Raw genomic sequence first — 72,089 nt, 5'->3', positions numbered from 1 at the left:
AGAAATGCGGTTTCTAGTTGGCTAGGGTCTTTACCGCAGCCAGGCAGAACCCACCACTCTAGTCAGAATAAGAGAGTTACACAAACATCACATATATTGTACATAAAACACATATACCACAATCACATAAATAAGTTTGCCACTAGGCAATTGTCATCAACCTAACATTTAGAGCAAGACAGTAACCACGTTTCTAGATTGCATGAATACTCATAGGTCATCTACGTCACAAAACATTAGGAAATAGGCTGACCTAAAAAATGCGGACATTGACAGTAAACAAATCAATTTCATAAGGTACCCTAGGCCACAGGAATACCTGCATGCTACAACCTGTAGTGTGGTAATACTTCAAGAAATGCCTCCCCACAGTAGGTAAAATCGTAGTTGCCCGTGCTCGGCTGGCGCAGCGGAGAGTGGCCTCTAGAAAGAGGGGGGGGGGGTGATCACTCAGTTCCCCGTCGGGACTGGCTAGTAACTTCTACAAAGGCCTGTCTATCTGCACGGAGCAGGAGGCGCAAGGGTTTTCCCCTCTGCTGGCTGCAGTGCGCCTTCTTGGTGCGGCTTCGAGGCTCCTGACCTCCTTTCTTCTGCGAGCATTCCCGCTTTCCGCTGCAGTCGGCCTTTACTAAGGATATGCTGGGGCCCTCTTTGTGATGGCATAGTGTGGTATGGTCTGTCATTGTTTAGTATGGTGTGGTATGACCTGTTATTTCATAGTGTAGTATGGTATGACTTTTGTCATTATATTTTATGGCATGGTCTAATATCATATCTCCTGTGATTGTGTAGTATGATTTGGCCTATCATTGTATAGTATAGTATGGTTTAATATGACTTGCCATTGTATGGTATGATATGGTATGCCCTGTCAGTGTATGCTTTGGTGTGGCCTGTCATTGTATAGTATCATTGTATAGTATGGAATGGGCTGTCATTATTCATCCTGGTATGATATTCTATGGCCTGTCATATACTATGGTATGATTTATTATGGACGCCATTGTAGGTATGGTGCGGCATGGAATGGTATGGTATGGTCTGTCATTGTACAGTATGGCATGGCCTGTCATTGTATAGTATGGGATGGTATTTTGTGGTATGCTCTGCCATTGTATGGTACGGTATGGCATAGTATTGTATGGCCTGTCATTGCATAGTATGGTGTCGTATGGCCTGTCTTTGTATAGTATGGTGTGGTATGGCCCATCATTGTTTAGTATGACATGGTATTGTATGGTATGGTATGCTATGTCATTGTATGGCATGGTTTGGTCTGGTATGGTATTGCCTGCAATTGTATAGTATGGTATCCTGCACCAGGACTGGCCCTATAACCCAGGAGTAGGACTTGCCATCATCCACAGAGACCTCTTACACTGATCCAGATGCCACATTTATGGAACACATGCAGTTCGACCTTCAGACAGACCGTCAAACCAATATCAAAGGCACCCTCGCCTACATGCCCCGGAACCTCACTTTCGCATCAGCAACCTCCTCTCTGACCTCACTGTACCCCTCGCCTTGGGCACCAAAGGCTTCATACTCCTATGTGATCTCAACTTTCATACTGGCAATTAAAACTCCACGGACTTTCTCGAATGTATACACCATCCACCTCACCCAGTACTACTCACATCGCCGGACATACTCTGGGCGCCATCTACACCTCCAGTGATATGGTTAAAGTCAGCTACATCACTCCACTAACATTGACGGACGACTCCATTGTCTATTTCCACAAACCAGAACCACCAATCACCCCTACGGTGTCTAGCAAAACCACAAGCCACTGCAGAAACAGAATAACTCAAAGCCGTATAAATAAATTACCCACACCCCAATGACCTCATCAGCGACATAAGCATCTTCAACAATTGGATCACCACCTGGGCCAATACCTTGGCATCCTTGAAAAACACCAAACCCAAAAGATCCAACAAGCAAGCTATCTGGTACAATGTTGATCTAAAGAGAATCCAACAGAAGTTTGCAAACAACTCAAAAGGAAATGGAGAACAACCCGAGGAACCACCAAACGAAACACCTTCAAGCCCGCACTTAGACACTATTACCCAGTGGTGACCGGCATGGCTCGGGTGGCGGGTTGATTGGGTGGCAAATTGCGGATGGGATGGGTTCGGGAGGAGGGGGTGTCGCACGGGGGCGTTGCACATATAAAAAAAGCAATAAAAAATAAATAAACATATCTTTGCGCCGGGTCCGGTGGCTGTGTTCCTTCTCTCCTCATGGAACTTGAGGAACCGGAAGCAGGCCCCACTGACCAATCACAATGTTGCAGCACAGCAGCCTTCATAGAGAATGAGGAAAGTGCGCATGACTGGTTTGGGCAGCCCAGAAGGGCCGGCCAAACAGTCATTGTGCGCTTAGGAGTGGGCATACCACTCCTCCCCTGCCTTGCTCCGAGAGCAGCGCAGCCCCGCTCACCTGCCCGCCCACAAAGCAGTACAAAGCATACAATGATTATAACTTTAAGTTATTATAATTTTATGTTTCTTCTTCGAACTACTTAAACACAGTGAGGTGACGTTCCTCCGCCATAGCGGATGAGCCGCCACTGCTATTACCATCAAGTAAAAGAGACCAAGAAATTGGACCTGACCCTGAGAATTCAATCTAGCTCCAAGAACGAAAAGGAACATTTAGCCATCATCAAGGAATTCATCAATCGAACAGCTGCAACCAAATACCATCACCACTACACAAGACCACTGCTAACAACCACTGGCACCACTGGTTTCTCATCAATACGCACTGCCAGCTCAAATTTCTCACACCCATAATTCAAGTCACTAGGGAACATGCGACCTGTATACCTCAAACACCAGCTTCACTTTCATCAACTCACTAGACTACTTCGTTCAGCATCATTCTCACTCACACACAGCCCGCATCCACAGAAGCAGAGCGGGAGGTCGATCACTCTCCTACCAAGTCACAAATCCTGGAAAAACCTCCCCCAAAACATCAGGTCCTCATATTCACGTCTTGAATTCTTCAAGAATCTGAAGACCTGGCTTTTCAATTTGTCATCAGCAGGACCATCGAGACTGCCTGCACTCGGGCCCAGGCTCACCACACGCCTACACTCAGCTACTCAGCGCCTGAAAAACCTCATGGGTGACAAGCAGTGCTTTACAAACCCACCTTACATTTCAATACATGGTATGGTATGGTATGCCCCATTATTGTATGGTGTGGCCTTTCATAGTTTAGTATGGTGTGTTCTGTCATTGTATAGAATGGTATGGCATGTTATGATGTGGTCTGTTGTAGGGTATGCTATGGTATGGCCTGTCATTGTTTAGTGGTATCATTTTTTTTTTTTTTTTGGAAGACCTTTATTGTACATAACATTGTTGTCATACATTATACATTCCGTGTCATGCGTGGGCCAGTCAGGCCATGTAAAAATAGCAGGGTCCATAATCGAATGACACAGCCATTTAGCCGGTAACCCGGGGGTCCGGCGGCGATATTCAGAAATATTCATAGGCAACAGTTTGGCATTCAGCTGTATAAATGTCAGGTCTACATTTTATATTTTATTATGAACATAAACATTGCAGAGTAGGTCAAGCATTAGTGCAGTTGTATTCAGTGCTCAGGTCTCCCCTGAGGATCCGCGCGCACGATGTGGAGAAATAATGGTGGGGGAGCTGTTCCTATGTGGTACCTCAGGTGAGTGTAAGTAATGCTGACGCGGGTGTAACAAAATGCGCGATGGTTTAGCTCACTGAGGAGTAGAACAAGTGGTGAAGCTAGGCGTGGCATGCATAGAGCCATTGTGTGTACGGAAGTCTGATGGCCCGGTGTGCAAGTGATTCTCCCATGATATGAGTAGAAGAGCGCGATGTGGAAGATCGAGGGGCTGAGGTAATTGAAATTTTTATGGTCAAGTATGTCCCCTAACGTGTACCCCAACGCTCCATGTACGAGTTTAAAGTACATGTAACTTCCCTCCACAACCGAATCTGAAGACGCAAATACATTTGCGTCCAACGTTAACATGTCCTCTATCAGATCCACCATGAATGGATCGATAATTCAGTTTCTAAATATGCCTTGCCAACGTCTTTACATGGTGCACTTTCACGTTTTTCCTGGCTCTACCGAGCTAGGCCCTGATTTCTGTCTTCGAACCACTTCTGTCTCTGCCCCTGAAAGCTGCAGCATGAAGATGCATCCTTGACCTCTGCCTTACTTCCTGCCAAGCGAAGCGGTGCCTGGCTCAGCCTGGCCTGCCTGACAAAACAGTATTTTGCCTTCAAGTTATCAGCCAGCCTCCTCGAAAACACATTCCAGTCTAGTGATATAGGTAAACATATTCCCGGCTGCGGAGCAAAGGGCCAAGCCTTCCTGTCTCCTTCATGTAATTCATTGCTCCCGTTACCATGGTAGGCCCATGGCCCCGTGCATTGCACTTAGACACATATGCATTCAGTATAGAATAGCCCCTGCCCGAGAGACCTTTCACTCCAGATTAAACATCCTCCAAACACAAGATATCAGATATGTTATAGGAACAGGTCGATCTGACATGCCAGACTTCTGTCTCCTCTACTAGTGCTAAAGTCAAAGCCCCCAGCTTTCCTTAGTTCCACGTCAATCACACGTCATACTAATTGCGCGCGCACCCAGGTGAAAAGTTTCAGCTGACTCTGCAGAATCCTATACGCACCCACCCACTTATGACACTTTCTGTGACGTTTCCAGCACACGCCTCCGTGCACACCCTTGTACACGCCTTTTTGCTACGCACATGTGTTCTTATCTTATTCTTTTCACTTGTCACGCCTACTGTATCCATCACCATTGTACAGTTTTACTATATATGTCATGTACTGTTAATAAATCGTTGACATCTTTTTGCCATCATTGCATATTCCCCCCGAACCCTTGTATTGATGGAACTGATTTCCATGGCTCGAGCCATCCCGATTAAAGCCCGTATGACTCAGATACCACGGACTCTGCCTCTCATTTGATTGAGCTATTCTTTTACCTGTCAGTAATTATATGGAAAAATTGTACGGTAAATTATATTTACCACATAATTTGGCGCCCAAATAGGAACCCCTCCCCCACCCCACGCGCCGGCGATGCGTCGCAGGCCTTGCCCCCTACCACAGCCGTGACGGACTCCTATGCGCATCTGCAGGTTTTCCTGTATCTCCCTCAGGCCTACGGTGGAGACGGAGACTGCGGTACAGCATCCAGACGAGGCGGTGAGGAGTGCGGAGGATCCCGACCAGAGCCCAGCCGAGAGAGCAGTGTCCGAGGTGTCGAGAGGCCCACCTGTCCGAAGCATCGAGGCGCATGCGTAGTGCGCAGCAGCAGTGACGTCGTAGCAGTCCAGTCCAGTCGAGTTTCCGAGGCCTTCCGTTTCCGTGCTTCCCGGTGAGTACCGTTACTGGGGACGCATCAAGACGGGTGCATTAATTGTATCCGGTCAAGACGGGTTTGGGTACACAGATCCGGTCTGTACTGTTTTAGCAGTGCATCTGTACTGTTTAGCAGGACATCTAGTAATTCAGTGATTCAGTGTTTCAGTATTTTTTGTTTTAGAATGTATTAGACGGTATCTGTTCGAAATGTTTCAATGTGTTTAATGTCGTGGTATGAATGATTGTTTGCATTGTATTATTGTGTTTAACGTGTTTACGTCCAGATCGAGGTAATCATGCCGTTGTTTTCGAAATTACGTCAGATAGGAACTAGGAAAGGGATACTCGAAGAAGCTGTTCCCGTCCCACCTAGGGACACTCCAGGTCATTTTATGTACCACAAGCATGGCTTAGATGCCATACTGTACTTAGACTTATGGGTAGATTACACAAAGGACTTGGAAGAGAAACCGAGATGGCCCGTTACAGGGACATGGGATGCCGAGTGCATCATGAGAGTAGAAGAAGCATTATGGAAAAAGAAAGCCAGACAATCACAGAAAGATGCCATTGAATTATGGCGTAAAGAATCACATAGACGAAACGAAAAAGAAATCAGGAAAGCAGAGAGAAGTAGAGAAGAATCCGAGAAAGCTAGAGAAAAAGAACTACTAGAAGAAGGAGAACGAGTCAGAATAGAACAACAAGACCGACAGAGAAATGCCCTTATTACAGGACTGTATCCAGTTCTGGCCGAGGGCCTGCCCAAGGCGACCCCGGAAATGCCAAGTGATCTGCCGCCACCATTGGTTCCGACTAAAATCCGTCACAAACAGACCGCAGCAGACATATTCCTTTCTTCCTATTTAGATGGCATAGCTCCAGCATATACTAATGTACCCGTACCACCCGTTAACAATGCACAGCAGCCTGCTCCGGTTGCTCGAGCCACGACCCCTCCACGTCACCAACCTCCCGTGCCTGTTGTCACTTCCCCTACTGGCCCCCCTGCTACTGTTCCCCCTACTATTGGTCCTCTTAATCCTTTTTCGACAGATACAATCCAGGGTTCAACCCCATTACATATACCCGCCACACAGTCAGGCTATGCTCACGCTTCCGTTTCAGGAGGTGCCGTAGGTGGCCTCCCCCACACCCCGCCACAATTACACAGAATGACAATCAGAGAATTAGCAATGCAGCGTACACCAAAAGCGAGCACATCTGAAAAGCTTAAACAAGCACTTGGGGATTGTAGATATGATCCCGTACCTGGCAAGCAAGGGGACATGGTGTTAGCATCGTTACGTCTAAGACGTGTTACAGATTATTTGATGACATTACCAGAAATGCCAGACCATCTAGACAAAATATATCACTTTATTCGAACGGGGGAGGGTCCAGAAAGTGTTCGTGAGGCCATGGCATATCAGAAAGTCGAGACTCAAGGGTTAATATTGCGATTTTTGATTAATTGTTTGATAAGGGAACAAGATCAGCCAGGTTTTTCTCAAGAAGAGATGGAGGGTTTGACAAAATGGAGTCAGAATATTGCGGATTGTAAACATGATAAACAGAATTGTATAGATGCCATGTCCAGAAAGATTCGTAAAGAAATAGTGGCAATACATACCCGACGTAAAGCTGAAAGGACAACCGAATCAGGGGACGAAAAAGACTCCTCAGAGGAGGAAGAACCAGAGAATACAGCAGCGACTCAAGACATGATAGCGTACGTAGGTAGAGCGAAACTCCCTTAACAGTATTCTTCTGATAGGCCTTTTGACAGACCGATACGTCTAGAAAATAAAAGACGTTTTCTTCCCCCCATACCAGAAAAATGTTCTCTTGAACATTTATTCCAAGCCACTGATAAAATCCTGAAAGATAGAATAGGTTACAATGAACTTAGTACAATGCGTGAACAAGAACTAGCACGGTCCGCAGTACAGTGGGCCGATAATGACAGCGTATATAAAGATGATTCAGTAGCGCAAACTTTTTTGAGTCTTACTCCGACTGAACAACGTTTAGTTGGTATGTACATGATCCAGCATATCATTATGCTATATGAAAGTCAGCATTCTGATCCAGGTCCCCTATACAATGTATTAGATGAATTACTCCTGAATAGATGGAGAGGCCTAGGTACCGATTTGATTAATGTGATTCTCGAACAACGTCATAGATACAGAACATTTTTGACTCCACATTTTTTCCTGTTCCACCCCCAGTAAACTATCCTTTTCACCTAGACAGACAGAACCCTTTACGAGAAGTTCACCCCGTTCAGACAGCTCCAGGGGGTGAGCTTCAACGCGTATTTGTAGACACGCCCATAACTAAAATGGAATTATTGGAAATGAAGAAAATAGTGCCGAGTCATGATAAAGATCCAGCAGGGTTTCACCGTGAAATAAAAGACATGTTACTCATGGGAGATTACACATATCCAGATATTATGAAAATATTAAAAGTATTATTGCCTGCCGGTATTTACGAGAAACTCAAAGAAAAAGAATGGGAGGTGGGAGATAAAAAGATTAATTGGACTGAATTAGAAAACGAAGAAACCGGACGAACCCCAGGTTTAGGTCTTGGGGACAAAACAAAAGCATTACCAGGATTATTAGTACAGGTTTTGCCAAGATTGTTAACAACTAAAAAGGAGGACTGGGATGCAATCTCAGCCTGCAAACAGAAACACGACGAAGACACTAGTGATTTTTATTCCAGATTCGAGAAATGTTTTATTATTAATAGTGGCCTGAAAACAAGTAGCGAGTCTTACCCACACCTATTCGTGACCAAATTAGTCGAGAATTCCTTGCCCCAGGTTAAGAACCGTGTATTGAAAGTCGAGAGCACATGGCAAGCAAATAAGCCTTCCCAAATGTTACAAATGTTACAGTACCACCAGAACAGGATCAGGGAGGAACATGATCACGAACAAAGACGTATGAAAGACACCAAAATGAAAGTATTAGTTGCTCAGTCAGTTCCAGCTGATGGTCAGAAAAGGGGTACGACACAGTCCAACAATCCGACAGCTCCTGTTAAAGGGACATGCAACTATTGTAAACAGCCAGGTCACTATGTAAACGATTGTGCAGTTCTGAAACACAATATAGCTACAGGTAAAACGAAAGAGAGACCGCGTCCACCTAGACAGGACCAGGTCCAACAACATATTCCGCAGAATATACAGCCTATGCAGATTCCACAACAGACCGTAGCGGTACCACAGCCTCAGCCCATTGCCGCAACACAACATGTCACACAGCAGATGTATCAGTATGCACAGTCTGATTATCCCGATTATCAGCAGTACACATGAAACAGCCTAGAGAGGGAGGTTGGCTTGCCTCTTATTGAGGTTCCTGTAGATCAAGAGGGTCCTTATGTACATAGTCAGGTATTATGAAAGGATAGAAAATTTTTGATTGACACAGGGGCAAGCAGAACCACCATCAGTCATGACAAAGGTTCCAGGGGCACCCCTCTCAGGCTCACAGAATGTTTCCCTTGGATTTTCAGGAAAGCCTATTGTTAATGAAGTATCAAAACCAGTTCCCCTTGCAGTTGGTCCATTATGCCGTACTACAGATTTGTTGCTCACGAAATCATGTCCAGAAAACTTGCTTGGTATTAAAACACTGAAAGCTCTAGGAGCTGTAATTTGTTGTTCTCCGGAAGGAGTAAGGCTGTTCCTTCGTGATTTTAAGGGTCATTATGTGTTGAGAGATTTTGATCCCAGGTTACAGAATGTTCCTGCACATTTATGGGCACAAGGCCCAACTGATGTAGGATGTATGCACATTACACCATACCGTGTCACACTCAAGCCAGGAGTTGTACTACCCCGAATCCGACAATACAAGTTACCACCTGATGCTGTAGTGGCTTTACTGAAAATCATTGACAAGCTCATTGCACAAGGAGTGGTTGTAGAAACCGACTCAAATGTTTGTCATTCCCCTATCATTCCGATTCTTAAACGCACTGATCCGAATGCACCTCCAGTCTATCGGTTAGTGATCGATCTGCGAGAATTAAATAAATGTATTGTGCCACAGTATCCAGTGGTCCCAGACATTTCGTCATTATTGACAGCTATTGATTCAGAGGCGACGTTCTTTACTGTAATCGATCTCAAGAACGCCTTCTTTAGTGTCCCCATTGATCCGGAAAGCCAGTACCTTTTCGGATTCTGTTTAAATGGCCGTAGCTTCAAATTTGCACGCGCCCCTCAAGGATTCACAGAAAGCCCCAGCATCGACAGCCAAGCATTGAAACGACAAATTGACAGTATTCATATGCCTCCTAACACTGCCCTACTCCAGTACGTCGATGATCTATTGATCACCGCCCGGAGTGAACAAGAATGTGAACATGCATCACTGACAGTCTTGTATTTTCTGGCGGACAAGGGACACAAGGTGTCTCCTTCGAAGCTACAATTCTGTGCCCAGCAAGTGGTGTACCTTGGGCACTTGCTGTCCAAGTGGGGTAGGCAGCTGACACCTGATCGTATCCAGTTAATTGCACATCTACCGCAACCCAAGACACAGAAGAAAGTACGAGCCTTTATTGGACTCACTTCTTATTGCAGACAATGGATTCCCCAATATGCATTTCTAGCTAAACCACTCATACAGTTGACAACACAGGAGGCAGCGTCTTCGAATGTTCTCCCTTGGACTCAGGAACATACACAAGCTTTTGACGAATTAAAGAAAGCCTTATGTCAAGCACCTGTTCTAGCAACACCATGTTACAGCAAACCTTTTACACTTTTTGTCACAGAACGCGATGGCACAGGGTTATCGGTCCTCACTCAGGTTCAAGCAGACAAACACAGACCGTGTGCTTATTTTTCGAGTACATTGGATCCAGAAGCCCAGGCCTTGCTTGCGTGCTTAAAATCAGTTGCAGCAACAGCTCTAGCAATAAGACAAAGTGATTCCATTGTATTGGGACATCAGTTGACAGTACAGGTTCCACACTCTGTGGAAGTTCTCCTAAACAGAACACAGACTCAGCACTTGACTATAGCACGACTGACAGGTTATGAATTAACATTGTTTCAACCACACATAGAGATCAGACGCTGCAATACACTAAATCCTGCTACACTTTTACCGTCAAGCACAACAGATCCTACTCCACATGACTGCGTGGATGTCATTAACACAATCACGAAGCCCAGACAAGACTTGACAGATGTTGCACTACCTGATCCAGACCTGACACTTTATGTGGATGGTTCATGTATGAGAACAAGTACAGGAGAATTAGTGGCCGCATATGCAGTGACCACTGAAACTGAAGTCATAGAAACACATCGCATTGACACCCTGTCAGCTCAAGCAGCAGAGCTCATCGCTCTGGCCCAAGCCTGTATACGAGCCAAGAACCTCAAAGTAAACATATACACAGATTCACGTTATGCATTTGGAGTCGTACACGACTTTGGTGTCCTCTGGCAAGAAAGAGGTTTCTTGACCTCTCACGGAGCCAAGATCCAGCATGGTCCCCTCATTCAAGCTCTGTTAGAAGCAATACATTTGCCTACAGCCATAGCCATCATGAAGTGTAAAGCACATAGTAAAGTCACAGACACTATTTCCCAGGGTAACGACCTGGCAGATCGAACAGCAAAACATACAGCTCAGACTCATACCCATGCGACTGATATGACAAAGACTGACGTAACTTCACTGACACATTGCATGACAGTTAGGGATCCCACACAAGATGTAATCGACATACGGACACATGCTACTCCAGATGAAATCAAGAAATGGACTGAATAAGGAGGGGTCCAGACAGAACAGGGATGGATGACGGGGATGAAAGACCACATGGTTTCTCCCCGACTCTATGGTTCAAGTTATCACCAACACAGCACATAGTCCAGCACATTTAGGAGAGAAGGCCATGTTAGACAGTTTACAGAACCTCTGGTTCAACAAGCATTTACGAGCAGCAGCAAAACAGAAAGTGCGTACCTGCATGATCTGTTGTCAGTTCAATCCAGGAAAAGGTATTCCCGTGGAACGAGGTGGATTTCATCCTCCCGACCATCCTTTTGTAGTCCTCCAGATGGATTATATCCAGATTGACAGATGCCGAGGATTCAAGTATGTCCTCGTAGTTGTATGTGCCCTATCCAGATGGACAGAAGCATATCCCGTCCCAGATTACACTGCCCCGACCACTGCCAAGCAGTTGGTTTGTGAATTCTTCCCTCGGTACGGTTTGCCCCGTGTCGTGTATTCAGATAACGGTCAGCCATTCTCGTCCGAACTCATGAAGCAGGTTTCACTCCTGTTAGGCTATCAATGGAAGTTCCACTGTGTTCGACATCCCGAGGCAGCAGGTCTCGTAGAGAGACACAATCAGACTCTGAAAACCTGTCTTGCTAAAATATGTGCAGAGAAAGGTGTAGATTGGATGGTAGCTTTACCGGTTGCCCTCTTTTATATGCGAATGGTAGCTCATTCTAGGACAGGGCTATCCCCGTATGAGGTGGTCTTTGGTAGGCCTCCTAATATGTGGGGGACGCCTATGCCACGTAAAATAACAGATGTTGACAGTACTATGCTGACAGATTACCTTGCCTCCTTGATGTCTGCACTACTATCATGTCATTCACAGGTTGCGGCAGCCTTCCCAGACAACACCGAGGTGAAACCGCATGAACTTGTTCCAGGAGATGTAGTCGTGGTCCGTAACTTTGACCGAGCAAGCCCTCTGGAGCCCCGCTGGAAAGAGCCGAAGATCGTTTTGTTGACCACAAGGACTGCTGTAAAGGTCGAAGGCAGGAAAGGGTGGCTGCAATCGAGCCACGTCAAAAAATTTTATGGACTTCCGCCAAAGACCGTTTCCCAGGACTGCCGCATTCCAGACACTGATACTAAACTCCCCCTGTTAGAGAAAACTCTGCAGCAGGAGTACAGATTAAAATTGAGGTCTAGTAAGTCAGACAGTTTAATTGTTTAAGTCCCCCTCGGGTGAAGCGGTTAGACAGGTTCCTGACATGTATAAGATAGACCCCAATAGAAAGAGAGATAGACAGGAGATCAAGAAACGAAAATATTGTAAAAATCTCCGAAGCCGTTGCATTTGCACGTTACTTGTTATGTTTTTTCTGAGTCTTACGATTATTATCATAAGTTGGATGTTACATATGTACTTTCCTATTGCACATTCTTTTTCTAATGACACTGCAGAGCACACGTTTAGTGCCCTGCCTCCACATGAACTATCTTATCGACTTGCGCTGCGCAACAATACATTCATCCGTATGTTACACCATTCTCACCAGATCAACAATGCTACTAATTGTTGGATATGTGGCCGACTCCCTCCCTATCAGAACTACAAGGGAGCTCTACCCCTCTTTCCTTACCCGTTTACACATAATGGTTCCTGTGGTGCATGGTTTAGTTTAATATCCTCTTTAGACACTGAATCCAGAGTTTCCCAAGGCAATTGGATATGGGGAAACCTGAACACTGTTATGAACAAAGCATGTTTCCCAAACGAGGAAGGTCTTCCACAAATGACAGGGACCGATCTAGAAAATGAAGTGTATGGATTAGGCAATTTTACACTTAACCTCATGATTCTAAATGTTCAGTCCGAGACTAGTCCAGACTTGCCATCTATATCAGTTTTGCCAGCAAAAGGTGTATTATGCGTCAGAAAGAATGGTTCAGTACATCTAGGTCATAGTGACTGTACTACTGTGGTCGAATTCAGTGATAAAGGCAAGTCTACATTCAAAGCTTCCCGACATTCCTATTTTATTTGTGGTCAGACAGCTTATGTACGTTTACCTCTAGATTGGGATGGTACTTGTTTCATTGCATTCCTATTGCCACCAGTTTTTCTAGCCCCATCTGATTATCACAGGAATTCCCGCCTCGATCACGTTAGACACAAGAGAGATCTCCCAATAGTTGATCAGACCGAAACTACATGGGAACAATATACAGATTTCAATAAAGGATTCTTTCCTTATCTAGGCACTGTCTCAAATAGTAAACTGATACGCAAATTAACTAGAATCCTCGAAGCAGTAGTGAATGAGACTACTTCTGCTTTGGGCAACTTAACAGAGGAGCAGTCTGCTATGAGACTTGTTGTTCTTCAGAACCGCCTTGTCCTTGACGTCATCCTGGCCGATAGGGGCGGAGCTTGTAGAGTCATCGGATCCAGTTGTTGCGTGTTTATTCCTAATAACGCGCCATCAGTATACAAGGCTATCACCAGGCTTCACGAAATAGCTCATCAGATACACCAGAATCCAGGCTCCTGGACTTGGTCCGGTTGGCTCTGGAGTGTAATATCAGCCTGGGGATGGAAGCTACTGTCATTCCTAGGAATTATATTGGCCATAGTATTCAGTTGTTGTCTATGTCTACAATGTGGGCCAGCGATTTGCGGCTTGTGCGCCACAGCTTGTATTCCCCGCTCAAGTTCACGTTCCCATTCCCGAATAAAGAAAGAAGAACAGATGATGTTATATGAACAGATAGATGGTCTCATGAAAATAGATATATCTTGATGGGCACGTAGGGGACAAGGAGGGAATGAGGTAATTGAAATTTTTATGGTCAAGTATGTCCCCTAACGTGTACCCCAACGTCTCCATGTACGAGTTTAAAGTGCATGTAACTTCCCTCCACAACCGAATCTGAAGACGCAAATACATTTGCGTCCAACGTTAACATGTCCTCTATCAGATCCACCATGAATGGATCGATAATTCAGTTTCTAAATATGCCTTGCCAACGTCTTTACATGGTGCACTTTCACGTTTTTCCTGGCTCTACCGAGCTAGGCCCTGATTTCTGTCTTCGAACCACTTCTGTCTCTGCCCCTGAAAGCTGCAGCATGAAGATGCATCCCTGACCTCTGCCTTACTTCCTGCCAAGCGAAGCGGTGCCTGGCTCAGCCTGGCCTGCCTGCCAAAACAGTATTTTGCCTTCAAGTTATCAGCCAGCCTCCTCGAAAACACATTCCAGTCTAGTGATATAGGTAAACATATTCCCGGCTGCGGAGCAAAGGGCCAAGCCTTCCTGTCTCCTTCATGTAATTCATTGCTCCCGTTACCATGGTAGGCCCATGGCCCCGTGCATTGCACTTAGACACATATGCATTCAGTATAGAATAGCCCCTGCCAGAGAGACCTTTCACTCCAGATTAAACATCCTCCAAACACAAGATATCAGATATGTTATAGGAACAGGTCAATCTGACATGCCAGACTTCTGTCTCCTCTACTAGTGCTAAAGTCAAAGCCCCCAGCTTTCCTTAGTTCCACGTCAATCACACGTCATACTAATTGCGCGCGCACCCAGGTGAAAAGTTTCAGCTGACTCTGCAGAATCCTATACGCACCCACCCACTTATGACACTTTCTGTGACGTTTCCAGCACACGCCTCCGTGCACACCCTTGTACACGCCTTTTTGCTACGCACATGTGTTCTTATCTTATTCTTTTCACTTGTCACGCCTACTGTATCCATCACCATTGTACAGTTTTACTATATATGTCATGTACTGTTAATAAATCGTTGACATCTTTTTGCCATCATTGCATATTCCCCCCGAACCCTTGTATTGATGGAACTGATTTCCATGGCTCGAGCCATCCCGATTAAAGCCCGTATGACTCAGATACCACGGACTCTGCCTCTCATTTGATTGAGCTATTCTTTTACCTGTCAGTAATTATATGGAAAAATTGTACGGTAAATTATATTTACCACAGGGCGGTGAAAATTTATTGAATGTCCTGGTCATATCTTATCATATGTGAGGTGCTAGAGTGTGTCTGCATCTAGCTGCTGTCCTTGGGCGCTGTCGCGGCTCGATAGGCAGCAGGTGGTGTGAGTTCCGATAGAGGGCCGCTTCTTGTCAGTTTCATGATGCAATGGTTGCTTCCTTCTGCGATAGGGGAGGGGGTCTGGTCAGGAACTTGGGCAGCAAGGTAACTAATCCCTATGTCTTAATAACTGTGGGGAGGAGAGATTACCGTGAGTAGGGAAACAGATAAGAGCAGGGAAGGGGGGGGAGAGGGGGGGGGGAGAGCGGAGATCATTATGTGTTCCATTTGGGGGCGACTGGAGCAGGGTGGGATGCAGCTGTCTGTCTCGTAATTTAGGGCATTGGGCACGGGGGGGGGGCACTCAGTCATGACTGTTGTGGTCGTCCATGTGCGTCTTCGTGATGGCAACAGGGCTTGTCGCCTCACGTTATCCCTTATCTTGAGTAGGTCATCCCAGAGCTGAGCGATGGGGAATTTCCGAAGCCCTGCAGTTTCCTCCCGGAGAAGGACTGTGCTTTCCGCGCGTGCCCAGTTGGTGAAGGAGGTGCTCCACTGCCGGATGTGCGGAGGGGTCGCGGCTTTCCAATGCTTAGTAAGCAGCCGTTTCGCCGTTATGAGACCCATGTCCCAGAAGCGCGCTTGCACCTTGTTGAGTTTCGTGCGTCTATATAAACCTAGGATATACGCCTCCCAAGTATGGGGTAGCTGTTCGTCGGCGCCCTGGTTGAGTAGCGCTGCGACGCCGTCCCAGTACGGACGAATATTTGAACAGTGCCACAGCATGTGTAGGAGGTCAGCTCCGGGCAGGGAGCAGCGTTGGCAAGTAGCAGTCGTGGTCGCAAAGTATCTGTTAATTTTGTCAGGAGTGAGGTAAGCGTGGTGCACTATGTAAAATTGAATTATTTTAAAACGGGGGTTGCGTGGGATGTATGTCGGTCCAGCCAGGATCATCTCCCATTCTTTGTCAGTCCAGTCCCGTCCTCTTTCTGTCGCCCACTTCGTCCGCAGCGGTATCGTCAGCGGTTGTGAATGTGTCTGCAGGGCTTGCGCTAGCCAGTGGATGATGTGTGAGCCGTTACCCATGACGTGCAATCGGTGAGCGTACGCAAAAGGGATGCATGTAACAGGAACTGGCCAGCTGGGAGGCCCGTGTCAGCCGCCAGGGTCGCGAAGGGGAGCAACTCTCCATCGGCATATAGGTCACTAAGTGTGTCGACGCCAGCCTGCGTCCAAGCTGCTAGGCGTGCCTCCGTCAGCGCGCCTGTCGGGCTCGGAGTGCCCAGTAGGGCCAGTATCGAGGCATATGGTGTCGTCGATCCCGTGAGTTTCAGACATCTCAGAAAGCACTTACGGGCTACTGCTAGGTGCAGCTGGGAGGGGCAGGTAGTCTTGGTGAGTGGGTGGAACAGTGTGCAAAGTTGGGGTTGCGTCCAGGCAGCGGTGTCCGAGGCAGTATCATCCAGATGTTTGCCGCTTAGCCATCCCGTCACCCACTGTATTTGCGCCGAGAGATAGTACAGTTCCATGTTGGGAACCACTAGGCCCCCCGAGGCAGTAGGCATATACAATTTGGTCAGCGCCACCCGGGGACGGCCCGAGTTCCAAATGAGACTCCTCTGCAGGACCTCCAGGTCTCTGAATACTCTGCAAGGTACGTACGTGGGGAGATTGGCAAAGTAGTATGGCAGTCTGGGCAGTACAATCATTTTGGTCAGCGCTATTCTACTAGGAACATTGAGAGGCAAGGTGTTCCAGAAGGCGATTTGTGCCCTGATTGAGGCGATCGTCCGCAGAAGGTTCCCTTCCAGGACGTCCGTCAGATCTCGGTAGATTCGGATACCCAGGTACCGATAGGTGGTAGGGTACCATTGCAGTCTCCCCCCGCCCAGGCAGATGTCACACTCAGGTGTGTCAGAGCTGAAGGGGTAGGCCCCAGACTTGGCCCAATTGACTTGTAGACCCGACATCTCCTCGAACGTTCGGAAGACGTCAGTAAGGGAGGCCGGGATGTCAGTGATGTCTCTGACATACAGCAGCAGATCGTCTGCATCGAGTGACACTGCATGTAGGCCATCCGCCATCGGTATCCCCCATTCAGGTCCCTGCGTCCTGAGTATCGTGGCCAGGGGTTCCATTGCCAGCGAGAACAGTATGGGCGATAAGGGGCAGCCTTGTCTGGTGCCCCTCCGATCCCGGATCACGTCCGAGAGCAGCGCGCCTGTGCGGACCCGAACCGTCGGTCTATCATATAGGAGGCCCACCATAGCCACGTAGTCATCTCCCAGCTGGCACTTCTCAGTAACTGCTCTAAGGAACGGTCATTCAACCGAGTCGAAGGCCTTTTCCAGGTCCAATATCAGGCACCCTGCCCTGGGCCATTGCTGAACAGCGTACGTTTGTACTCGGAAGAGGCGACGGATGTTGTGGGAGGTGTGCCGCGTTGGAACAAAACCGTTTTGGTCTGGGTGAACCAGGTGGGGTATGTGCGGAGCCAGTCTACGGGCTAGTGTGGAGGCCAGGATTTTGTAGTCCGTATTCAGGAGCGCTAGGGGGCGGTACGAGCCCATCTGTGTGCTGTCTTTGTTCGGTTTAAGAATGGAGATTAGAGTGGCCTCGTTTAAGGTTGGGGGTAAGGCTGCGTCCTCCACGGCAGCGGCGTACATTTTCAACAGTTCCGGGACAAGGATGTCAGAGTTACCCTTATAGAATTCGGCTGGATTTCCGTCCGGACCCGGGGATTTACCGTTGGACGGGTTAAATATTGCTTCACGGATTTCATCTGAGTCAAGTGTGGCCCCCAAGTCGGTCTGTTGGGCAGGTGTGAGCTGCGGTATGGGAAGGGGGGAGAGGTAGCCAGTGATGTCAGGGCAGGGGGTTGCTAGCTGGGAGCGGTATAGTTTTGTGTAGTGGGTGGTGAACGCATCGTGAATGCGGCGCTGAGTATACAGGAGGTCTTGCCCCTCCGCGTGTATAGCTGTCACAGGGGTCACACGGTTATCCTGCGAAATCAGCCAAGCTAGGAGCTTGCCTGGTCTGTCGCCCAGGTGATGTGTTCTCGCCAAGAGTGCTGCATAATTAATGTTGCGCAGGCGCTCCAGCAGTCGCGCGAGTTCCGCCTGTGCTTCCCGCAGCGAGTCAGCATCCCCCTCGACAGCCTCCTCCTCCCTGTCAAGCAAGCCGGTTTCCAGACTGGTTAGATCGTTCTCCAGTTGGTGCCCTATGCTTCCCTGGGTTCTTAAGCAGTGGCCCCTAATCACCACTTTAAATGCATCACATTCTACCTGGGGGGAGAACGCAGTGTCTGTGTTTTCCTCGAAGTATTGGGCAGTGCGTGCAAGGAGGGAGTCGCGGAAAGTCGCATCAAGTAGTAGTGCTGGTTGTAGCCGCCAGGTGGGTACAGGGGGGCGTGGGCGTTCCCAGGATAGAGACAGGAAATGTGGGTTATGGTCCGAGTGTGTGCGGCCCATGTATCGTGCATCTGTCACTAGAGGCAAGAGTGCGGTAGACGCCATGAACCTGTCAAGGCGGCCATGTAGGTCGTGGGCGCCAGAGTGGCAGGAGTAGACTCGCGTGCCGGGGTTGCGCGATCGCCAAACATCTTGGAGGTCCCATTGTGCAGCCCAACCGAGTAAGACTTTTGTGGCGGCATGTGTGGGCGCGTGAGGTGCGGGTGGGGAGGAGCGGTCCAGTGTCGTGTCTAGAGTGCAGTTATAGTCTCCACCCAGTATCCATGGAATCGCATGCCAGGCCGCCAGCGCGGTGGAAAAGCGTGTCAGGAAGATACCCTGATCGACATTAGGGGAATATAGAGAGACCAGGACCACCTGTTGCCCATCTAATCTGCCCTGTACAGCAACAAATCTACCCTCCCGGTCTATTATGGTATCAGTGACTGTCCAAGGGGTGCCAGGGCGAACACACACAAGCGCGCCACGAGCGTACGAGGAGTAGTCCGTGGCATAGAGCTGGCCGCGCCATCTACGGTGCAGTGCGTGTACCTCTGCCTTGTTTAGGTGCGATTCTTGGAGTAGTGCAATGTTGATCCTGTGACGTTTCAGGATCAGATTTGGTAGCGCCTGGCCGGTGTGTGGATCCCCCTGACGTTCCAGGTGCAGAATCGTATATCAGCCATAACTGTCTAGTATGTGGTGCCCCCTATCCCCCCTGCGCCGCATCGTCTCGCGTGTAACCCCCTGCCAAAGCCAGCGCCCCGCCCGTGATACAAAGAGGTTACCAGCCTTAAGTGCATTGCGAATCAGTCGCCAGCAAGTTAGAAGGGGAAGGTAGGGAGGGAAAACAAATGGCCTCAACATGGCAATAAAGTCGAAAATACCAAAAGGTCGGCTGCACAACATGTCGCCGTCCAAACACTCTAATGAGCTCGTAAACTATACAGTTCTGGGGGGGTTGGTGTGGCTTGTACGTACAGGAGTAATAGTCACAGCGTGGTTCGTGGGGAGTGCTGCGTCCCTCCCGGGCGTGTGAAAAAGGCCGTCGCTGTCTGGCGGGTGCCCAGGCTTTGCCAGTCGGTACAATGTCAATGGCATGTTCCAAGTGTCATTGGTGGGGGGGGTCAGGGCCCCCGGGGGAGAACCCTTTCCTCCGGCAACCAGGGCAGTGGCGACTTGGTATGAGCAGCACTGTAATTCGATCTCTAGTGCCCGGCAGTGAGCGGTCGGGCCAGGTGTAAGAAAGAAAAAGCAAAAGAGTACTCACAGTGATTGGTGCAGCCCTGGTCCGTCGGGCAGGGGAGGCTGAGTCCATGGGTGAGCGCACAGGTTACCTGCATGGGGGTGGGCATCCATACAGGCGTCTAGGTGCGTCAGTGTTGCATTCTGGAGGCGCATCATTTGTCAGGCCCTCTGGTTTAGCCAAAGAGGTCTGCTGTCTGTGGTGTGATGTCCGGGAGTTCCTCGGAGCCCTGTGTGTCCGGCATTCCGTACGCCGCCTCATCGTCCATCAGGGATGCAGTCGGGCTGGCATTCGGGTGTGGCGATTGGGAAGGTGAGTTGCTAATTTCCACCACCTTGCATAGAGCGTCTCGTTGGTCCTGTAGGATTTGGTCCATGGGTGGAGAGTGTGTGGGTGCTTCGCGGTTTCGTGGTGATGAGGGAGTCCCGCGGCGGCGCCGTCTTCTCGATCCTCGAGTCTGTTCCGCGGTGGCAGTTCCTTGCGCTTTCCTAGGTGCGTCCGGTTGTCCCGCATCAAGCCAGGCCTCTGCTTCCTCCGGGCTTGTGAAGAAGTGTGTTTTATCTTGAGCGACAACTCTGAATTTGGCCAGGAAGAGCAACGAATATTTGAGATCTGCTTGGCGTAGGCATCTCTTCACCGCCAGGAATGAGTGTCTTTGTCTTTGCACTTGCACAGTGTAGTTAGGGAAGAACATCACTGTGGCATTGTCTATTTTAACTTCCCCCAGTATTATTGCATCATGGTCTCTGTAATTGAGGACCCGGAGAAGGAATAGTCTGGGGTTCGAGCCAGGTGGCTGCCGTCTCGTGGGCACTCGGTGGGCCCGTTCCACCACGAAGTAGGGCGACAGTGCGTCCTCTGGCAACAGATCGCGCAGCCAGTCCTCCACGCGGCGAGCAGGATCCGTCCCTTCCCATTTCTCCGGAATGCCCACCAGGCGGATGTTGTTCCGTCGCGCCCGTCCTTCCGCATCTTCGGCGCGGTCCTCTAGGAACTCCACTCTGTTTAGGAGATCCCGTATGTGTTTGTCCGCCTGTGTGACCTTCGGTTCGATGGTCGTTACCGTGCTCTCCAGCGTCGAGGTCCGGTCTTGGAGTTTTTTGTGGTCGGCTCGAAGGTGCGTCAGGTCGATGGCCACACTATCGATCCTGGTCTCCAGGGAAGTGCGTGTCTGTTGGAGGGATTCTTCCATCCTTTCCATAGCCGCCAGCACGCTGTCCAGTTTCGACGCCACCTGTTCCGCGTCCATCTTGGATGCTGCTTTCGACTGCTTCCCCTTCGTTGGCGCAGTCACCAATCCAGAGCGCGATCTCACCCCTGCAGACATGGGCCAGGCAGGGCATGCAAGTGGGCCCCGTTGTCAAGAGGAGGATAAGCAGCAGCACGGATTATGTATCTGGTGAGGAAGGAGGACCTCTGTAGGTTTCAGGCTGTCCCCGCAGGTTGCCACACAGCGGCCTCAGTCCCAGGCTTCCGAGTGTTGTGGAGCGGGCCCCTTCTGCCGCAGCGGCAGTGACCTCAGGCCACAGAGGGCAATTGTCTTGCAGGCTGGCGTGGGGCCTGTCCGCAGCTCAGTCCGTGCTTCACAGGCAGTAGGACCTGGGGTGGATGGGAGTGCAGGGCCAATCTCTCATCAGGCAGGAGGGGCAGGCCTGTAAGTTATTCGAGGTAGGCAAGTGGGCTCCGCAAGTCATATCCCACAGCATGCGAAGTTTTGCGAATTGCGGTGTGGTCCGGTCGTCTCTGCGGGGGGGGGGAGAACGCGTGGGTGTCCCCAGCAATCAGCGCGCCTTCTCAGCGCTGCTCGTTCGCGCCCATGCACCGTCCACGGCAGTCCACAGTGTCCCAGCGTGTGTAATATGCAGGAGGGGGGGCGACCCTCAGGCACCGGAGGAGGGGCGCTCGTGCGGTCTCGGGCGCCACGTGGTCGCTGTGGTCTCCCACGTGGCCTTGGCAGTCTAGGGTGGCGTCAATACCTCGTCTTAGTGCCCCCGGTATGGGGTCCCCGCTTACCTTCGCCTTTCGGATGGGCCGCAGGCCCGCCGCTGGACAAGGCCGCCACTCCCGGCCACCCCCTGCCCTCCTAATGGGGGTTCCAGGCGTCGGTGCTGTGGCTGAGGTGGGGTACAGGGTCAGGGATGAGGAGGGGCCCCGGCAGAGGCCGCTCAGTCCTTCTCGCGGGATTGCAGTAGTTCCGGTGCAGGCCGTGTACCAAGGCCTAGTCGGCCGCCAGGATCCCCGGTCTCGCCCAGCAGTGCCTACCGGCTAGGACGCGAGCAGGGCGGCGTCAAGTCGGCCAGCCTCGCCGGAGCAGAGCCCTCGCACCGATCCGTCCCAAAGTTAGGCCGCCAGCGGGGAACAAGTGCGGGCGGGTCCGCCAGCAGTTTCAGGCCTGTAGGAGAAGTGTGGCCGGAGAAAGGACCCGGGGTAGGGGAGCTTATGCAGGAGCTCTACCCGGGTGCTACCATCTTCGTTGCGTGTTAAGCCACGCCCCCCCATTGTTTAGTGGTATCATATGGTATGATATAGTATGGCCTGTCATTGTATAGCATATGGTATGGCCTTTCATATGGTATGGTCTCTATTGTATTGTATAGTATAGTCTGGTATGGTGTGTCATGTCATGGTATGGTAGAGTACTGTATAGTATGGTCCATCATTGTATAGTATCGCATGGTATGGCACGTCATTGTATTGTATAGTATGGTATAGTATGGCTTGCATTGTATGGTATGGCATGGTATGGTCTGTCATTTTATGGTATGGTACGGTCTGCCATTGTATTGGAAGGTATGTATGGCTTGCATTGTACTCTATGGTAAGACCTGTTGTTGTTAAGCATGGTATGGTAAGATATGGCCAGTCATTGTATAGTGTGGCATTGCAAGGTATGGCCTGCCATTGTATACTATGCTATGGTAAAGTATGGCTCCCCTACGTATAGTATGGCATGGTATGACCTATCATTATATAGTATGATATGGCATGCCCTGTCATTGTATGGTATGGCTTGCACTGCATCTTACTGGTGGTGTACTGCAAGGCGGAAAGGCAATGTCAAAGGCAATCGGCCCATAAGGCATGTGCTGTAGGCTTTGCCAATGCTTGTTTTGTTATTATTCTCTTGTTTAACGTAAAGAGATGCTGATTTATTTATTTGTGTTCATAAAGCAATTAGCCAAAGCCAGGCCACGGTGTGAAGTGCAGCTGTCTGTGCTTTCCTAGCTGTGGAATGGTTCAAGTGAGCTGCTAGTCCTGTAGCCTAGAGCTTTCCTGTCTTGCAATAATGATCTCTCCTGCACATGGATACTCAAAGTACGGCCAGGGGGCTGTATGCGGCCCCCCTGATCTGTACATGTGACCCCCTGGTCAACAGGAGCAGAGGGCTGACTTTTACTAAAATATATATTACATAGACAGGCAACTGATTTCAAGATTAATTGGTGTTAAAGAAAGGGAGCAACTAGGGAGTCTTGCGCTTAACTTTAGAAATGAATTCTTTTCTAAACACTTCTTGCATCAAAAGTGTAAAATTAGAAACAATAATTCTTCCCCCAACCCTAACAACAATGCTAATAGTGAACTAAAGAGGCAAGTCAAGTGTTATGTGCCCTTTTTGGTGGCCTGGGTTTCTATTATACAAGTGATCCAGCGGCTCATCAGCAACAGGTACTCCAATACCATATACTCACCTGGGCCCATAAACACACACTCACAGAGCCTGGCGTCAAACCGCTGGAGTCACAGTTCATGATTTTCCATCATTTCAAGATTAGTCACCTCTATTTCTCAACTAATCTTTCACTGATCTAAAAGTTCTTTCCCTGGTCAATGGACCATTAGTTAACGTAGTTGATGGTGAAAGGATGTAAAATCATCTTCTTACATTTACTGAAATGACCACAGACTCTGGAAATATTTTAAATCTTTATCTAAGTTGATATCATGTGCACCACTTACAAAGTACAGTACAGTCTCCGTCCCTCATAGGAAGGAGGATTTGATTAATCAATCATCAAACATATACTTTATACCTTGCAATGACTTATGCTCAGAAAGGAGAGGATAGAGAGAAAAGAACTTTGGCACATGAACAGAAATATAATTACCTAGGATGGTGTGAAAACCAACACCCTGGCCAAGGAGCTGGGAAGGGTCCCCCGGGAAAGATCAGGTGACAAAGGCTGCGGGACAGGAATCAGGACAGGATAGATGACCTCTCTACCACCGACGCTTGCGTAACACCCCTCTCTGACATTCTCTTCCTCCTCAAGATTCTTCCGCGATCTTCTTCTAAGTAAATTAATTAGTTCTGCATTCGATTCTTCATCATCATCTCTCGTCACTCTGACAGCATCCCAAGCTCTGCAGCATTCAGCAAATCTCCATCTAACTAACTAACTAACTAACTAACTAACTAACTAACTAACTAAGACTACCTCAGTTATACTCTTTGAGATTCATGTACCACCCATTAATGTTTCAATATCATAAAAATACTAACTCTGATTGGACAGGCAAGGAGGGATGATCATCACACCATGCTTCTTTTTCAATCTAGTCTTTCAGTCCGTTGTTAAAAGATCCCACTCCTTTAAATGTAATTCACAAATCTTTATTCCCACCCATATTCTCATCATATTAGAAACAAGTGTATATTTTCTCATGTATTTCTATTCATCCAGAGAATTTCGGTGCTGGTTCTCAGGGTATGTATCTTTTACGTCCTTGGACTGTGTTCAAGAGTCACATCACTTCTTCCGGCTCAGTCACATCACACATGTGCAGACATCAGGCGGTAAACAGACTCTAGACTCATACGAAAGGCCCAAATATGCACTAATAAAAGAGTCAAAAAGACAAATGTTATTTCAAAAATAAATGGTTTCACTGTATACCACCTATCTCTACTCTAAACCCATTTCATTTATTAATGCTTTCCCTGCACCAGCATTAGTAAAATATCTTGTTTTAGTTTCAGCAAAGCAGATGCTAATCTGATGGTCATAATAGACCTGTGTACCTAAGCCCTGCATTGATGCATCCTCTCCTGCACCTGATGATCGTTAAAGGACTGCGTGTCTAGGCCCTGCATTGCTGCATCCTGTTCTGCACCTGAAGATTGTGAAAGACCTGTATGCCTAAGCCCTGCATTGCTGCATCTTCTTTTGCACCTGGCGGTTGATGATCGTGAGAGGACTGTGTGCCTAAGCCTTGTATTCTTGCATCCTGTTCTGCACTTGAGTCCTGCATTGAGGACTGATGTTCATTAAAGGCATGTCTGCTTAAGCTCTGCATTGCTGCATCCTGTTCTGCACCTGATGATCGCAGGAGGCCTGTGTACTTAAGCCCTGCATTTCAACAGTCTGTTTTGGGCCTGATGGCCGTGAGTGGCCTGTGTGCCGAAACCCTGCGTTGCTGCATTCCATTCTGACGATTGTGGAGGCTTCTGGGCCTACGCTCTGCATTGCGACAACCTGTTCTGCACCTGATGACTCACGATCGTGAGAGCCCTGTGTGATTAGGTCCTGCATTTTCACATCAGGGTCTGCACCTGCTGATCATGAGAGGTCTGGGTGCCTAAGCCTTGCATTGCAGCATCATGTTGCTCAACTGATGATTGTGAGATGCACAATCCCTGCATCGCTGCATCCTGTCCTGCACCTAAGGATTATGAGAGGACTGTGCGCCTAAGCCCTGCATTGCTGCATCATGTTGCTCAACTGATGATTGTGAGAGGCACAAGCCCTGCATCGCTGCATCCTGTCCTGCACCTAAGGATTATGAGAGGACTGTGCGCGTAAGCCCTGCATTGTTGAACCTGACGACTGCTGATTGCGAAAGGCCTGTGTGACTAAGACCTTCATTGTTGCATAACGTTTTGCGCCTTATGATTGTGTGAGGGCTGTATGTCTAGGCCCTGCATGGCTGCAGTCTGTCCTGCACCTGATGATCGTGAGAGGCCCGTGTGCCCAAGCCCTGCATTGCTGCATCTTCTTCTGCACCTGGTGGTTGATGGTCGTGAGAGGCCTGTGTGCCCAAGCCCTGCATTGCTGCCTCTTCTTCTGCACCTGGTGGTTGATGATTGTGAGAGGCCTGTGTGACAAGCCCTGCATTGCTGCATCTTCTTCTGCACCTGGTGGTTGATGGTCGTGAGAGGCCTGTGTGCCCAAGCCCTGCATTGCTGCATCTTCTTCTGCACCTGGTGGTTGATGGTCGTGAGAGGCCTGTGTGCCCAAACCCTGCATTGCTGCATCTTCTTCTGCACCTGGTGGTTGATGGTCGTGAGAGGCATGTGTGACAATCCCTGCATTGCTGCATCTTCTTCTGCACCTGGTGGTTGATGGTTGTGAGAGGCCTGTGTGCCCAAGCCCTGCATTGCTGCATCTTCTTCTGCACCTGGTGGTTGATGGTCGTGAGAGGCCTGTGTGCCCAAACCCTGCATTGCTGCATCTTCTTCTGCACCTGGTGGTTGATGGTCGTGAGAGGCATGTGTGACAAACCCTGCATTGCTGCATCTTCTTCTGCACCTGGTGATTGATGATCCTGAGAGGCCTGTGTGACAAACCCTGCATTGCTGCATCTTCTTCTGCACCTGGTGGCTGATGGTCGTGAGAGGCCCGTGTGTCTACGCCCTGCATTGCTGCATCTTCTTCTGCACCTGGTGGTTGATGATCGTGAGAGGCCTGTGTGACAAACCCTGCATTGCTGCATCTTCTTCTGCACCTGGTGGTTGATGGTCGTGAGAGGCCTGTGTGACAAACCCTGCATTGCTGCATCTTCTTCTGCACCTGGTGGTTGATGGGCGTGAGAGGCCTGTGTGCCCAAGCCCTGCATTGCTGCATCTTCTTCTGCACCTGGTGGTTGATGGTCGTGAGGGGCCTGTGTGACAAACCCTGCATTGCTGCATCTTCTTCTGCACCTGGTGGTTGATGGTCGTGAGAGGCCCGTGTGCCCAAGGCCTGCATTGCTGCATCTCCTTCTGCACCTGGTGCTTGATGATCGTGAGAGGCATGTGTGCCCAAGCCCTGCATTGCTGCATCTTCTTCTGCACCTGGTGGTTGATGATCGTGAGAGGCCTGTGTGCCCAAGGCCTGCATTGCTGCATCTTCTTCTGCTCCTGGTGGTTGAGGATCGTGAGAGGCATGTGTGCTCAAGCCCTGCATTGCTGCATCTTCTTCTGCACCTGGTGGTTGATGGTCGTGAGAGGCCTGTGTGCCCAAGCCCTGCATTGCTGCATCTTCTTCTGCACCTGGTGGTTGATGGTCGTGAGAGGCCTGTGTGCCCAAGCCCTGCATTGCTGCATCTTCTTCTGCACCTGGTGGTTGATGATCGTGAGAGGCCTGTGTGCCGAAGGCCTGCATTGCTGCATCTTCTTCTGCTCCTGGTGGTTGAGGATCGTGAGAGGCATGTGTGCTCAAGCCCTGCATTGCTGCATCTTCTTCTGCACCTGGTGGTTGATGGTCGTGAGAGGCCTGTGTGCCCAAGCCCTGCATTGCTGCATCCTCTTCTGCACCTGGTGGTTGATGGTCGTGAGAGGCCTGTGTGCCCAAACCCTGCATTGCTGCATCTTCTTCAGCCCCTGGTGTTGATGGTCATGAGAGGCCTGTGTGCCCAAGCCCTGCATTGCTGCATCTTCTTCTGCACCTGGTGGTTGATGATCGTGAGAGGCATGTGTGCCCAAGCCCTGCATTGCTGGATCTTCGTCTGCACCTGGTGGTTGATGATCGTGAGAGGCATGTGTGCCCAAGCCCTGCATTGCTGCATCTTCTTCTGCACCTGGTGGTTGATGATCGTGAGAGGCCTGTGTGCCCAAGGCCTGCATTGCTGCATCTTCTTCTGCTCCTGGTGGTTGATGATCGTGAGAGGTCTGTGTGACAAACCCTGCATTGCTGCATCTTCTTCTGCACCTGGTGGTTGATGGTCGTGAGAGGCATGTGTGACAATCCCTGCATTGCTGCATCTTCTTCTGCACCTGGTGGTTGATGGTTGTGAGAGGCCTGTGTGCCCAAGCCCTGCATTGCTGCATCTTCTTCTGCACCTGGTGTTGATGGTCGAGAGGGGCCAGTGTGCCCAAGGCCTGCATTGCTGCATCTTCTTCTGCACCTGGTGGTTGATGATCCTGAGAGGCCCGTGTGCCCAAGCCCTGCATTGCTGTTTCTTCTTCTGCACCTGGTGGTTGATGGTCGTGAGAGGCCTGTGTGCCCAAGGCCTGCATTGCTGCATCTTCTTCTGCTCCTGGTGGTTGATGATCGTGAGAGGCCTGTGTGACAAACCCTGCATTGCTGCATCTTCTTCTGCACCTGGTGGTTGATGATCCTGAGAGGCCTGTGTGACAAACCCTGCATTGCTGCATCTTCTTCTGCACCTGGTGGTTGATGGTCGTGAGGGGCCTGTGTGACAAACCCTGCATTGCTGCATCTTCTTCTGCACCTGGTGATTGATGATCCTGAGAGGCCTGTGTGACAAACCCTGCATTGCTGCATCTTCTTCTGCACCTGGTGGTTGATGGTCGTGAGAGGCCCGTGTGCCTACGCCCTGCATTGCTGCATCTTCTTCTGCACCTGGTGGTTGATGGTCGTGAGAGGCCTGTGTGCCCAAGCGCTGCATTGCTGCCTTCTTCTTCTACACCTGGTGATTGATGATCCTGAGAGGCCTGTGTGCCCAAGGCCTGCATTGCTGCATCTTCTTCTGCACCTGGTGGTTGATGATCGTGAGAGGCCTGTGTGACAAACCCTGCATTGCTGCATCTTCTTCTGCACCTGGTGGTTGATGGTCGTGAGAGGCCTGTGTGCCAAAGGCCTGCATTGCTGCATCTTCTTCTGCTCCTGGTGGTTGATGATCCTGAGAGGCCTGTGTGCCCAAGGCCTGCATTGCTGCATCTTCTTCTGCACCTGGTGGTTGATGGCCGTGAGAGGCCTGTGTGCCTACGCCCTGCATTGCTGCATCTTCTTCTGCACCTGGTGGTTGATGGTCGTGAGAGGCCTGTGTGCCTACGCCCTGCATTGCTGCATCTTCTTCTGCACCTGGTGGTTGATGGTCGTGAGAGGCCTGTGTGCCTACGCCCTGCATTGCTGCATCTTCTTCTGCACCTGTTGGTTGATGGTCGTGAGAGGCATGTGTGACAAGCCCTGCATTGCTGCATCTTCTTCTGCACCTGGTGGTTGATGGTCGTGAGAGGCCTGTGTGCTTATGCCCTGCATTGCTGCATCTTCTTCTGCACCTGGTGGTTGATGGTCGTGAGAGGCCTGTGTGCCGAAGCCCTGCATTGCTGCATCTTCTTCTGCTCCTGGTGGTTGATGATCCTGAGAGGCCTGTGTGCCCAAGCCCTGCATTGCTGCATCTTCTTCTGCACCTGGTGGTTGATGGTTGTGAGAGGCCCGTGTGTCTACGCCCTGCATTGCTGCATCTTCTTCTGCTACTGGTGGTTGATGATCGTGAGAGGCCTGTGTGCCCAAGGCCTGCATTGCTGCATCTTCTTCTGCACCTGGTGGTTGATGGTCGTGAGAGGCCTGTGTGCCCAAGGCCTGCATTGCTGCATCTTCTATTGCACCTGGTGGTTGATGGTCGTGAGAGGCCTGTGTGCCCAAGGCCTGCATTGCTGCATCTTCTTCTGCACCTGGTGGTTGATGGTCGTGAGAGGCCTATGTGACAAACCCTGCATTGCTGCATCTTCTTCTGCTCCTGGTGGTTGATGGTCGTGAGAGGACTGTGTGCCCAAGCCCTGCATTGCTGCATCTTCTTCTGCCCCTGGTGGTTGATGATCGTGAGAGGCCTGTGTGCCCAAGCCCTGCATTGCTGCATCTTCTTGTGCACCTGGTGGTTGATGGTCGTGAGGGGCCTGTGTGACAAACCCTGCATTGCTGCATCTTCTTCTGCACCTGGTGGTTGATGGTCGTGAGAGGCCTGTGTGCCTGCGCCCTGCATTGCTGCATCCTCTTCTGCACCTGGTGGTTGATGGTCGTGAGAGGCCTGTGTGACAAACCCTGCATTGCTGCATCTTCTTCTGCACCTGGTGGTTGATGGTCATGAGAGGCCTGTGTGACAAACCCTGCCTTGCTGCATCTTCTTCTGCACCTGGTGATTGATGATCGTGAGAGGCCTGTGTGACAAGCCCTGCATTGCTGCATCTTCTTCTGCACCTGTGGTTGATGATCGTGAGAGGCCTGTGTGACAAGCCCTGCATTGCTGCATCTTCTTCTGCACCTGTGGTTGATGATCGTGAGAGGCCTGTGTGACAAGCCCTGCATTGCTGCATCTTCTTCTGCACCTGTGGTTGATGATCGTGAGAGGCCTGTGTACCTACGCCCTGCATTGCTGCATCTTCTTCTGCACCTGGTGATTGATGATCGTGAGAGGCCTGTGTGCCCAAGCCCTGCATTGCTGCATCTTCTTCTGCACCTGGTGGTTGATGGTCATGAGAGGCCCATGTGCCTACGCCCTGCATTGCTGCATCTTCTTTTGCACCTGGTCGTTGATGGTCGTGAGAAGCATGTGTGACAAGCCCTGCATTGCTGCATCTTCTTCTGCACCTGGTGATTGATGATCCTGAGAGGCCTGTGTGACAAACCCTGCATTGCTGCATCTTCTTCTGCACCTGGTGGTTGATGGTCGTGAGAGGCCCGTGTGCCTAGGCCCTGCATTGCTGCATCTTCTTCTGCACCTGGTGGTTGATGGTCGTGAGAGGCCTGTGTGCCCAAGCCCTGCATTGCTGCCTTCTTCTTCTACACCTGGTGATTGATGATCCTGAGAGGCCTGTGTGCCCAAGGCCTGCATTGCTGCATCTTCTTCTGCACCTGGTGGTTGATGATCGTGAGAGGCCTGGGTGACAAACCCTGCATTGCTGCATCCTCTTCTGCACCTGGTGGTTGATGATCGTGAGAGGCCTGAGTGACAAACCCTGCATTGCTGCATCTTCTTCTGCACCTGGTGGTTGATGGTCGTGAGAGGCCTGTGTGCCCAAGGCCTGCATTGCTGCATCTTCTTCTGCTCCTGGTGGTTGATGGCTGTGAGAGGCCTGTGTGACAAACCCTGCAGTGCTGCATCTTCTTCTGCCCCCGTTGTTGATGGTCGTGAGAGGCCTGTGTGCCCAAGGCCTGCATTGCTGCATCTTCTTCTGCACCTGGTGGTTGATGGTCGTGAGAGGCCTGTGTGCCTACGCCCTGCATTGCTGCATCTTCTTCTGCACCTGGTGGTTGATGGTCGTGAGAGGCCTGTGTGCCTACGCCCTGCATTGCTGCATCTTCTTCTGCACCTGTTGGTTGATGGTCGTGAGAGGCATGTGTGACAAGCCCTGCATTGCTGCATCTTCTTCTGCACCTGGTGGTTGATGGTCGTGAGAGGCCTGTGTGCTTATGCCCTGCATTGCTGCATCTTCTTCTGCACCTGGTGGTTGATGGTCGTGAGAGGCCTGTGTGCCGAAGCCCTGCATTGCTGCATCTTCTTCTGCTCCTGGTGGTTGATGATCCTGAGAGGCCTGTGTGCCCAAGCCCTGCATTGCTGCATCTTCTTCTGCTACTGGTGGTTGATGATCGTGAGAGGCCTGTGTGCCCAAGGCCAGCATTGCTGCATCTTCTTCTGCACCTGGTGGTTGATGGTCGTGAGAGGCCTGTGTGCCCAAGGCCTGCATTGCTGCATTTTCTATTGCACCTGGTGGTTGATGGTTGTGAGAGGCCTGTGTGCCCAAGGCCTGCATTGCTGCATCTTCTTCTGCACCTGGTGGTTGATGGTCGTGCGAGGCATGTGTGCCCAAGCCCTGCATTGCTGCATCTTCTTCTGCCCCTGGTGGTTGATGATCGTGAGAGGCCTGTGTGCCCAAGCCCTGCATTGCTGCATCTTCTTCTGCACCTGGTGGTTGATGGTCGTGAGGGGCCTGTGTGACAAACCATGCATTGCTGCATCTTCTTCTGCACCTGGTGGTTGATGATCCTGAGAGGCCTGTGTGACAAACCCTGCATTGCTGCATCTTCTTCTGCACCTGGTGGTTGATGGTCGTGAGAGGCATGTGTGCCCAAGCCCTGCATTGCTGCATCTTCTTCTGCACCTGTGGTTGATGATCGTGAGAGGCCTGTGTGCCCAAGCCCTGCATTGCTGCCTTCTTCTTCTACATCTGGTGGTTGATGATCGTGAGAGACCTGTGTGACAAACCCTGCATTGCTGCATCTCCTTCTGCACCTGGTGGTTGATGGTCGTGAGAGGCCTGTGTGCCCAAGGCCTGCATTGCTGCATCTTCTTCTGCACCTGGTGGTTGATGATCGTGAGAGGCCTGTGTGACAAACCCTGCATTGCTGCATCTTCTTCTGCACCTGGTGATTGATGATCGTGAGAGGCCTGTGTGCCCAAGCCCTGCAATGCTGCATCTTCTTCTGCACCTGGTGGTTGATGGTCGTGAGAGGCCTGTGTGCCCAAGCCCTGCATTGCTGCATCTTCTTCTGCACCTGGCGGTTGATGATCGTGAGAGGCCTGTGTGCCCAAGCCCTGCATTGCTGCATCTTCTTCTGCACCTGGTGGTTGATGGTCGTGAGAGGCCCGTGTGCCTACGCCCTGCATTGCTGCATCTTCTTCTGCACCTGGTGGTTGATGATCCTGAGAGGCCTGTGTGCCCAATCCCTGCATTGCTGCCTCTTCTATTGCACCTTGTGGTTGATGATCCTGAGAGGCCTGTGTGCCGAAGCCCTGCATTGCTGCATCTTCTTCAGCCCCTGGTGGTTGATGATCCTGAGAGGCCTGTGTGCCCAAGCCCTGTATTGCTGCATCTTCTTCTGCACCTGGTGGTTGATGGTCGTGAGAGGCCCGTGTGTCTATGCCCTGCATTGCTGCATCTTCTTCTGCACCTGGTGGTTGATGGTCATGAGAGGCCTGTGTGCCCAAGCCCTGCATTGCTGCATCTTCTTCTGCACCTGGTGGTTGATGGTCGTGAGAGGCCTGTGTGACAAACCCTGCATTGCTGCATCTTCTTCTGCACCTGGCGGTTGATGATCGTGAGAGTCCTGTGTGCCCAAGCCCTGCATTGCTGCATCTTCTTCTGCACCTGGTGGTTGATGGTCGTGAGAGGCCTGTGTGACAAACCCTGCATTGCTGCATCTTCTTCTGCACCTGGTGGTTGATGGTCGTGAAAGGCCTGTGTGCCTACGCCCTGCATTGCTGCATCTTCTTCTGCACCTGGTGGTTGATGGTCGTGAGAGGCCTGTGTGATAAACCCTGCATTGCTGCATCTTCTTCTGCACCTGGTGGTTGATGGTCGTGAGAGGCCTGTGTGACAAACCCTGCATTGCTGCATCTTCTTCTGCACCTGGTGATTGATGATCGTGAGAGGCCTGTGTGACAAGCCCTGCATTGCTGCATCTTCTTCTGCACCTGTGGTTGATGATCGTGAGAGGCCTGTGTGACAAGCCCTGCATTGCTGCATCTTCTTCTGCACCTGTGGTTGATGATCGTGAGAGGCCTGTGTGACAAGCCCTGCATTGCTGCATCTTCTTCTGCACCTGTGGTTGATGATCGTGAGAGGCCTGTGTACCTACGCCCTGCATTGCTGCATCTTCTTCTGCACCTGGTGATTGATGATCGTGAGAGGCCTGTGTGCCCAAGCCCTGCATTGCTGCATCTTCTTCTGCACCTGGTGGTTGATGGTCATGAGAGGCCCGAGTGCCTACGCCCTGCATTGCTGCATCTTCTTCTGCACCTGGTGGTTGATGATCCTGAGAAGCCTGTGTACCTACGCCCTGCATTGCTGCATCTTCTTTTGCACCTGGTGGTTCATGGTCGTGAGAGGCATGTGTGACAAGCCCTGCATTGCTGCATCTTCTTCTGCACCTGGCGATTGATGATCGTGAGACGCCTGTATGACACACCCTGCATTGCTGCAACCCATGTTGGGCCTCATGATCTCTCTGGAACTAGAATCAAATTGGGGGGATTTAAATCTCTGGGGAAACGATTGGATTATAAAGGTACCGGACCTGGTTCTACATCTCATTAATATCAGGCCCAAGGTCTGCTCCAATCGGATCCGTCGTCCTTTTCCACCAAGATCTGTTGGCGCGTGGATCTCCTATAAGATTCCAAACTAAAGCTAAGCAAATTCAGCGCCTGAGGGTCAACCTCAGGCGCGGGTCAGTCCTTGGAGCTCGGACTTCAGTGCTCCCCAATTGGAGCTGTAACTTTTAAAATCAAATCGGGCCCACATAGCGCTTCTGAAACATTCTCATAAGAATGACAGCCAATTGATCTTTTCAATGCGCTATGTAAGGTTTAAAGTTAAAATACAGACAATTCGATTAGTAAAACAGCAGCAGAGTATATAAATGATAAGTAAGGAACTCAGTACAGTTCTGTATCAAATCCGGCGCAGACTGAGGGGTAGGGTCTCTCTATTGTAACAGAAACACACACTCATACAGTGCTGTGGACAGTGGCATTCATACATTGGATGGGAACACATGATACATAAGTTTAAACAAATAGGAAACAGTGTAAAGGAAACATTTCTGCATGGAAAACATTCTGTGATTTCCCCACCTCCATATATGATTTGATTGTTGTCATGCAATGTCATCAGAACTAGAACGAGCAAGATTTGTCCTTGGCTTACTACATTTTGGAGACTTTCGCTAACATTTTTGCAGAGGCCGCCGCACCCGCCCGCAGGGTGGGGGAGGCTCGAGGGCCGGCGCCATAACCCACGCGGTGCCAACAGGGGGATGGGAACTGGTTCTGGGTGCCCCGAAGCGGCCAGAACCAGCGGAAACGGGGTGCGCACCAGCCACCCCGACAGGAAGTGACCTCGTGACCTGGGCGCCCCCGGGGGGCGACCAATGGCCAACCTTGCTACCTTTGAACCCCCCAATCAAAGGGGGTTCACCTGAGACCCCCTAGGGGGCTCAAGAGGATTTAAGCACCGCCGCTCCCCAGCAGAAGCACAACGTCTTCGAAGGAGCTGGGGGAGCGGCGCGACAACGACATCGTTTGAAGAGGACCGACTGCGGCAAGGGACGACGAAGGACTGCAGAGGCAGAAGGACGACTCCGCAGAGCAGCGCGCCCTACAGGTTTCCCGCCCAGCTCCCCGAGAACCCGACGCCGGTGATTCGAAGCGACTGAGAAGGACGACGAACTCGGCGGCCTAGCCAAACGCCAGCGGTAAGCGACTGTCCCGTCAGAGCGCGCATTGGGCCGCTTTATCACACGAACGACATCCACGTGCAAGGAAGTTCGAAGGCGGGACCGGAATTCCTTCCGACCCAGCGGCGCAGATAGCAGCCCGCAGAAACCAGGCCTAGGGCCTATTGACACGACCCAGCGGCGCAGAGGGCAACCCGCTAAAGAAAAACACCTCACAGCCGGAGCGAGCCACACCTTCCCGCCGATCACGTGAGCCACACCTTCCCGCCGACGGCACCCGCATCACGCGGTGCCCTCATATACGGCCGGACATAGAAGCAGAGGGTGGAGGACAACATGACTGAAGATCAGCCAGAAGAAATGGCGGAAGCGCTGAAGAGAATCCGCGAGATATCGGCAGTACACGGCGACGACTGGCTCCAACCACACTTGGCCAAAGGAAAGGAGAATAGGCCGGACGGCCAGACGGAGGAGGAAGCGGGCCCGTCAGCACCCAAGAAACCCAAGACCTCGCCAAGAAAGAAAACTTCCAAGAGGAACCCCCCGAAAAAGGTGCGCCAGAAGCTCCCGCCGCCGAGGTTAGACGACAGCAAGCTGGGCGAGACGACCGGCAGAGCGGTTAATGGTGAGCATATTAGTACCATTGTAAAACAATGCTTGAAATCGCTGGCGCCGGCATTGCTGAGCGGCTCGGGGCAGGGGGCTGCGGGGCCTAGGGAACAACGCGCGGAGGAGACAGGGGGTTTAACGTGGCATATGATTGATCCAGGGTGGGCCCGGCAGACAAGGGTACAGGAGCAGGTGGGCCTGTCCGCACAAGGTGATCAGGTTTCCCCGCTACCCGGGTGGGGGTACAATACCGGGTCCTGGAGCCCAGGGTCGGGAGGGCTAGGCACTGACCTGTACGCCAGGCCATCCCCCGGGCCTGCCTCCTTGACGACGAAAGCCACGGGGCTCGCGTGCCTTATTCCTCTCGCAGTAAAGGAGAGGATATGGCGCAAGGAGTTCATAGATATATTCTCGCTACTGGAAATACAACTGGAGGGCCTCGACCTGACCACATGTGACAGGAAAGAGGACGACAAAAGGGAAAGGCGCGGGGCCAGAAAGGAGCGGAATTTCGAGAATTGGCTAGACGCTTTCCGCATCATGGCGTGTATCATAGTGGAGAGGTTCCCCCATTGCGCAGCTGACTTATGGTTATACAAAGCTAACATACACTCAGCGCAGAGGCAATTCCCTGGGGATGCCTGGTTGGAATATGATAAAGGGTTCAGATTAAAGATGCAGAGGCACCCAGAGATGGAGTGGAACGAGGAAGACGTTTCAGGTTTTATTCATAAGATGCTTGCGGCCAAAGAAGTGAGAGCCTGGACGGGCAAATACGAGCAGTCCTTTCGGAGTTCTTCCCATAAGGGGAAGAACAAAAATTACCAAAAGCATTCCTCAGGGAGATCCAACTCCCCCCCCCCCGCGACCAAGGCAATATGCTGGAGATACGATGCGGGGGACTGTTCATGGGGCTCCTCGTGCAAATTCCAACACGCATGCTCAAGCTGCGGGGGGAGGCACGCCGCAGTGGCGTGCAAAGGCTCCAAGCGCGAATCGAAAAGTGAAAAGAAAGAGAAACACAAGAAGCACTAGCCCAAAGGCTAGTGGGGGCGGGGCTCTAGTGGACATTCAGCATTGCCAGCTGGCTAGGTCCCCTATTAATACGCAACAGCTGCGCAGATTAGCGAACAGGTACCCAAACAAAGCGGACGCCAGGACACTGGTGGAGGGTTTTGAGGAAGGTTTCACTATCCCATTTCAAGGCCCGCTGCCATTGGCAGGAGCGAATAACTTGCAGTCAGCGAGGCAACACCCCCGGGTGGTGAGCGCGAAGATAGAAAAGGAAAAGAGCTTGGGTAGAATCGAGGGCCCCCTTCCTAAGGAACTACATGAAGGAATAGTCGTCTCCCCACTGGGAGTGGTTCCCAAGAAGGAGAAGGGTCAATTTAGGCTAATACACCACTTGTCATACCCCGAAGGGGCATCCGTGAACAATGGCATTGACCCGGAAGCATGCTCGTGGGTTACGCGTCAGTAGATGACGCGATCGCACTAGTCAAAGCTTCAGGAAAGGGAGCCCTTATGGCCAAGGCGGACATTGAATCTGCCTTTCGCTTACTGCCGGTTCATCCGAACAGCTTCCAACTGCTGGATTTCCAATGGGAAGGGGACATGTACGTCGACAAAGCCATGCCCATGGGCTGTGCCATATCTTGCGCCTATTTTGAGCAATTCGCTACCTTTCTAGAATGGGCCCTCCACGACATGCACCAAGGGGGCAGGAAGCTGCACTACCTGGACGATTTCCTGTTCACAGGACCGGCAGGATCCACAACGTGTGCCAGTACGCTGGCAGCGTTCGAAGCCCTGACCGAAAACTCGGGGTCCCCCTAGCGAAAGAGAAGACAACAGGCCCAACGACAAGACTAACGTTCCTGGGCATTGAACTGGACTCCACGGCAGGGACCGCCAGGCTCCCCCCGGATAAAGTGCAGGAATTCAGGGAAGAAATTGCCAAACTACGGGACCGGCGCAAGGCCACCCTCAGGGATATCCAGGGGGTGATAGGCAGACTGAACTTTGCGGCTAGGGTCATCCCGCCCGCGAGGGTCTTTTCCAGGCGCCTGACCGCGCTAACAGCTGGCGTTACCCACAAACACCACCACATCCGGCTGAGCACGGGTGTGAGGCAGGATCTACAGGTATGGGATGACTTCCTGCGGGAGTTCAATGGTGTTCTGATCTGGAAAAGGGTTTGGGTGACCGCTGAGCAGCTATCCCTCTACACGGATGCAGCTGGGAGCCTGGGCTTTGGGGCGGTCCTGGGGAACAAATGGTGTGCCAGCCAGTGGCCAGACAGGTGGCATGCGCAAGGGCTCACAAAAAACATCACTTTCCTCGAACTGTTCCCAATAATAGTGGCTCTGACCGTCTGGAAAGAGGAGATAAGGAACCTGAAACTCACCTTATGGTCGGATAACAAGGGGGTAGTGCAGGCCATTAACAGAGGCGCAGCAAGATGCCCGGACATGTTGAGGCTAATGCGAGAGTTGGTTAAATTGCAGCTCGAGGGGAACCTGGAGCTGAAGGCTCGACACGTGCCAGGGACAGAGAACACAGTGGCAGACGCGCTATCCCGGTCCCAGATGAAGCGGTTCAGACAACTTGTACCCGGGGCGGACAAGGAGATGACCCCCTTTCCACCATACTTGTGGGACCTGGGGGGGTTGACCTGTCCAGATTAATAGGGCACTCGCTCACCTCTGAGGCACACAGGAGATACAAGAAATACGCGGCCACAGTAATGAGAATTGGGGGAATAGAGTCACTAGAGGACAAAGCAAAGGCGCGCACAGCAGTGGAGAAATTCGTGCAATGGGCATTCGATGCCAAGAAAACAAGGTCTTGGGCCCAGGCGCACCTGGCCGCCATTGCTCACTTTGCCAAGCTCTACACAGGCAAGGACCCCACGGCATCTGTCTATCTAAAGGCAGCCTTGAAAGGATGGCGAAGAGTTGAGGGGACCAAGAAGGACGGCAGGCGCCCCATTGACTTCGACAAGCTGGGGCAGCTACTGAGCGCCCTAACCAGCATCACTGCAGGCAAATATGAGCGGCTACTCTTCGGGGCCGCGTTCACCACGGCTTTCTTTGGAGCATTTCGGGTAAGTGAGATAGTGGCTCCCAACAAATCAGGCCCGGCACAGCGTTGCCTGCAAGCGAGGGACATCAAGCCGATGGTAAGAGCTGTGGAGCTCACGCTTAGGCAGTCCAAAACGGATAGGGCACGAAAGGGGACGACGATACGCCTACATTGTATCCCAGAGGCGGGGCTCTGTGCAGTGTGCTGGCTGTTTAAATACATGGCGGCCCGCCCGGCGGGCGAGGGTCCCCTCTTCATACATCAGGATGGAAGGAACTTCAGCAGGTTCCAGTTCACAGCTGTGATGCGCCGGGGCCTCAGTAAGGCTGGGTTTCAGGCAACAGCATTTGCCCCGCACTCCTTCAGGATCGGGGCGGCGACCTCGGCATCGCAGCATGGCATGCCAGAGGACAGGATCCAGGCCGTGGGCAGATGGCGTTCCAGGGCCTACAAGTCATACATACGCCCACATCTCATATAAAAAAATAAAATTAAAAAAAGGAGGGGTAGTGGGGGGGGGGGGGGGTAAGCAGCCGCCTTGGGATGCCGCACGGCAGGGTTCTTGCCCTCCCTCGTCCACACCCGGTGCGCAGAAAGCCACCTTAATGGAGCATTTTCTCTCGACAGGGGGACGCCCGCAGCTCGTCTGGGTGGTGGGACATTCATTCGTATCCAGAATGGAGTCCTGGTGGCGGCGAGTGGGGCACAAAGAAAGCAGACCCAAGGCGACATACATCCGCTGGATCGGACGGCCCGGCATGAGATGGGAGCAGTTACTACCGACCCTGGACGGCCTTATGGCGGACTCAGCGTGGCTGCCAGATGTGCTGATCATACATCTCGGGGGGAACGACCTAACACGGTTGGGCCGCAAGGCAGTGGGCCAAGCCATCCAGAAGGACCTAACCAAAGAGGCGGCGTGGCTGGGGACCACGACCGTGGTCTGGTCAGAGATGATCAGCAGGAGGCACTGGAGGGGTGCCGACTCCAACAAAGCGGTGGATAACGCAAGGCGCAAGTTAAACATCGCCATGCACAAGTTTTGCTTGACCAATGGCCTGGAATCAATCCGGCACTGCCTCATCCACCCAGGCCGCCCAGAGCTCTACGGACAAGATGGGGTGCATCTGTCCGACAAAGGAATGGAGGTATTCTGGAGCAACTTGTGGGGCGCAATGGCGCTCGCTGGTTGCCTTTAAAAAAAAAAAAAAAAAAAGAAAGGAGAGGATGTAGGTAGCCACGAACCAAGGGGCAAGGGGGGGAGCCGCAGAAAGACGTGAGCCTCCCTGCGGCGTGGCGGAAATCCTACAATCGTTGGCTAACCAAACACACCGGTGGGCGGTGTGTAGGAGGAGGGCCACTCACTTTTCAATGCCGCACGGCAGGGTGACGTGGCCGCACAAAGGAGGGGAGGAACAGATGGAGACGGCACTCGCGGCCCAGACCCGGCCGGACGGCAGGGCACAAATGGTAGCGAGCTGGGGACCTAACTCCAGGCAGAGAAGCTCCCCTCCATGACACCCAAAAGGGGTGTGGCCAACCAACTACTGGAACACCAATAAACTGACTAAGAACTGGTTGTACACAAGTGCCATTTACGAACTGATGGGTGCACTAAAGACAGACACCTGTACCAGAGGAAGGTGTCATAATCTGTAATGTGATGTGCATGATTGATGTAGAGTTCGCAAATGAAGATTGTACAACCAGTATGTTATTAACATTGTTATTAATAATCATTATTGATATTAATAAATCTGCGGCCAACAATGACCACCACTAAGAGCTGCGATTGTTGGCTGACATTATTTCCTAGTGTGACGGAGAATGTATGCAGAATGCCGACCGGCAAGTAAGTATGTATTGGTGACCCACTGAGTAGGCACATGCGAGGGTTATGTGCTTACTTGTGCTAAACTATTAAACTTTATTTTAGAATTGAGATCAACAATCATATGACATAGGATGACGTTTAAACAAGATGGAAGGCGATGTACACAAGGTTGAATATTAGCAATAGCTCTTATATAGTGGCAGATATTTCTTTTAATAGAAAATTTGCGCTCAGAACGGTAACATACCCAAAGGTGAACATGAAACACTGCAAATGAAAAATATAACTAAAGCAAAACCCAAATACAACTCTGAGCCAGATACAAAAAAACTATTTTTTTCAGCGCTATATACATATAAGAAGATAACATTACCCGATTATTGACTTTTGGATTACAAAAATAATAAAGGAAAATATATAATGAAATTCAGTCACTACTTAGCCATTTTGCCTACAAGTTAAAATATCTGGTGAGTTCCCAACTTTAAAGAGTGCTTGATCAGGTGTTAAGAAACAAAACAGCTGCCCAGATGGCTGGGTTCAGTGCCCACGCCTCAAAGGATATAGCGCCTTGTCATCCCCTCCCAACCTAGCCTTCGATAGCTCAGTTGGTAGAGCGGAGGACTGTAGTGGAGTGACTGTCATCCTTAGGTCGCTGGTTCAAATCCGGCTCGAAGGATTTTTGCAAACTCTTCACTTTTTTTCCCTCTGCTTCACAATGGAAAGCGCCTCTTTCTCGGACCCTCACACGCCGGGGCTTTTCCTGCCTCCCCTCTTCACCTTTACAGCCCAGCTCTCTCCTCCGGCGGGGGTGAGGGGGGTGATGTCTCCCGCCACCCCCTCCCTGAGTGCAGCCCCCGCCGCAATGCCCCCTCATCAGACAGAGCCAGTGGCCCCTGGGCTGAGGAGCCAGTCCGGGGGCCCCCCTCTGAAGCAGCCCTGGGAGCTGGTTGTGGTGACTCTGGCATCGGGGGCTGCTGCTGAGAGCGTCTGCCAGGAGGCGAGAGGGTTGGTGTGAGGTGTGAGGGAGGAGTGTGTTTGTGTGTGTATTGTGGGAGAGAGTGTGTGTGTTGAGCCCGTGGCCCTCTGTGTTGGTGTCAAGGAGCCGGAAATTAGTAAGACCAGTCACATACAGGACAGGGCGGGTTGAAGACTCATAAACAAGCTGCTCAGAATCAAAGGTGACGCACGCTCCTCGTTAGTATAGTGGTCAGTATCCCCGCCTGTCACGCGGGAGACCGGGGTTCAATTCCCCGACGGGGAGGCAATTTTAAAAAATTTTTTTTTTTAATTAAGCAAACATTTTGACGGTGGTAAACCTTTTTAAATGCAATTGCTCATATTAGAGCGTGCTGATACTTTTTATTTATTGCCACCCCCTCGTACATGTTCAAAACTTTACTAATCGAACCTTTTCAAATCTGTCACGGGAAATGTGTAAGTGCAACACCTTTTGGAACGTATTTGTGCCTTTTCATTGTAAGCTGCTGTGTACGTCCTGGAAAATGTAAAACGTGTAATAGGGGGTTATTACTGAGATAAACATCGAAGTTCTACATGATAGATAAAGTGAATTTAAAGTAGCATTTTTAAACGCTAAATAAATTAAATGTTGGTGCATTGTGAAATCAAAAGAACCACTGGCCTGGACGTGTGCCACCCAACATCCTTTCTCATCAGAACTTTTATGTTTCCTTGGTCCAGGCATGACTTCCAAACTTAGGTCAGGTGTTTATGGTGCATGCTGGGACTTGTAGTCCCGCTCATAACACTCTACAATTAGGGCCTCGGGTCTCATCATCCAAAGGAGAGACTGTCCAGGGGGAGCTGCTCCTCCCAAGAAGAAGCTCTGATCGCCCTTTTAATTGTACTTTCTATTTTTGACGATGGTGATTGATTCTTGATGTTTCCATTCTCCAGTATGTGAGAGGGTGTCAGACGCCCTCGGCACCGGTGAACTCAACAGATTTCAGCCTATCTAAGGTACAGTCACTGGTTTCCTCGTAGTTTGTATCAATGCTGTGCACTTTCGTCTGTTGCTATTTCCATCCTTTCTTAAAGACTACTGTTTGCTTCCTACTATAATCTATGAACAAAGACAGGAAGCGGAACACACTCAGCCACCGCTGTGCAGATATGAAGTACCTGGCATAATGCACACGCTCCCTGGTGGTCTAGTGGTTAGGATTCGGCGCTCTCACCGCCGCGGCCCGGGTTCGATTCCCGGTCTGGGAAGATGATATTTTCTTGGGGTTTGTTTTCACTTCTATACTTTATTTTTGTACGGGGAACGTTTCTTTTCCATTTCTGTTGCTGTACTGAAACACACTTTTTGCATTTAAAAAATTTAACAGTTCCATTTCTTTTATTTCATCTTCAATTGCGTTGTCACTGGTAATAATAACCTTTCATGGACGCAAAGAGACCACTTATAGATGATTGAGTGACTGCTGGCTCACCAAGTTTAAGAAAACGTTTTTTGTTGTTGAGAAAAGTAATCATATTCGTGGTAACATCTGAGTGACATGTTTCTCAGAAAATACCAGCAATGTGTTTACGTTTTGCTACTCTGGAATAGCCAAGAGCTGACAGGTGAGAAATATTTTCTATAAACTTGACAGGATTATTTTTAAGGCTTTCTTCTGAAACGATTTTGACACCTCGCATAATTATGTTATGTGGGTGTTGTCTTAGGCTTATTTTTCATGAGAGCAAAGTCATGGATTTCAATGCTTTTCTCAATATTTTTATTTAAAAAAAATACAGACCAGGCCAGTAACAAGCATTTACAATTCATTGGTCTCTGCATCGTTAAAGTTAGAGCTATTGGCATTGCTTATGACAATATTTTTATTTATGTTTTGGTTTTAAAATATATAAATAAATGGCATTGTCATTTACAATGCCAATAGCTTAATCGTTCGCAAATGCGAAATGTGCCATAAAAGCTTGGGTTCAAAGTGGGGGTATTTTAATTTACTGACTACTGCCTTGTTCAGGACACTCAGTAACAGAGGGATAGAGAGAGTCATTAGCTAGAGTCTTGAAATGGAAAATTATGGCAGTTCAGCTAGCCAGAGAAAGGATTACGAGAATAGATGGAGGGGTTCACGGAAATGGAGCATAGGTAGGTGACACAGACTCTGGATAGACAGCCCCAGGCAGAGAGAAAGGATAGGACCGATTAGAGGGAAACAGGAGCTAGAAGTGAGCCAAGATAGTAGCAGAGGAAAGGGGTGTTGTAAGAGGAAGAAGGTGGGAAGAAATTGAGATAGAAAGAGCATGCAAGCAAGAGAAAGGCTGCGAGAGAATGAGTTGGAGATGTTAAGAGTGGGTAGGAGAGCAAAAGAGAAAGAAGAAGTGAAAGGAGAATTGAACAAAAGAGAAACAGAGAGCAAGAGGAAAGAGAGAAAGGGAGCGGAAGAAAGAATAGAGATGGAGCGAATGTGAGACAGAGAGATATCTAGATAGAAAGGGCGAGGTAAAGGGCATTGCCAGATGAGATGGGGTCTGGGGGGATAGTGAGAGAGGGCAGAAAGCGAGCAGAAGGGGACGGTAAAAGTGGTGATCGGGACACAAGAATGCTATAAAGTGCAAGAGAACAAAAAGAGAGCGATTCAAACCAAGTTAACTCAATATAGTTAATGGCGGGAAGAGAGGGGAGCTCTTGGCATAAAGTTAATCATAATAGTGGGGCTGTAAAGCGCAGCAGTGGGCGACAGAGTCACCACAGAGGCAGCGTGAGGGAGACACAGGAGATGGGACGTCAGTGAGCCGGGAAGGTCAGGGAGAGCTCTCACCTGGCCCCACCTCTCTGCTCTGCCCTCACTCACACAGAGCGCTCACCTGAGCCGGGAAGAAGCCTCTGCGCCACCTCCTCTGGACTCCCATGGCAGAGGCTTCGCTTCAGCCGGTGCCCGCTCACCCGGGATATCGCCTCAGAGGGACACCGCTCAAGGGTGCCTCACCTGAGGGCGGAGATGGCAGCAGGAGGTGCGCGGGCGGCACAGGATCCCCAGACAGGCAGCGACTAGAGCCCTGCGGACAGGTACGGAGCCTCTGACCCCGTGCTCACTGGACCGAGGGGGTCCAAAGACGGGACCCTGGCAGCGGGCAAGTGAGACAGGCGCAGAGTGGAGAGACAAGCACAGAGACAGGAGAGTGAGGGCGGCGAATGCGCACGAGCCGCTGTCAGGAGCAGGGGTCACGGCAGGGAGCGCTGGTGGACTCTCCACGTTATTTCCTATTTACAGCGATGTGTAGGCGCTACCTGAGAAATGTGTGTGCGCTGCCTTGCACTCTGTACTATCCGCACTATGCATAGATTAAGTCAGGTATATGTGTGCAGTTTGAATGATTTACTAGAAAAGGTGGAGAATCCCACCATTGGTGGTCGTGTGCACACTTCGACTTAGACCGTTAGGTCGTCCACACATTTCTCTTTCTTAAATCATTCACAAGAAAATTTGTCCAACATTCATCACTTTTTGTTGTTTATTGTTTGATCATATTTATGTTTTTTTCATAAACTCCATAATTTGGTCAATTAATTGTATTTCATCACTTCACATAACCCCAATGCATTTCGGGTCGGGGCCCCTTCCTCGGGGGTATGTACCTGGAGAAAACAAGGAATTTTGAGCCAACCTTATAAACAAAATCAATCGATATAAACAAAGAACATAAAATATCAATTTAAACAATGAAAACGAATTACTGCATACCATTTTGTAATCACTTAAACCAAATAATATAAGTATAACATAAGTCAATGCGAGTGAATCCGATTAAAATAAATGCCAACAACCTGAACTGGTATTAACGTTCTGTTCAAGTCTACATCATGTACAAATTTCGATTCCACCTAAAATCGTTTCAAAACAAAGTATATCGTAACCAGCAGCATTATCGTAACTGTTTGTACTTACGGAAGTGAAAGTTGACATGAACATCGTAGTTCGACCAATCGTAAACACGCTAACAGTTTACTGCGTGTGTCATCCTTAAAACAGTGCATTGATTGGATCACGTGAAAGTCACGTGATCGCGACCAGTCATAAACGTCGAGAAACGACTGAATGTATCTATAATTATAAATACAGTGATCCCAATATTACTGTGAGGCCCCATAGATTAATCTATGCGGCATGTACATGATGTAGACTTGAACAGAACGTTAATACCAGTTCAGGTTGTTGGCATTTATTTTAATCGGATTCACTCGCATTGCCGTTTTTGCCCTCCTGTGCCTGTTTGCTTTGTTACTGTTGCCTCTGTTGTATTTAGTATTTGTAGTTGTATTTTAATATTCTGTACCTCTGTCTCTTGCTTCGTTTCCCCCCTGGTGTGACCCCCGCTTCCCGCTTCCCGCCGCTGTGACATCGCGGCCCGCCCCATTTTCCTCTGTGTCCTCCCCGCTCCCGCCTCCCAGCTGCTCCTCCCTCCCAATTGGCCTTAAATGGAGACCGCGCGGCGCAGGTGAGTGTGACCTGTCCTCAGGACATCCCTGCGCCGCACGGCCCTCCAGCTGTGGCTGTGCCCCCTTGCTGCTGCTCATTGTGCCGTTTTGCCGTTTTTGCCCTCCTGTGCCCTGATTGCTTTGTTACTGTTGCCTCTGTTGTATTTAGTATTTGTAGTTGTATTTTAATATTCTATACCTCTGTCTCTTGCTTCGTTGCCCCCCCTGGTGTGACCCCCGCTCCCCGCTTCCCGCCGCCGTGACATCGCGGCCCGCCCCTTTTCTTCTGTGTCCTCCCCGCTCCCACCTCCCAGCTGCTCCACCCTCCCACTTCTCCTTAAATGGAGGCCACGCGGACGCGCAGCTTTCACACGCAACGGGCGCGCCAATTGTGCGCCGAAGGCACGTCAAAGGCAAGCCCGTCTGCGCCCGTCCGTGCCTGGACCGCGCCCTGTGCCAGGACCCCTGGCCCCCGCCTTTGCCAGCCCACCTGACAGACCTACGACGCGGCCACCCTCTACGCACTCAATGCCGGCTGAACCCCCGCCTGCTACCAAGCCACCCCAAAACGCACCCACGGACCCTTCGCCTGCCAAGCCTGCCGATTCACCTGCCTCCGGACCTGCACCGCACCCGCCAAGCCGATCACCAGCAGCAAGCACCTCAAGTGCATCCTGCTCAACACCCGCTCCGTCCACAGACACGCCGTGGAACTCTGGAACCTGCTCTACACAACATCACCAGACGTCGCCTTCCTCACGGAAACCTGGATGAACGCCTCCTCAGCGCCCAACATCGCCATCGCCATCCCGGACGGATACAAGATCACCCGGAGGGACCGCGTCAACCAGACTGGAGGAGGCACCGCCATCGTACACAAGAGCACCATTAGCATCACGACCAACTCCGACGACACCCTCACCGCCGCTGAACACCTCCACTTCCAGATACACACCGACCCCAAGACCACCCTCAGAGGCACCCTCATCTACAGACCCCCGGGACCACGCACACAATTCAGCGAAGACATCGCAGACTTCATCAGCCCGTACGCCCTCCCCTCCACTGCCTATATCCTCCTAGGGGACCTCAACTTCCACCTGGAGAACAACAGTGACAGCAACACCGCCGCCCTGCTGGACAACCTCACCAACCTCGGACTCAAGCAACTGGTAAACACCCCCACCCACTACGCCGGCCACACGCTTGACCCAGTCTTCTCCTCCAGCAAATACTTCTCCTTCAGCCACTCCACCGGACTTCATTGGACTGACCACAGCTGCATCCACTTCAGCTTCAGAAGGACCACGGCCCACCACCACCCACAACAGGTTCCTCGCAGGAGCTGGAACAAGATCACCGCCGACCAGCTCACCACCTCCCTCAGCCAGAACCCTCCAGCCAGCACAACAGACCCCAACGAAGCAGCCAGCAACCTCACATAGTGGATCACCAACTGCGCAGACGACCTCGCACCACTGAAGACCCCTCCCAGCAGACCCGGCAGCAAGAAAGCCTATTGGTTCACCGACGAACTTAAGAACTCCAAGAAGAACTGCTGCACCCTCGAGAAAGCCTGGCGCAACGACCAGACCACAGACAACAGGACTGCCCTCAAGCACGCCACCCGCAAACACCACCAGCTGATCGGCACCACCAAGAAGACAGCATTCAAATAACGACTGGACAACAACGCCCACAACAGCAAGGAACTCTTCAGCATCATCAAAGAGCTCTCCAACTCCAGCACCGGAAACAACAACATCACTCCCTCTCAAGACCTCTGCGACTCACTCGTCTTGTTCTTCCAGAGCAAGATCGCCGACATACACAACAGCTTCGGCGCACAGACCACGCACCCACCCTCCGGACCAACGCCCCCCACCACCACCCTCTGCGCCTGGGCCCCAGTCAGCACCGAAGACACCACCCGCACGATGAACACCATCCACTCAGGATCACCAACCGACCCCTGCCCCCACCACGTGTTAAACAAAGCTGATTCCATCATCGCACCTCAACTCCGGGACATCATCAACACCTCCTTCAACACCGCCACCTTCCTGAAGAGCTCGAAGCACGCCAAGCTCAGCGCCCTCCTGAAGAGACCAACAGCGGACCCCACCGACCTCAAGAACTTCCGCCCCATCTCGCTCCTCCCTTTTCCCGCCAAAGTCATCGAGAAGACCGTCAACAGACAGCTTGCCACCTTCCTCGAGACGAATGGATCCCTCGACCACTCGCAGTCTGGTTTCTGAGCCAACCACAGCACCGAGACCGCCCTCATCGCAGCCATAGACGACATCAGATCCCTGCTCGACAACGGGGAAACAGCGGCCCTCATCCTCCTGGACCTCTCCGCAGCGGTTGACACCGCCTGTCACCGCACCCTAGTGCAGTGCCTCAGCAACATCGGAATCCAAGACAGGGCACTGGAGTGGATCATCTCGTTCCTCACCGGAAGAACCCAGAGAGTCCGCCTCCCCCCATTCAGATCCGAGGCCACCGAAGTCTTCTGCGGCGTACCACAAGGATCATCACTCAGCCCCACCCTCTTCAACGTCTACATGAGCCCCCTCGCAACCATCGCACGCCAACACAACCTCACCATCATCTCCTACGCCGACGACACCCAGCTGATCCTCTCCCTCACCAACGACCCCGCCACCGCCAGAACCAGCCTACACGATGTGATGAAAGACGTCGCCGAGTGGATGAAGAACAGCCGCATGAAACTGAACTCAGACAAGACGGAAGTCCTCTTCCTGGGATCATCGCCCTCCACCTGGGACGACTCCTGGTGGCCCCCTGCCCTGGGCACCACTCCCAAATCAAGGGACCACGCACACAACCTGGGCTTCATCGTGGACTCCTCCCTCTCGATGACCAGACAAGTCGACGCCGTCTAATCATCGTGCTTCAACACCCTGCGCATGCTACGAAAGATATTCTGGTGGATCCCCACCGTAACCAGGAAGACGGTCACCCAGGCACTCATCACCAGCCGAATGGACTACAGAAACACCCTCTACGCCAGAACCACAGCCAAACTTCAGAAAAGACTCCAACGCATCCTAGACGTCCCCCGTCACAGTCACATCTCCGCCACCTGAGAGACCTGCACTGGCTCCCCGTCAGCAAGAGGATCACGTTCAGACTCCTCACCCATGCACACAAGGCCCTCCACGACCTGGGCCCCAAGTACCTCAACAACCGCCTGACCTTCTACACTCCCACCCGCCAGCTACGATCAACCAGCCTCACCCTCGCCGCCGTTCCACGCATCCGCAGAGCCACCACCGGAGGAAGAGCCTTCTCCTACCTGGCAGCCAAGACATGGAACTCCCTCCCTATCCACCTCCGGCTAACCCAGGACCATCTCTCCTTCAGGAAGCAACTCAAGACCTGGCTTTTCGAGCAGTAACATTCCCCTCTCCCCCAGCGCCTTGAGACCCCTCCGGGTGAGTAGCGCGCTATACAAATGTTATGATTGATTGATTGATTGCTACCATCGCTTAAATTAAAAAAGAAAAAATATGAAGAGGTCTGTCATCAAATTGCTATTGGCCAGCCTACCTTAAAAGAACTTTTATGTTACTTCTGTTAATTTTTTAAATTATTATGATTTACCAATCCATACAGGATTGGTGAATAAAACAACAAACACTGACTGTCAGGCTTTTTTTTTAGTTGGATGGGATGGGGTTGGGAACTATGTGTGTAGTATGGAATGCTATGCTATGGCCTGTCATTTTATATCATAGTACGGAATGGGCAGTCATTGTACAGTATGGAACAGAATGGGATAGTATGACCTGTATTTGTAGAATATGGTATGATATGTGCTCTCATTGTAAACTATGGAGTGTTGTGGCTTCTCATTTTATAGTATAGTACAGATTGGGCACGCATTGTACAGTATGGAATGGGATGGTATGGTATGGCCTGTCCATGTAGAATATGGTATTGTATGTGCTCTCATTGTATAGTCTGTTATGGTATTTTATGGCCTGTCATTAGTTAGCATGGCATGGTGTAGTATATTATGGCCTGTCATTGTATAGTACGGTATGGTATGTTTTGGACCATTATTGTATAGTATAGTATGGCATGGTATAACATGCTATAATATGGCCTGGTAAGGTATGGTATGTTATAATATGGCCTGTCACTGTATGGTAAGGTATGTTATGTTATAATATGGCCTTTTATTGAAATCAAATGAAATGCAGTATTTAATAAAGCACACAGCTACTCAAGCTAGAGTGTCTTGGCGTGTAGAGAGCGGGGAGAAAATGAGTGGAAGAAGAAAATTACTGGTTAAACAGCCATGTTTTTAGATTTTTTTCTAAAAGAAAGTAGGTTTGTGTCAAGCTTCAGAAACTCCCGCTGGCTATTCCATAGTTTTTCACCCAGAAAGCCAAAAGATCTACCACCAGAGCGAGCAAGGCATGTTTTGGGCACAATGGCCAGATTGGCAGTAGAAGAACGAAAGGGTCTGGATGTAGAGTAATGATTAACTCGTTTAATTAGTACCCAGCTCCCGCCTTGTGGAAGGCTTTAAAAAATATGGTCATAGCTTTAAAGTCAATCCGCTCTTTAATGCGGAGCCTGCGTAAAGATTTGAGAATAGGGGTCGTACTAGCGCTAGGTCTTGATCTCATGATGACTCTGGCCGCTGCGTTTTGAACCGCTTGCAGATACTGGGTCAAGGATTTAAAAAGACCAAGGTACAGGTAGTTGACGTAGTCAAGCTTTGATGTCACAAGAGCCTGCACGACAATCCTTCTACTCTCCAGTGGTAAAAGCAGCAACAAATGTTTTAGCATTCGGAGTATGCCGAAGCATGCACCAGAAAGATATTGGATCTGAAAACGCATCGACAATGTTTTGTCTATAATTATTCCCAGGTTTTTTACTTTCTCTTTATCAGCGGGCAGGGGCGGCAGATCCTCGGGCCACCAGGAACTCCAATCAGGGGTTCCTAGTTTTCCGAAGAAAACCACTTCTGTTTTATCCGGGTAACACTTGAGCTTATTAACCCTCAGCCAGTTGAAAACCTTCGCGAGGCAGGAATTGATCTTTGCCCCATCAAAGTAGGAGCCTTTATCGCACGAGAAAATAAGCTGAGTGTCGTCAGCGTAAGAAACAATCTTGGCGCCCGCTTCCTCTACCAAGGATGCCAAGGGAGAAAGATAAATATTAAAAAGTGTAGGCCTGAGAATGGAGCTCTGGGGGATACCAACATTGATGGCAGGGACCGGGGAGGAGAAAGATGGAAGCCAGATGTCCTGGGATCTGTTTTCCAAATAGGAACACACACACGTGAGAGCAGTCCCACCCAGGCCAATATTTTTTAGTCTGTTTAGGTGCCTCTCATGTGGGACCGAATCAAAGGCCGCTGACAAATCAAGTAATATCAGAACGGGCTTGCCTCCCTCGTCTAATTTGCCCCTGATGAATTCTGTATAGAATAGTATAATATGGTACGAAATTATATAGTATGGTATGGGTGGTCTGTCTTTGTATGGTATGGTATGGTATGGCCTGTCATTGTATGGTATATTATGTTCTGTCATTGTATGGTATGGTTATGGCTTATCATTGTATAGGATGGTATGGTATGTTATGGTATGCTCTGCCATTGTAGAAAATGGTATGGAATGGTATAGTGTCATTGCATTGTATGTTAATCTTTGTTACAATGTACACATTACACTATGGGTTGAAGCGATATAAGAGCAACCAAACAGGGATAGAAAGTGCTTTGCAATGTAATCTTGTTTTCACGCTAGAAGTTTCTAATCAACCAACCCCATATCGTTCATTGTTATTTTGCTACTCCACATTTCACGGCCACAGAAAAGTGGCCTGTAAGCAAAATTTACTTATTTCAAATTATGGAGACCCAACAAAATTTCAAATCGTTGTTCCAATGTACACATCAAGCTGTTCAAAAAAAGTGAACAAAGAAACAAAAAATTGCATTACAATATATCATTAATATTATGCTGGAATGTTTTGTTCAACCCATATTTGTGCAAACATGAATTCATTTAAAGCACAATATGTATTTGCCATAAAGCATTTTAATCATACCCATGACATCCGATAAATCATGAAATATAAACCAAAAAAGCACTTTGGTAGAAAATAAATGAGTGAATACTTAAAAGCGAGAGCACAAAGCCATGAATGTATTTTGAAATCATTGTTAAAACAAGCATTTGCAATGCAATAGGTCTCGCAATAAGAAAGTGTGATCTATTGGTATTGTAAATGACACTTTGTGTTGGCTTTGAAAATATATAAATTAATAGCATTGTTATTCACAAAGCCAATAGCTTACACTTTCCTAATGCGAGTCCTATTGGCTATGGAATGCTTGTTGGTAGCAAGCAAGGACAGTGCTGATGATGTGGTTGGGCTGGGAGATGTGGTGGTGCATTAGAGTGATGTGGTGTTGTATTAGAGTGATGTGGTGGTGTCCCAGAGTGATGTGGTGGTGTCCCAGGGGGATGTGGTGGTGTCCCTGAGTGATGTGGTGGTGGGTGTCCCTGAGTGATGTGGTGGTGTCCCAGAGGGATGTGGTGGTGTCCCTCAGTGATGTGGTGGTGGGTGTCCCAGAGTGATGTGGTGGTGTCCCAGAGTGATGTGGTGCTGTCCCAGAGTGATGTGGTGGTGTCCCCGAGTGATGTGGTGCTGTCCCAGAGTGATGTGGTGCTGTCCCAGAGTGATGTGGTGGTGTCCCAGAGTGATGTGGTGGTGTCCCTGAGTGATGTGGTGCTGTCCCCGAGTGATGTGGTGGTGTTCCTGAGTGATGGAGGGTGGAGTTGGAGTGTGGAGTCGGAGGGTGGAGTCGGAGTGTGGAGTTGGAGTGTGGAGTTGGAGTGTGGAGTTGGAGTGTGGAGTTGGAGTGTGGAGTTGGAGTGTGGAGTTGGAGTGTGGAGTTGGAGGGTGGAGTTGGAGGGTGGAGTTGGAGGGTGGAGTTGGAGGTTGGAGTTGGAGTTGGAGGTTGGAGTTGGAGGGTGGAGTTGGAGTTGGAGGGTGGAGTTGTAGGGTGGAGTGTGGAGATGGAGGGTGGAGTTGGAGGGTGGAGGGTGGAGTTGGAGGGTGGAGTTGGAGCTGGAGGGTGGAGTTGGAGTTAGAGGGTGGAGTTGGAGGGTGGAGTTGGAGGGTGGAGTTGGAGGGTGGAGTTGGAGGGTGGAGGGTGGAGTTGGAGGGTGGAGTTGGAGGGTGGAGTTGGAGGGTGGAGTTGGAGGGTGGAGGGTGGAGGGTGGAGGATGGAGGGTGGAGGGTGGAGTTGGAGGTTGGAGTTGGAGGGTTGAGTTGGAGGGTTGAGTTGGAGGGTGGAGGGTGGAGTTGGAGGGTAGAGGGTGGAGTTTGAGTCGGAGGGTGGAGTTTGAGTTGGAGGTGGAGTTTGAATTGGAGGGTGGAGTTTGAGTTGGAGGGTGGCGTTTGAGGGTGGAGTTGGAGGGTGTAGTTGGAGTTTGAGAGGGGAGTCTAAGGGTGGAGGGTTCAGTTGGAGGGTGGAGTTGGAGGGTGGAGGGTGGAGTTTGAGTTGGAGGGTGGAGTTTGAGTTGGAGGGTGGAGTTTGAGTTGGAGGTGGAGTTTGAGTTGGGTGGAGTTGGAGGATGGAGTTGGAGTTGGAGGGTGAAGTTGGAGGGTGGAGTTGGAGGGTGGAAATGGAGGGTGGAGTTGGAGGGTGGAGGCTGGAGTTGGAGGGAAGAGTTGGAGGGTGGAGTTGGAGGGTGGAGTTAGGTGTAGTGTTAGTGAGTCCAGGGGAAGTGTCAGTGTTCATGAGATTGTGTTAGGCGAAGTGTGAGTGTGTCAAGGGGAAGTGTCAGTGTGCATGAGATTGTGTCTAGGCGGAGTGTGCCTCAGAGGAGTGTGTGTACATCAAAATGTTTCCAGGCGAGGTGTGAGAGTTCATGAGACTGTCTGGGTTGGGGGGGTGCACTCTGAGAGTGTATAGGCGAAGTGCAAGTGACTGTGAAGGTGGAGTGTGAGTGTGCACTGTGTGTAGGTGAAGTGTGCATCAGATTGTGTACGGACAGAGTGTGAGGGTGCATTGTGTGTGTAGGTGAAGTGTGCACTAGATTGTGTCTAGGCACAGTGTGAGTGTGCATTGTGTGTAGGTGAAGTGTGCATCAGATTGTGTCTAGGCACAGTATTAGTGTGCATTGTGTGTGTAGGTGAAGTGTGCATTAGATTGTGTCTAGGCACAGTGTGAGTGTGCATTGTGTGTGTAGGTGAAGTGTGCATCAGATTGTGTCTAGGCACAGTGTGAGTGTGCATTGTGTGTGTAGGTGAAGTGTACATCAGATTGTGTCTAGGCACAGTGTGAGTGTGCATTGTGTGTGTAGGTGAAGTGTGCATCAGATTGTGTCTAGGCATAGTGTGAGTGTGCATGCGAATGATTGTGTCTAGGCAGAGTATGAGCGCATCAGATTTTGTCTAGGAGGCTTGTGAGTGTGCATGAGATTGTACCCAGGTGGCGTGTGAGTGCGCCCGAGAGGCCATCGCAGAGGTGCCTGGAGACTTCTATCTGCAAGTTCGGAGCCAGCGGGAAGGAATGCAGCTGATTAAACCCAGGCTGTTCGGCCTCGACGGGCCTGGTGCTGTGTTCAGTGGGTGGGGGCCGTAAACCCGTTTTCTGAAACAAAGTCGATAGGTTTCGTAAATTTTGCAGATCAAACGTATACATCCGAAAACAGCCCCATGAGTGAAAAGTTATATTGTCATGGACAGTACTGTTTCAAGTTTTGTGTGTAAACGTGCCTGCTATTTAGCCGATGCATCGGGGTTAGCATGGGCTGAAGGAAAGTTTTCACGCTCACACAGATCGCATTTTCAGAAGCAGCAGGTGTGAAATTACATGCACCTGAAATACAGTGCGTTTGTTTCATTTAGACATCTTTACATTTTGCTGCGGTATGGAGTGAAATGGTGCTGCTACAATGCAGTCTGTTGCAAGTAGTTGGAGGACTGGGACCATAGAAATATCCAAAGAGGGATTATTTAAAACAAGCAGGAAAAGGAGCATGCTGGCAGAGGCATTGGATGACAAGCTCTTGGCATTGCTGTGGGGGGCGGGGGAGAGCATTCCTTTAAAGTGTGAAGCAGGGGGCGGGGGAGCGGATCCCTTTGAAGCACGGCCTCACGGCCGTGAAAGCGAAACAGCCTGAGGCCGAGCGCATGCTGGGGGAAGCTTCAGATGCCTGTGGGAGAGAGGCTGATGGCTTTGATGCGGTACGCGCTTTCCGCATGAGTGCACCACACGAACTGTAGGAAATCTGCGATGGTTTCAGACCTTGGTTTGGCCTCTATACTTTCGTCCTATTATCACTTGCGGGATTAATAGGTGAGATCTAAAAAGACGCTAGCAACCGTTGCCTCCTGGTGTCACGCACATGTAGCAAGACCTTTTTGGAAGGACTCACATTGTATTTTAACATTCAAGTTGTCATGCTGCTTTACATTTTTTTCATTATGATCTGATCTGGTCTGGTACAGCCTGCTATTGTATAGTATAGTATGGTATGGTCTGTTGTTGTTTTAGTAGGATGTATATGATATGTCCTGTGATGGGATGGGGTAGGATGTGATAGTATCCTGTCATTGTATAGTATGGTAGAGTATTGTATGGTCTGCTATTGTATGGTAAGGTATGGTATGGCCTTTTATGTTAATTGAGATTGTAATTGCATTTATATAGTGCTTACTACTCCTGATGAGGCATCAAAGCTGAATTTTAGTGAGTAGCACCCTACTCCGGAAACCAAAAAGGATTAGTGGTGAAATATTCCACGCACCGCGCGCACTCCCCGTGAGTGAGCCCAGGCTGCGCCCGATCCCACCGAGTGCCGCCTCTGCCCGCAGTTGTGCTCCTAGTTCGCTGTTGTTGTCGTGGAAGATCCTCTGTTGCGCTGAGTTGTATTCCGTGTAGTTATTTAATTGTTGCGCTACGTTGTATTCTGTGTATTCCGTGCATTTATTTAATTTTCTCTACTGTCCTCTTGTTGTGCCCAGCCCCTGCCCTCTGTCTATTTAGTTTTGTTGTTCCTCTGCTCTTGTGCCCAGCCCCTGCCGCGTTTCCCGCCACCTCCCCGCTCCCCGCTGCTGCCCCCCTGCGGCTCCTACCCCTTCCCTCTGTCTCCCATCCCATTCGCCGCCCCACTCCCGCCTCCCAGCTGCTCCTCCCTCGCTCCACCCCCCCACTCTCCACTTATTGCAGAGTGGCTAACGCGCAGTGCAGACGCGCTGCGGGCGCGCCCTAAACGTGCCGAAGGCACGCCAAAGGCAAGCCCGTCTGCGCCCGTCCGCGCCTGGCCACGCTCAGCGCCCGGACCCCTGGTCCCCGCAGACACCAGCCCACCAGCTGGACTTACGACCCCGCCGAACTCACCGCACTCAACACCGATTGGACCCCCGGCTGCTACTGAGCCACCTCGAGACGCACCCACGGACCCTTCAGCTGCCATTCCTACGACTTCTCCTGCATCCAGACCTTCGCTGCACCCGCACCCGCCAAGCCGAGCACCAGCAGCAACCACCTGAAGTGCATCCTGCTCAACACCTGCTCCGTCCACAGACACGCCGTGGAGCTCTGGAACCTGCTCGACACAACATCACCAGACGTCTCCTTCCTCACGGAAACCTGGATGAACGCCTCCTCAGCGCCCGACATCGCCATCGCCGTCCCGGACGGATACAAGATCACCTGGAGGGACAGCGTCAATCAGACTGGAGGAGGCATCGCCATCATCCACAAGAACACCATTCGCATCACGACCAACACCGACGACACCCTCACAGCCGCGGAACACCTGCACTTCCAGATCCACACCGATCCCAAGACCACCCTCAGGGGCACCCTCATCTACAGACCCCCGGGACCACGCACACAATTCAGCAAAGACATTGCCGACTTCATCAGCTCGCACGCCCTCCCGTCCGCTGACTACATCCTCCTCGGGGACCTCAATGTCCACCTGGAGAACAACAACGACCGCAACACCACCACCCTGCTGGACAACGTCGCCAACCTCGGACTCAAGCAGCTGGTGACCACCCCCACCCACTACGCCGGCCACATGCTTGACCCCGTCTTCTCCTCCAGCAAGGACATCTCCTTCAGCCACGCCACCGGACTCCACTGGACGTACCACAGCTGCATCCACTTCAGCTTCAAAAAGAACACCATCCACCACCACCAGCAACAGGTTGCACGCAGAGGCTGGAACAAAATCACAGCCGACCAGCTCGCCGCATCCCTGAGCCAGGACCCTCCCGCCAGCTCAGCGAACCCCAGCCATGCCGCCAACAACCTCACGAGGTGGATCAGCAACTGCACAGACGACCTCGCCCCACTGAGGACCCCGCACAGCAGACCCGGCAGTAAGAAAGCACCCTGGTTCACCGACGAACTCAAGAGCTCCAAGAAGAACTGCTGAGCCCTCAAGAGAGCCTGGCGCAGAGACCCGACACCAGACAACATGACCACCCTCAAGCTCGCCAGTAGGAAACACCACCAACTGATCCACACCACCAAGAAAACAGCATTCAAGGAAGGACTGGACAACAACGCCCACAACAGCAAGGAACTCTTAACCATCGTCAAAGAGCTCTCCAACCCCAGCGCCGGAAACAACGACATTACCCCATCACAAGACCTCTGCAACTCCCTCGCCTCGTACTTCCACAACAAGATCGCAGACATACACAACAGCTTCAGCACACAGCCGACGCACCCTACGACCGCACCAGCACCCCCACCACCACCCTCCGCGCCTGGACCCCGATCAACACCGAAGAAACCATACGCACGATGAACTCCATCCACTCCGGATCTCCAACCGACCCCTGCCCTCACCACATCTTCAACAAGGCCGACTCCATCATCACTCCCCATCTACGGGACATCATTAACGCCTCCTTCGACACTGCAACCTTCCCGGAGAGCTGGAAGCATGCCGAACTCAGCGCCCTCCTGAAGAAACCATCAGCCGACCCCACGACCTCAAAAACTACCGCTCCATCTCGCTCCTCCCGTTTCCTGCCAAAGTCATCGAGAAGACCGTCAACAGACAGCTGGTCGCCTTCCTCGAGACGAATGGCGCCCTCGACCTCTCGCAGTCCGGCTTCCGGGCCAACCACAGTACCGAGACCCCCCTCATCGCAGCCACTGACGACATCCGAGCCCTGCTCGACAACGGTGAAACAGCGGCCCTCATTCTCCTGGACCTCTCCACGGCGTTCGACACTGTCTGCCACAGCACCCTAGTGCAGTGCCTCAGCAACGTCGGAATCCAAGAGAAGGCACTAGAATGGATCATCTCCTTCCTCGCCGGAAGGACACAGAGATTCCGCCTCCCCCGTTCGGATCAGAAGCCATCGAAGTCATCTGCGGCGTTCCTTAAGGCTCCTCGCTCAGCCCCACCCTCTTCAACGTCTACATGAGCCCACTTGCGGCCATCGCACGCCAACACAACCTCAACATCATCTCCTAAACCGACGACACCCAGCTGATCCTCTCCCTCACCAACGACCCCGCCACCACCAGAGCCAACCTACACGAAGGAATGAAAGACGTAGCCGAGTGGATGATGAACAGCCGCCTGAAACTGAACTCAGATAAGACGGAAGTCCTCATCCTGGGATCGTCGCCCTCCGCCTGGGATGACTCCTGGTGGCCCCCTGCCCTGGGCAGCGCACCCAAACCAACGGACCACGCATGCATCCTGGGCTTCATCCTGGACTCCTCCCTCTCCATGACCAGAAAAGTCAACACCGTCTCCTCGTCATGCTTCAACATCCTACGCATGCTACGGAAGATCTTCCGCTGGATCCCCACCGAAACCAGGAAGACGGTCAACCAGGCCCTCGTCACCAACCGACTGGACTACGGCAACTCCCTCTACGCCGGAACCACTGCAAAACTCTAGAAAAGACTCCAACGGATCCAGAACGCCTCAGCACGACTCACCCTGGACATCCCCCAACACAGCCACATCTCCGCACACCTAAGAAACCTGCACTGGCTCCCCGTCAACAAGAGAATCACGTTCCGACTCCTCACCCACGCACACAAAGCTCTCCACAACCAAGGCCCAAGATACCTCAACAACCGCCTCAACTTCTACACTCCCACCTGCCAGCTTCGATTGACCAGCCACGCCCTCGCCACAGTCCCCCGCATCCGAAGAGTCACAACGGGAGGAAGATCCTTCTCCTACCTGGCCGCCAAGATGTGGAACTCCCTCCCCACCCACCTCCACCTGACCCAAGACCACCTCGCCTTCAGGAAGCAACTCAAGACCTGGCTGTTCGAACAGTAGCGGACCCCCCTTCCCAAAGCGCCTTGAGACCCTCCGGGTGAGTAGCGCGCTATACAAATGCCTTGATTGATTGATTGATTGATTGATATGAAAATTAAGTTGAGTGGTGGATATGTCAGCCTGTTATTCGGATTGAAAAGTATAGTGGAGGTATAGCAGAGGGAAGGGTTTGCATTTATATAGCGATTGCTACCCCTGATGAGGTGTTTTGGCGCTTTCAGCAGGAAGCCAAACATGATTAGTGGGGAAAATAGAGTATGTGGTGTGTGAGAGGGGATGAACAAGAGTCAAGAGTGTTTGTGTTAGATTTGATTGCTAAAAGCTGTAATAAGTGTGGAGCATCGGAGTGTAAGTGTTGTGTGGATGTGTGGTTGTGTTGTTGGGTTATTGAGGTAAAAAAAAGAGGAGGGTGTTGGTGGATGAAAAGAGGGAAGGCTGAGTATAGGTTTGTTATAGACAAAAATAGGTCTGTTAGTAGTAATTAGAGCAGGGAGTGTGCGTCTGGATGGGATATAGTTAGGGTTGGGTTGTTTTCATTATGAGTAGATTGGTTAGTCTTGCAGGATAGAGTGGTGTTTTGTGTGTTAGTGAAGGTGCAAATGTGTGGTAGCTGGGGTAGAAGGGAGAAAAGGTGTGGTTTGTGGGCTTTTGTAGTGGGTGCTGAGACATTGAAATTTGTGTAGGGTTCTTTTTTTAGTAAATATATAGAGTACAATTGCTGTGAGTTTGTTAATCTGGTTGTGGATATGGATGGGGTAAGGCCTGATTAGTTCTTAACAGGCCCACACAGGCAACTGCCCTTGTCCTCTTTGCTCTTAACCTTTACGCCCGGGATGAGACACCCTGAATCCTCACCTTAAATAGCCTTAGTAGCCAGATGACCCCATCAGCCTATGGGAACCCTAAGTCTAACTAACCACACCACTAGCCCCAAGCCCTAAGCCCTAGACACAATAGAAGACCAGGCCCTTACAGCCAATCACAACCTAATCCTAACAGCCAATCAGAAATAAAACCTAAGCCCTAGGTCCAATAGAAATCCTAGCCCCAGATACCAAACAGACAATCCCTAATCCTAGCCCCGGATACCAAAAAGAAAACCCTAATCCTATCCATCAACAAGACCTCTAACACTTAGCCCTACTAGCATCATTGACCCAGAGTCCAATCCGAACCCTAGACTTATCATTGAATCAGAACACTAACCCTAAGCCCAATAGAAACACCAGATACAGACACCAATCAGTGCACAGAGTTAACGTCTAATGGCAACTTACATAAGATATGTGTGACCTCGAGCACATGCACCTGGGCTGAGAGTTCAGAATCTCCTTGGAGACAGACAGGCTCAATCCACACTCCCGAGTTCTTGTGGGGTTTCTTGTTGGCTAGGGTCTCTACCGCAGCCAGGCAGAACCCACCACTCTAGTCAGGATAAGAGAGTTACACAAACATCACATATATTGTACATAAAACACATAGACCACAATCACACAAATAACTTTGCCACTAGGCAATTGTCATCAACCTAACATTTAGAGCAAGACAGTAACCACGTTTCTAGATTGCATGAATACTCATAGGTCATCTACGTCATAAAACGTTAGGAAATAGGCTGACCTTAAAAATGCGGACATTGACAGTAAACAAATCAATTTTAAAAGGTAACCCAGGCCGCAGGAACACCTGCATGCTACAACCAGTAGTGTGGTAATACTTCAAGAAATGCCTCCCACAGCAGATAAAATCGTAGTTGCCCATGCTCAGGTGGCGCAGCGGAGAGTGGCCTCAAGAAAGAGGTGGGGGGGAGGTGGGGGGGCGCTCACTCAGTTCCCGGTCCAGACCAGCTAGTAACTTTTAGCAAGGCCTCTCTAGCTGCACGGAGCAGGAGGCGCAAGGGTTTTGCAGCGCGCCTTCTCCTTGCGGCTTCGAGGCTCCTGCTGTTCTTTTCTTCTGCGATCATTCCCGCTTTCCGCTGCAGTCGGCTTCACTAAGGATATGCTGGGCCCTCTTTGTGACGGTATAGTATGGGACTGTCTTTAATTGTTTAGTATGGTGTGGTATGAGCTGTCATTGTATAGTGTACTGTGGTAGGACTTGTCATTCTAGTTTATGGCATGGTCTAGTATCATAAGGCCTGTCATTGTATAGTATAGTATGGTTTATTATGACTTGCCATTCTATGGTATGATATGGTATGACCTGTCAGTGTATGGTTTGGCGTGGCCTGTCATTGTATAGTATGGTATGGGGTGTCATTATACAGCATGGTATGATATTGTATGATCTGTCATATAGTATGGTATGATTTAATATGGACGCCATTGTATGGTATGGTGTGGCATGAAATGGTATGGTCTGGTTTGCCATTGCATAGTATGAAATGGGATTTTATGGTATGTATGGTATGGTTTGGTATGGTATGACCTGTCATTGCATAGTATGGTATCCGGCACCAGGACCGACCCCATAAAGCAGGAGTAGGACTCGGCATCATCCACAGAGACACCATTAAGTGCACCTCTTACACTGATCCAGATGCCACCTTTATGGAACACATGCAATTCAAGATTCAGGCAGACAGTAAAACCAGTATAAAAAGCACCCTCGCCTACAGGACCCGAAACCTCTCGCTCACATCAGCAACCTCCTCTCTGACCTCCCTGCACCCCTCACCATGGGCACCAAAGACTTCATACTCCTATGTGATCTCAACTTTCATACTGGCAAATAAAACTCCACGGACTTGCTCGAAAGTATACAGATCATCAGCCTCACCCAGCTCTACCCACATTGCTGGACACACCCTGGGCACCCTCTACACCTCCAGCGATATGATAAAAGTCAGACACATCACTCCACTAACATGGACGTACCACTCCATTGTCCATTTCCACATACCAGGACCAGGACCTACGGTGTCCAGCAAAATCCCAAGCCGTTGCAAAAACAGAATAACTCAGAGCCCTACAAATAAATTACCCAAACCCCAATGACCTCAACAGCAACATAAACATCTTCAACAACTGGATCACCACCTGGGCCAATACCTTGGCATCCCTGAGAAACACCAAACTCAAAAGATCCAACAAGCAAACTAGCTGGTACAATGTTGACCTCAGAAATTCCAACAGAAGTTTGCAAACAACTCAAAAGGAAATGGAGAACCACCTGAGGAACCACCGAAAGAAACACCTTCAAGCCCGCACTTAGACACTATTACCCAGTGGTGACTGGCATGGCTCGCGGGTGGCGGGTTGAGCGGGTGGTGAGTTGCAGGTGGGAGGGGTTCGTGAGGAGGGAGTGTCGCACTGGGGCATTGAGCATATCCATTTTGTTTTTTTAAATAAACTTCTCTTTGCACCGGGTCCCGCTGCTCTGTTCCTGCTCTCCTTGTGGAACTCGAGGAACAGGAAGCAGGCCCCACTGACCAATCACAACGCTGCAGCGCAGCATTGTTATTAGTTTTGAGTGTCCTGGTTCAACGCTCAACCTGGGAATGGGGGCCTGGGCTTGTTCTCCATGCAGGCTGTTATGCAGCCTGCATAGAGAATGAGGGAAGTGCGCATGTCTGGTTTGGGGCGGCCCGGGAGGGCCGGCCAAACAGTCACTGTGCACTTAGGAGTGGGCATACCACTCCTCCCCTGCCTTGCTCCGAGAGCAGCGCAGCCCTGCTCCCCGCCCACCCACAAAGCAGTACGAAGCATAAAATGATTATAACTTGAAGGTGTTATCATTTTATGTTTCTTCTTTGAACTACTTAAACACAATGAGGCGACGTTCCCCCGCCATAGCGGATGAGCCGCCACTGCTATTACCATCAAGTAAAAGAGACCAAGAAAATGGAACTGACCCTGAGAATTCAATCTACCTCCAAGAACGACAAGGAACTTTTCACCATCATCAAGGAATCAACCCAACAGCTGCAACCAATACAATCACCTCTACACAAGACCACTGCTAACAACCACTGGCACCACTGGTTTCTCATCAATACGCACTGCCAGCTCAAATTTCTCACACCCATAATTCAAGTCACTAGGGAACATGCGACCTGTATACCTCAAACACCAGCTTCACTTTCATCAACTCACTAGACTACTTCATTCAGCATCCTTCTCACTCACACACAGCCCAGAACCACGGAAGCAGAGCGGGAGGTCGATCACTCTCCTACCAAGTCACAAATCCTGGAAAAACCTCTCCCTAAACATCAGGTCCTCATATTCACGTCTTGAATTCTTCAAGAATCTGAAGACCTGGATTTTCAATTTGTCTTCTTGCAGGACCATCGAGACTGCCTGCACTCGGGCCTAGTCTCACCACACGCCTACACTCAGCTACTCAGAGCCTGAATAACCTCATGGGTGACAAGCAGTGCTTTACAAACCCACCTTACATTTCAATACATGGTACGGTATGCCCTATTATTGTATGGTGTGGCCTTTCATAGTTTAGTATGGTGTGTCCTGTCATTGTATAGAATGGTATGGCATGGTATGGTGTGGTCTGTTCTAGGGTATGTTATGGTATGGCCTGTCATTGTTTAGTGTTTAGTCATATGGTATGATATAGTATGGCCTGTTATTGTATAGCATATGGTATGGCCTTTCATATGGTATGGTCTCTATTGTATCGTATAGTACAGTATAGTATGGTCTGTCATTGTATAGTATCGCATGGTATGGCATGTCATTGTATTGTATAGTATGGTATAGTATGGCTTGCATTGTATGGTATGGCATGGTATGGTCTGACATTGTATGATATGGGTTGGTACTGCTTGTCATTGTATAGGGTGGTATGTGTGGCTTGCATTGTACTCTATGGTAAGACCTGTCTTTGTTAAGCATGGTATGGTAAGGTATGACCAGACATTGTATAGTATGGCACGATAAGATATGGCCTGCCATTGTATAGTATGCTATGGCATAGTAGGCTCCCCTTTGTATAGTATGGCATGGTATGGCATGGTATGAGCTATCATTATTTAGTATGATATGGCATGCCCTGTCATTGTAGGGTATGGCTTGCACAGCATCTTTCTGATGGTGTACTGAATGGAGGAAAGGCAATGTCAAAGGCAATCGGCCCCTAAGGCATGTGCTGTAGACATTGCCAATGCTTGTTTTGTTATTATTCTCTTGTTTTACGTAAAGAGATGCTGATTTATTTATTTGTGTTCATAAAGCAGTTAGCCAAAGCCAGGCCACGGTGTGAAGTGCAGCTGTCTGTGCTTTCCTAGCTGTGGAATGGTTCAAGTGAGCTGCTGGTCCTGTAGCCTAGAGCTTTGCTGTCTTGCAATAATGATCTCTCAAGCACATGGATACTCAAAGTACAGGCCAGTCGGCTGTATGCGGCCACCCTGATCTGTACATGTGACCCCCTGGTCAACAGGAGCACTGGGCTGCCTTTTACTAGACTCAGCACTAACAAGATATATTACATAGACAGGCAATTTATTTCAAGGTTAATTGGTGTTAATGAAAGGGAGTAACTAGGGAGTTCTGTGTTTAACTTTGAAATAAATTCATTTCTAAACACATCTTGCATCAAAAGTGTTAAATTAGAAACATTAATTCTTCACCTGCCCTGACAACAATGCCAATAGTGAACTAACGAGGCAAGTCAAGTGTTATGTGCACTTTTTGGTGGCCTGGGTTTCTATTATACATGTGATCCAGCGGCTCACCAGCAACGGGTACTCCAATACCATATACTCACCTGGGCCCATAAACACACACTCACACATCCTGGTGTCAAACCGCTGGAGACAAAGTTAATGATTTTCCATCATTTCAAGATTAGTCACCTCTATTTCTCAACTAATGTTTCACTGATCAAAAAGTTCTTTCCCTGGTCAATGGACCATTAGTTAAACTAGTTGATGGTGAAATGATTTAAAATCATCTTCTTACATTTAATGAAATGACCACAGACTCTGGAAATATGTTAAATCTTTACCTAAGTTAATTTCATGTGCACCACTTACAAAGTACAGTACAGTCTCCGTCACTCATAGGAAGGAAGATTTGATTACTCAGTCATCAAACATACTTTATACCTTGCAATGACTTATGCTCAGAAAGGAGAGGATAGAGAGAAAAGAACTTTGGCACATGAACAGAAATATAATTTCCTAGGATGGTGTGAAAACCAACCCCCTGGCCAAGGAGCTGGGAAGGGTCCCCCAGGAAAGATCAGGTGACAAATGTTTCGGGACAGGAATCTGGACAGGATAGATTACCTCTCTACCACCGAAGCTTGCGTAACACCCCTCTCTGACACTCTCTTCCTCCTCAAGATTCTTCCGCGATCTTCTTCTAAGTAAATTAATTAGTTCTGCATTCGATTCTTTATCAGCATCTCTCGTCACTCTGACAGCATCCCAAGCTCTGCAGCATTCAGCAAATCTCCATCTAACTAACTAACTAACTAATTAACTAAGACTACCTCAATTATAGTCTTTGAGATTCATGTACCACCCATTAATGTTTCAATATCATAAAAATACTAACTCTGATTGGACAGGCAAGGAGGGATGATCATCACACCATGCTTCTTTTTCAATCTATTCTTTCAGTCCATTGTTAAAAGATCCCACCCCTTTAATTTGTATTCACAAATCTTTATTCCCACCCATATTCTCATCATATTAGAAACAAGTGTATATTTTCTCATGCATGTCTATTCATCCAGAGGACTTCGGTGCTGGTTCCCAGGGTATGTATCTTTTGCATCCTTGGACTGTGTTCGAGTCACATCACTTCTTCCGGCTCAGTCACATCACGCATGTGCAGAGGTCAGGGGGTATACAGACTCTAGACTCATACGAAAGGCCCAAAATACGCCCTAATAAAAGAGTCAAAAAGACAAATGTTATTTCAAAAATAAATGGTTTCACTGTATACCACCTATCTCTACTCTAAACCCATTTCATTTATTAATGCTTTCCCTGCACCAGCATTAGTAAAATATCTTGTTTTAGTTTCTGCAAAGCAGATGCTAGTCTGATGGTCATAATAGGTCTGTGTGCCTAAGCCCTGCATTGATGCATCCTCTCCTGCACCTGATGATCGTGAGAGGCTTGTCTGCCTACACCCTGCAATGCTGCATCCTGTTCTGCGCCTGCTGATTGTTTGATGCCTTTGTGGCTAAAGTCCTGCTTGTCTGCATCCTCTTCTGCACCTGATGATCGTTAAAGGACTGTGTACCTAAACCCTGAATTGCAACATCCCATTCTGCACCTGATGATCGTGAGAGGCCTGTGTGTCTAAGCCCTGTATTCTTGCATCTTGCTCTGCACCCGAGTCCTGCATTGCTGCATCCTGTTCTGCACCTGAGGACTGACGTTCATTAAAGGCATATCTGCTTAAGCTCTGCATTGCTGCATCCCGTTCTGCACCTGATGATCGCAGGAGGCCTGTGCACCTAAGCCCTGCATTTCAACATTCTGTTTTGGGCCTGATGGCCGTGAGTGGCCTGTGTGCCCAAGCCCGGCATTGCTGAATCCCATTCTGACGATTGTGGAGGCCTGTGCTCCTAAGCCCTGCATTGCTGCACCTGACGACTGCTGATTGTGAAAGGCCGGTGTGACTAAGACCTTCATTGTTGCATACCGTTTTGCGCCTTATGATTGTGTGAGGGCTGTATGCCTAGGCCCTGCATTGCTGCAGTCTGTCCTGCGCCTGATGATCGTGAGAGGCCCGTGTGCCTACGCCCTGCATTGCTGCATCTTCTTCTGCACCTGGTGGTTGATGGTCGTGAGAGGCCTGTGTGACAAACCCTGCATTGCTGCATCTTCTTCTGCACCTGGTGGTTGATGGTTGTGAGAGGCATGTGTGACAAACCCTGCATTGCTGCATCTTCTTTTGCACCTGGTGGTTGATGGTCGTGAGAGGCCCGTGTGCCTACGCCCTGCATTGCTGCATCTTCTTTTGCACCTGGTGGTTGATGGTCGTGAGAGGCCCGTGTGCCTACGCCCTGCATTGCTGCATCTTCTTTTGCACCTGGTGGTTGATGGTCGTGAGAGGCCCGTGTGCCTACACCCTGCATTGCTGCATCCCATTCTGACAATTGTGGAGGCCTGTGGGCCTACGCCCTGCGTTGTTGCATCCCATTCTGACGATTGTGGAGGCCTGCGGGCCTACGCCCCCCCGTTGTTGCATCCCATTCTGACGATTGTGGAGGCCCGTGGGCCTACGCCCTGCGTTGCTGCATCCCATTCTGACGATTGTGGAGGCCTGTGGGCCTACGCCCTGCGTTGCTGCATCCCATTCTGACGATTGTGGAGGCCGGTGGGCCTACGCCCTGCGTTGTTGCATCCCATTCTGACGATTGTGGAGGCCCGTGGGCCTACGCCCTGCGTTGCTGCATCCCATTCTGACGATTGTTGAGGCCCGTGGGCCTACGCCCTGCGTTGCTGCATCCCATTCTGACGATTGTGGACGCCTGTGGGCCTACGCCCTGCGTTGCTGCATCCCATTCTGACGATTGTGGAGGCATGTGGGCCTACGCCCTGCGTTGTTGCATCCCATTCTGACGATTGTGGAGGCCCGTGGGCCTACGCCCTGCGTTGCTGCATCCCATTCTGACGATTGTGGAAGCCTGTGGGCCTACGCCCTGCGTTGCTGCATCCCATTCTGACGATTGTCAGAGGCCTCTGGGCCTACGCTCTGCATTGCAACAACCTGCTCTGCACCTGATGACTCACGATCGTGAGAGCCCTGTGTGATTAGGTCCTGCATTTTCACAACAGGGTCTGCACCTGATGATCATGAGAGGTCTGTATGCCTAAGCCTTGCATTGTAGCATCATGTTGCTCAACTGATGATTGTGAGAGGCACAAGCCCTGCATCGCTGCATCCTGTCCTGCACCCAAGGATTCTGAGAGGACTGTGCGCCTAAGCCCTGCATTGCTGCACCTGACGACTGCTGATTGCGAAAGGCCGGTGTGACTAAGACCTTCATTGTTGCATACCGTTTTGCGCCTTATGATTGTGTGAGGGCTGTACGTCTGTACGTCTAGGCCCTGCATTGCCGCAGTCTGTCCTGTGCCTGATGGTCATGAAAGGCCCGTGTGCCCAAGGCCTGCATTGCTGCATCTTCTTCTGCACCTGGTGGTTGATGGTCATGAGAGGCCCGTGTGCCCAAGGCCGGCATTGCTGCATCTTGTTTTGCACCTGGTGGTTGATGGTCGTGAGAGGCCTGTGTGCCCAAGCCCTGCATTGCTGCATCTTCTTTTGCACCTGGTGTTTGGTGATCCTGAGAGGCCTGTGTGCCCAAGCCCTGCATTGATGGTCATGAGAGGCCCGTGTGCCTACGCCCTGCATTGTTGCATCTTCTTTTGCACCTGGTGGTTGATGGTCGTGAGAGGCCCGTGTGCCTACGCCCTGCATTGCTGCATCTTCTTTTGCACCTGGTGGTTGATGGTCGTGAGAGGCCCGTGTGCCTGCGCCCTGCATTGCTGCATCTTCTTTTGCACCCGGTGGTTGATGGTCGTGAGTGGCCTGTGTGCCCAAGGCCTGCATTGCTGCATCTTCTATTGCACCTGGTGGTTGATGGTCGTGAGAGGCCCGTGTGCCTATGCCCTGCATTGCTGCATCTTCTTCTGCACCTGGTGGTTGATGGTCGTGAGAGGCCCGTGTGCCTACGCCCTGCATTGCTGCATCTTCTTCTGCATCTGGTGGCTGATGGTCGTGAGAGGCCTGTGTGCCCAAGCCCTGCATTGCTGCATCTTCTTTTGCACCTGGTGGTTGATGGTCCTGAGAGGCCTGTGTGCCCAAGCCCTGCATTGCTGCATCTTCTTTTGCACCTGGTGGTTGATGTCGTGAGATGCCCGTGTGCCTACGCCCTGCATTGCTGCATCTTCTTTTGCACCTGGTGGTTGATGGTCGTGAGAGGCCCGTGTGCCTACGCCCTGCATTGCTGCATCTTCTTTTGCACCTGGGGGTTGATGGTCGTGAGAGGCCCGTGTGCCTACGCCCTGCATTGCTGCATCTTCTTTTGCACCTGGTGGTTGATGGTCGTGAGAGGCCCGTGTGCCCAAGGCCTGCATTGTTGCATCTTCTTCTGCACCTGGTGGTTGATGGTAGTGAGAGGCCAGTGTGCCTACGCCCTGCATTGCTGCATCTTCTTCTGCACCTGGTAGTTGATGATCCTGAGAGGCCTATGCGCCCAAGCCCTGCATTGCTGCATCTTCTTCTGCACCTGGTAGTTGATGATCCTGAGAGGCCTGTGTGCCCAAGCCCTGCATTGCTGCATCTTCTTTTGCACCAGGTGGTTGATGGTCGTGAGAGGCCCGTGTGCCTATGCCCTGCATTGCTGCATCTTCTTCTGCACCTGGTGGTTGATGGTCGTGAGAGGCCTGTGTGCCTACGCCCTGCATTGCTGCATCTTCTTCTGCATCTGGTGGCTGATGGTCGTGAGAGGCCTGTGTGCCCAAGCCCTGTGTTGCTGCATCTTCTTCTGCACCTGGTGGTTGATGGTCGTGAGAGGCCCGTGTGCCTACGCCCTGCATTGCTGCATCTTCTTCTGCATCTGGTGGCTGATGGTCGTGAGAGGCCTGTGTGCCCAAGCCCTGCGTTGCTGCATCTTCTTCTGCACCTGGTGGTTGATGGTCGTGAGAGGCCCGTGTGCCAAAGCCCTGCGTTGCTGCATCTTCTTTTGCACCTGGTGGTTGATGATCCTGAGAGGCCCGTGTGCCTACGCCCTGCATTGCTGCATCTTCTTTTGCACCTGGTGGTTGATGGTCGTGAGAGGCCTGTGTGCCCAAGCCCTGCATTGCTGCATCTTCTTTTGCACCTGGTGGTTGATGATCCTGAGAGGCCTGTGTGCCTACACCCTGCATTGCTGCATCTTCTTTTGCACCTGTTGGTTGATGGTCGTGAGAGGCCTGTGTGCCCAAGCCCTGCATTGCTGCATCTTCTTTTGCACCTGGTGGTTGATGATCCTGAGAGGCCTGTGTGCCTACACCCTGCATTGCTGCATCTTCTTTTGCACCTGTTGGCTGATGGTCGTGAGAGGCCTGTGTGCCTACGCCCTGCATTGCTGCAACTTCTTTTGCACCTGGTCGTTGATGGTCGTGAGAGGCCCGTGTGCCTACGCCCTGCATTGCTGCATCTTCTTTTGCACCTGGTGGTTGATGGTCGTGAGAGGCTCGTGTGCCTACGCCCTGCATTGCTGCATCTTCTTTTGCACCTGGTGGTTGATGGTCCTGAGAGCCCCGTGTGCCTACGCCCTGCATTGCTGCATCTTCTTTTGCACCTGGTGGTTGATGGTCGTGAGAGGCCCGTGTGCCTACGCCCTGCATTGCTGCATCTTCTTTTGCACCTGGTGGTTGATGGTCGTGAGAGGCCCGGGTGCCCAAACCCTGCATTGCTGCATCTTCTTCTGCACCTGGTGGTTGATGGTCGTGAGAGGCCTGTGTGCCCAAACGCTGCATTGCTGCAGTCTGTCCTGCACCTGATGGTCGTGAGAGGCCTGTGTGACAAACCCTGCATTGCTGCATCTTCTTCTGCACCTGGTGGTTGATGATCCAGAGAGGCCTGTGTGCCCAAGCCCTGCATTGCTGCATCTTCTTCTGCACCTGGTGGTTGATGGTCGTGAGAGGCCTGTGTGCCCAAATGCTGCATTGCTGCAGTCTGTCCTGCGCCTGATGGTCGTGAGAGGCCTGTGTGCCTACGCCCTGCATTGCTGCATCTTCTTTTGCACCTGGTGGTTGATGGTCGTGAGAGGCCCGTGTGCCTACGCCCTGCATTGCTGCATCTTCTTTTGCACCTGGTGGTTGATGGTCGTGAGAGGCCCGTGTGCCTATGCCCTGCATTGCTGCATCTTCTTTTGCACCTGGTGGTTGATGGTCCTGAGAGCCCCGTGTGCCTACGCCCTGCATTGCTGCATCTTCTTTTGCACCTGGTGGTTGATGGTCGTGAGAGGCCCGTGTGCCTACGCCCTGCATTGCTGCATCTTCTTTTGCACCTGGTGGTTGATGGTCGTGAGAGGCCCGGGTGCCCAAACCCTGCATTGCTGCATCTTCTTCTGCACCTGGTGGTTGATGGTCGTGAGAGGCCTGTGTGCCCAAACGCTGCATTGCTGCAGTCTGTCCTGCACCTGATGGTCGTGAGAGGCCTGTGTGACAAACCGTGCATTGCTGCATCTTCTTCTGCACCTGGTGGTTGATGATCCAGAGAGGCCTGTGTGCCCAAGCCCTGCATTGCTGCATCTTCTTCTGCACCTGGTGGTTGATGGTCGTGAGAGGCCTGTGTGCCCAAAGCCTGCATTCATGCATCTTCTTCTGCACCTAGTGGTTGATGGTCGTGAGAGGCCCGTGTGCCTACGCCCTGCATTGCTGCATCTTCTTCTGCACCTGGCGGTTGATGGTCGTGAGAGGCCCGTGTGCCTATGCCCTGCGTTGCTGTATCTTCTTCTGCGCCTAGTGGTTGATGGTCGTAAGAGGCCTGTATGCCTACGCCCTGCATTGCTGCATCTTCTTCTGCACCTGGTGGTTGATGGTCGTGAGAGGCCCGTGTGCCTACGCCCTGCATTGCTGCATCTTCTTCTGCACCTGGTGGTTGATGGTCGTGAGAGGCCTGTGTGCCCAAGGCCTGCATTGCTGCATCTTCTTTTGCACCTGGTGGTTGATGATCCTGAGAGGCCCGTGTGCCTACGCCCTGCATTGCTGCATCTTCTTCTGCACCTGGTG

General features: G+C 50.7%; 3 non-coding genes across 3 annotated transcripts; all 3 read left to right on the top strand.

The window, feature by feature from the left end:
- The first annotated feature begins 41,184 nt into the window (after positions 1 to 41,184).
- TRNAY-GUA (transfer RNA tyrosine (anticodon GUA)) lies at positions 41,185 to 41,270 on the top strand. The gene is given in 2 exon segments: positions 41,185 to 41,221; positions 41,235 to 41,270. It is a non-coding gene; the product is annotated as a tRNA-Tyr (tRNA).
- A 513-nt stretch (positions 41,271 to 41,783) lies between these two features.
- On the top strand, positions 41,784 to 41,855 carry TRNAD-GUC (transfer RNA aspartic acid (anticodon GUC)). Its single transcript has one exon. It is a non-coding gene; the product is annotated as a tRNA-Asp (tRNA).
- An 899-nt stretch (positions 41,856 to 42,754) lies between these two features.
- TRNAE-CUC (transfer RNA glutamic acid (anticodon CUC)) lies at positions 42,755 to 42,826 on the top strand. The gene has a single exon. It is a non-coding gene; the product is annotated as a tRNA-Glu (tRNA).
- The last annotated feature ends 29,263 nt before the right edge of the window (positions 42,827 to 72,089 follow it).

The sequence above is a fragment of the Lissotriton vulgaris genome, chromosome 1_1, assembly GCF_964263255.1.
Source record: "Lissotriton vulgaris chromosome 1_1, aLisVul1.2, whole genome shotgun sequence".
Taxonomy (NCBI): Eukaryota; Metazoa; Chordata; class Amphibia; order Caudata; family Salamandridae; genus Lissotriton; species Lissotriton vulgaris.
This window is presented reverse-complemented; position numbering and strand designations above follow the sequence as displayed.